We start from the raw sequence: 72089 nt of genomic DNA, 5'->3' as shown, positions 1-72089 counted from the left end.
ACCCTTCTTTCCTCCACAGCTTCCTTCTTGACAGTCCTGGGCAGTCTGTTTTTCTTACAAGATGAAAGAGCCCAGCCCTAGGAAAGGCTCTTACTAATTCCTCAGTAGAACAGTCTAGGCTGCTGCCATTGCCACCAGCACTGCCAAAAAACAAAAGCCCTCACACAAATCTCCCTTTTTGAATTTCATTTCCTTATTCCCTTCACTTCCCTAGGATCTCACTACCCATCTCCACAAATGTTACCATTTAAACTCTTGCCTTAGGCTCTTGTATTCTTGATGAGCTAAGCTAAGAAAACTGAAGAGGAATTGTGAGTCCTTTCCCCACCCCCACATGTGTACGCCACCAAAATGCAATGTTAAAATACCACCTTGACCCTACTCATGTCTGAGGTCTGAGAAGTTGCCACCTGCTGCTGCTTCTTCATTTTTGTTATATCAATGTAAATAGCAAATTATGTGATTATATATCCTCATTGTTTGGCTACATCTTGTCCAGCATAGCTACTTGAAAGAAAAACCCGCAAGTCAGGAAGCTTGAACTGAAAAAGCACATTCCCCTGGGGGAAGGGTAAAGGTTCAGAGAAATCTGGGAAGCGTGAAACTTGGATTGTTCTATTTTTCTTTATCATGCCAGAGTGTGACATCTTAGTTCTGAATTCTCCATTGTACATTGTGCCTGGACATCCCTATAATAACTGGCCCAGCTTGCCTATGACATGGCTGCAAATCTTATTCCAGATATATGTTTACCATTTCTGCTTTTCTTTTTCATTTAGTCTTCTCTTTCGCTTATGAACTCTCAGATTTCCTGCTTAAAAACGTGAACTCAAGCCTGAACCCCAGAGGATATAGAACATATTGAATTGTACGTGAATGATGCTTTCTGGAATATTCTAAAAATGAGGCCATGAATATAAAACTTATTAATCTTGAATTATGTCTGTAAAAGAGAGAAAACTGACTCATGCTACTTTTGAAAGCTCAGACATAATTTTAATGCTGTGATCACCTTTAAGAAACAAAGAACAATATTAGTATAACCTGTCACACAATAACTTTTTTATTTTTTTCATAACATGTACAATCAATAAAGGATTAAATTTCATTTTCTAAGTCATACCTTGGATTTGTTCTGCCTTAAGAGATCCTTGAATTTTTGAGAACACGATTGTATCATAGTGCCAGAAAATTTTATATTAGGGTTTATAACACAGAGTAATGAGAAAAACATAGACTATTTCAGGTATATTAAAATCAACCCAGCATGGCTGATAACACTATTTCAATCTGTGTGACTTATCTAAAGCTTGTAATTTAACTTTTTTCAGGATAATATACCACTGCAATATTCATTTATAGAATATTAGCATTTAGTTAGTAGCAGTGAAGTAGATTTATGACATAGAAAATACCCCAACTGATGACAAATAATAAAAAAGGAGATTAGATATAGGTAGTTAAATTTTATGAAGTTTTTCATTTGAAACCTTGGATTGATTTTAGAAAATATTAAAAAGGAGAGTAAAGACTCTATAACTTTCAGGTTTTAGTTTAAAAAGAAGGCATGCTTTCTTTTTTATTTAAATAAAATCTGGCAGACTTGGCTATACGTTTATTAAATCTTGGACCCTAAAATTCAAGTTATATATATATATATATATATATATAAAATGAAGAATTTAATTAATACAAAATGAAGAATTTAATTAATATCTGAGCTTTCTATGTCTTTAATGCCATAAAATAGTTTGAATGCAATCGACTAGTGAGTTAAGAGTAAGCTTTGATATGTGAGGAATATAGTGTGGCAAGAGAAAACAGCAAGTGGAGACAGAATAAAAATGGAATTAACTCAGCATACCTCCCTTTCTTATTTCATATGAATGTTGATAATATGCAGTATTTTTATTACATTTCTTTAAAATATTATTTTGAAATAATTATAGATTCACATGCAATTGTAATAAATAAAACAGAGAGTACCCATATACCCTAAACCCAGGTTCCCCAGTGGTAATATCTTGCACAACAATATCACAACCAGGAAACTGACATTGATAAAATCTACCTAACGTATTCAGATTTCACTAATTTTATACATAATCATTTGTGTGTGAATGTGTACTTTAGTTATATTCTTTTTATTCCATGTGTAGTTTCTTGTATACACCACCACAGTCAAGATACAGAGCAGTTCTATCACAAATATCCTTCATACTACTATTTTACAGTCACTCATCTCCTTCACTGTTCCCACCCCAACCCTTGGAAACCACTAATCTTCTCTCCATCTCTATAATTTTGTCATTTCTAGGCTGCTATATAAATGGAATTATACTGCAAGTAACCTTTTGAGATTTTTTTTTTTCACTCATTGTCACTCACTTGTTATCAATCCAAGTTGTGTGGCTCAGTAGTTTGTTCCCTTATGTTGCTGAAGTATTCCATGGTATAAATGTTATCACAGTTTGTTTAACCATTCACCTGCTGATGGACATTTTGGTTGTTTCCAGTTTGGGGTTATTATAAATAAAGCTGCTGTGAACATTTATGCACAGTTTTCTGTTTGAACATAAGTTGTGATTACCTGGGATAAATTTCCAAGAGTGCAATTGCTGCGTCTTACGGTAAGCACATATTTACTTTTGTATGAAACAATTATATTCTTTTTCAGTGTAGCTGTACAAATTTACCTTCCCACCAGCAATTGATGAGTGATCAGATTTCTCCACATTATTGCCAGAGTTGGATGTTATCACCATTTTCAAATTTTAGCCGTTCTGATAGGTATGTAGTGATATCTCATTGTAATTTCAATTTGTATTGCTCTGATGGGTAATGATGTTGAACGTCTTTCTATGTGCTAATTTGTCACCCATATATCCTTTTCAGTGAAATGTCACTTCATGTTTTTGCCTATTTTCTAATTGGATTGATTGCTTTTTAATTGTTGCATTTGAGAGTTTGTAATATGTTGTACATACTAATTTCTTGTCAGATATGGGTTTGAAATTATTGTCTCCCTGCATTGTCCCAGAAGATCTATATTTTTCTATAAGTTTAATCATACTTAACATTATTTCTTCCAGTTGGACTCATCTAACTCCTATCTCCCCTAAGCAGTGTAAACTCAAAGTCCATGTAGCTGAAACAGAGAAAGGAGAGAGTAGGGAGAAATTCAATGGTTTCACAAATGGTTCTGATGCCTAATTGATAACAAAACCTTCAATAGCTCTCCCTATGCCTAAATGATAATTCTGAACTAACTAGCCTGACATTCAAAGCTCTTTTAAAAAAACACCAACCTACTTATTATATTTGTTTTAAATATTTGGTTTTAATTTTGAAGTGAAGAGATATATTATTTAATTTTAAAATCAAATAATATAAAAGTTATATAAAACAAATCGGTCTCCATGCTACCTTTCTACATTCTCACCTCACATGTCATTATTACTTAGTTTTTCTTTTAATTAGCTTCATTTATCTAAATAATTGGCTTCTACTGTTACATTTATGTTAACTTCCTTTTGTTTATAATGTTAACTTTCTTTTGATTTAATTTTTAAGCCTATAATTAATTTTTAAATTTTAATTATTTAATTGAAATGAAATTTGAATGTGAAATTTTTATCTGCTTCTCTCATTGTTCTCCCAATATTTTCCTTTTTTGGTTTTGTTTTTGGTTGGTTGGTTTCTGTATTGGTGACAGTAGCTTACTTTAAATGTCTGGTGATCCTTTCCAGTCCCTTCACACTTAAATGAAAAGAACTAAAAAAGCATTTAATTAGATTCCTATCTGGGTATTTCCTGTCCCTAGATGGCTTCTCTTTACTGATGTGTTTCAGTCCCTGGTGTCTCCACTTTTTTTTTTTTTTATACAGACTGAATGTGATTTTATAGGCAACAAATTAGCAGATTAATGAATCATTTAACTTTCTTTACTTAAAACCAATATTCCACTCAAGAAAGATGAACCCAAAATGCATCCTCTTATACTGACCAACATATCTTAAGTACAAAGAAGTCAATGATGTACCACATTAGCACGCTGCATTGTATGTTAATAAAACAAGCCCTCCCCCAACCTGAGCCCTGGCCCACTGGCAAGCATAAATAAATGATTGTGCACTGTGTGATGATACCATTAGGTGAGAATTTTGGTTCATGCAGTTGGCTGCTGTAGAGGTTGCATCCAAAACCCACAGTCCTGGCATCCAAAGTTAGGCACCTATTGTGGCTTGTGGCATCAGCTGTGTTCCTTACACAACACTAGGTGAATACTGTAGTCAGGCATGCTGCTAGCAAAGACTAACTGGATGTCATTGTGTCCGTCCAGTACATTCAGCCAGGATGCTTTGCCTGCCAGGAAGCTTGAGCTTTTCTTTGATTTCCTGTACTCTGGCAGAGGCCAGTTGCTAATCAGGCTCTCTGTCTGCAAGTCCATGATGTACAGGTAGGAGTTGTCAAACAACAGGGCATAGATATCTCCAAAGCTAAGCAAAGCAAAGTTTGCTATCTCAGGAGGCTTGATGACCCTGAGAATATACTAACTGGCAAAGTCCCACTGGTAGAGACCTAGTATTGAACTACAGACAATGTATTTGCTGTCAGAATGAAGTCTTGGCTGCAGGTAGATACTTCTATCCTCAGAGACAGACAATGTCTTTAAGCACTTACAGTTGATTTCTCTCCTAATTGGCCAAATCTTGATCTCATATTTGTCTGTATTTAAGAGGATATAGTCTCCAGGGCTGTGCAAGAGAGACTTGACTTTGCACTTCTGCACAACTACCTTGGTGACCCATTCCATATGCCCAGTAAGTGTGTTCCAGCATGTCCCAGCAGATAAAGCCCATACTTTCACAATGAAGTCTGCAGAGCCACTCACCAAAATATTCAGTTCATCATTTTAGTCCACAATAAATGCTGCTCCCTGTGTCCCCCCGAAGTGTTGGGTTCTGACTCTGGAACTCCTTTCCCTGGAGGCCACAGTATTTTCAAAGGAGACTGTCACAAGCTTCTGCTCATCAAAATTCACTACTGCACAAATGTGGGTCTGGATGCCATAAATGCAGTGTCCTGTGCTTACACCCCACAGTTTTGCAGACAAGTCATCTGACCCTATACAGAGAAGTCCATCTCTATGGTAGAATGCATACACTCTGGCACTGTGTCCATGAAGAGGTCTAAAAGGCTGCATGGTCCTCCAGTTGCTTTATTCTCAAAATAGCCTTCAAGTAAACCTCCTTCCAGTGCAAAGCATCCTGAACAGAATCATCTGTCTGCCAGCCCAATTTTTTACACATAGCCTGCCACACCTCTGTATAGGCACTCACTACTTTATTCCACTGTTTAGAGACAAGGTAGCACGTGAGTAAAATCTGAGGATCCAGCCACTTTAACAAACACATACTGAGCTCCAGGGGAAGAAGTTTGAGGAAGTCCTGCTTGAGGAGAGTCTCCAAGTTGTTGAAGAGATGCCTGGGCTGGACTGCCCCACTCAGACTGAACAGGTGATCCTGAGTTTCATTTTTCTGCAAGTTCATCAGAGAAAGAAATGCAACAAAATGTTATCAAGCCATGTCTTAAAGTCCTTTCTCTACGTAAGTTTATGGAAAAATTTACCTGAGTGAGTGTCCCTGGGCCGGGACCTCACACTAGGCTTACACCGACTAGGTGCACTTGGGCCACCAGATCCTCCCTCCCAGCGGCGGGGTCCACTCAGCAGCCATGGCATGTGGACCTGCGGCTGCCGCTCAGAGTCCACAGCCTCACAGGAGCTGTTGTCTCTACTTTTGTTCTACTTATAGGTTTATCCTTTAAAGATTTATTTTCATGTCATTTAGTTTCAGAAGGAAGTAGAGATGATTTCACATGTTTAACTTACCATGTTTAAAACATGAAAGCCCCAAAGCGTTGTTGCACAAAGCCTGTGCGTGTCACATTTTTACTGTGGAGCTGATTATATTCTACCCCGCAGTAATGGGACAAGTGTACTTGTTTATATTCTTTGTTCTATTGCTGGCTTTCTGTAGAAAAACCTATATCTAATTATTCTACAATCTCTTAAAGAGATTAGCAGAGGAGTTTTCCCAAGATAGCCTACTGAGAGGTCTGGTGCTGGTCTCCTCCCCATAAAAAGAGACTGAAACAATAGACAACCAACAAATATATTTTGACTAGAATGCCTGAGGAAATATGCCACAGAGCACCAGAAGGGTGACAAAATTCTTGTGAAGCATGGAAGAAGGAAACACACCATAGAGAACAGAGCAGGGTATCCAGCCTCAACCCTGTCACAGGGACTGGCCAGGAGTCTGGCAGAGAGAAGGTAAGCTGGAAAAGATCCCAGCTGTTCCCACCACCATCACGACCAACACCACAAACACCAGCGATCCCCACCTCAAGAGAGTCCCCTAGTCTTTTCGGGACACAACCTGTTGGAGAGTAGCTAGGAGTAAATGTAGCTACAGTCTCACAGTGAAAGCTGAAGGAGATTAAAATCCCTCCTGCCCTGAGCAGCTGAGATGCAGCACCATCTGGGAACCAAAATCAGAGTGGTAGTGTGTACCCTTACCTGGACCAAGGGAGACCAACTCCCTTTGTTTGGAGGCCCTGCCTACATTCTACTACACTCACAAAGGTGCTGATGGAACTGAGGCCCAGGCTGCCTAGAGCCTAGGACAAAAAGACTGAGACGCCAGCATCTGAACCTATGCAGTACCCCCTCCACCCTCCAGGCAAGCAGGAAGTCTTGCTGAGTTTAAAATTTTCAAAGGTATATGGCCCAGTCCTGTACAGCCTGCATGGGTTGAACCCACAAGTGCCTGCAAGGCCCATAACTAACCTGGCAGTCGCCCTGTCATCACCAACAACCATCCACATGTTTAAACTGGCACTGGCAAGATCACTACACCAGCTGATTACAGTCTACACACAATAAAGGGACTGAGACCCTGGCATTGAGCCTACACAGCCCTCCCTTTCCGCCAACCCTGTGTGGTTAGGCTTACCAGCTGAGCAGGGAAGCAGCTAGTAAGTTGTTCATCCCCACATTTGCATTTACCACTCCCGCACAACTGATGGTTCTGCTGAGTCCATGGATACTATACCTACAGCCAGATCAGCAGTGGTCTGTTCTCCCTCACAGCTCTCCATAGCTCTAGGGAGTAGCTGGGTCGTGTAGCATCTGTGTAGACTTGATCTAGACTCAGCAGCTGATCTATTGGCCCTCTAAAGAGCTGCTAGGACCTAGTGCAACAGTATACACCTGCCAGGACCTACTGCAATGCCATACACCTGCTCAACAGCAGACCAGGCAGGGGCTTTGGCACGCCAAGGCAGGCCCCTGCAGAGCCACTGACCTTGATTACACCCTTGCAGGCTTGCATCAGGCTCAACAGCTGATAGGATGGCGAAATTCAGAGCTGCCCGACCCTGCAACAGCTGTGTAAACCTACTCCCAAACCAACAGCTGATCCAATAGCAGCATTTTCTCCCTACAGTATGCCTCTCAAAAGCAACTGGGTCCTACAGCATTCACAGAGGGTTGCTCTGGGTTCAACAGCTGAGCCAGTGACTCTCTACAGAGCTGTCAGGGCCTGATACAACAGTATACAGCTGCTCACTGACCAACAGTGGGTCATCTACCCCAACAAAAAACACACCCCAACAATATACTGCCTAGGACCCCACATGCCTAGGCAACAAAGGTGCCCACAAACAATGCTAGGATTGAATACCGTTGAAGAAATTGCATGAAGCCTGCACTACTACATTTACCCAGATCCAAACTTAAAACATACAACCCAACTGTCAATATAGAATAACTCTCTGGGAAACAGTCTCCCCCTTCAAAAGACACCCCTAGAATAAGACAAGTGACTACTCCATCAGATGCTCAGCTATCAATGCAGAGATATGAGAAACATGAGAAAACAGAGAAACATGATTCCTTCAAAAGAAGACTACAATTCTTCAATACTAGATCTCAAGCAATAGGAAATTGACAAGTCACCTGATGAGGAAATCCAAATGGCAATCCTAAAGAAACTCCAAAAGATGTATGAAAAAATAGTTAGAATCCACAATGGAATTCAACAGATACAAACAAAGAAAAACAAACAAACGAACACAAAGCCAAAATCTTGGAACTGAAGAATTCAAAGAAAAAAAAAAAAAGAAAGAAAGAAAAGAAAAAGAAATAAAAGCATAAGTAAAGCTAGAACAAGTGGAAGAAAGAATCTCTGAACTATCTGAACTAGAAGATAGCCTTTTTGAATTAACACAGTTGAACCAAAATATAAAAAACCAAAAGAGAGAGAGAGGGAGGGAGGAAGAGAGAGAGAGAGAGAGAGAGAGAGAGAGACAAAAGAAGTAATAATAATGAAGAAAACCTACAAAATCTTTCCAATAACGTTAAGCATACAAACATCATTACTATGGATGTACCAGAAGGGAAAGAAAAAAGAAAAGAAACAACAACAACAACAACCAAAAAAAAAACATCGAAAGCCTATTTAAAGAAATAGTAGATGAAAACATCTCAAATACTGTGATAGATACAGTCTTACAGATCCAAAGAAAGCAAAGATACTCAAACAGATTTAACCCCAAAAGGATCTCCCAAAGACAAATTATAGTCAAACTATCAAAAGTCAAAATCAAGGAAAGAATTCTAAAAACAACAAGAGAAAAGCATCAAATCACCTATAAGGGAATCCCTATCTGGCTAACAGTAGACATCTCAACAGAAATACTACAGGCCATGAGAGCACAGGATGACATATTCAAAGTGCTAAAAGAAACAGACAAACAAAAAAACTGCCAACTCAAAATACTATATCCAACACAGATTTCCTTCAGAAATGAAGGAGAGGGCTGAGCCCGTGGCGCACTCGGGAGAGTGCGGCACTGGGAGCACGGTGACGCTCCCGCCGTGGGTTCGGATCCTATATAGGAATGGCCGGTGCACTCACTGGCTGAGTACCGGTCACGAAAAAGACAAAAAAAAAAAAAAAGAAATGAAGGAGAAATAGCATCCTTCCCAGACAAACAACTGCTGCAGGAATTCACCACAAGACTAGTCTTCATCAAATCCTCAAAGGAGTCCTACATCTGGAATCAAAAGAGAGAGAGATATCACCATAAATACACAAGAAAGAATAAAAACCACTAGTAGAACAGATACACAAATGAGGAGAAAGAAAATGTATTTTATCACTACAAAAAATAAATAAATTAATTAATTGAAAAAAAAAACAGCAGCAGAGATAAACAATAAAAAGGGAAGAAAGAACATGAGAAATATAAAACAACCATAGAGAAATTAATAAAATGGCAGGAATAAGGCAATGCCTGTCAACAACAACCCTGAATGTAAATAGGCTAACCTATCCACTAAAAAAAGATATAGACTCGATGAATGGATTTAAAAACCATACCCAACTATATACTGCCTACAAGAAACTCACTTCACCAATAAACACGCACATAGATTAATAGCGAAGAGATGGAAAAAGACATTTCATAGAAATGGAAACCAAAAATGAGCAGGAGTTGCTATGCTTCTATCAGAAAAAATAGACTTCAAACCAAGAACTATAAAAAGAGACAAAGAAGGACATTATATAATAATTAAAGGATCAATGCAGCAAGAAGGTATAACCATCATAAAGATATATGCACTCAAAATCAGAGCACCAAGATATATAAAGCAACTGTGGTTGGATTTAAGGGGAGAGATAGACCAAAACCCAGTAATAGTTGGAGACTTTAACATGTCACTGTCTGCATTAGACAGACCATCCAAAGACTTAAAGAGAAATGTAGTATTTAAACAGAAAATTGACTTGACACACATGCCCAGAACGTTTCATCAAACAATGATGGAATACATATTCTTCTCATCAGCACAGAGATAATTCTCCAGAATAGACAACATGTTAGGTAACGAATTAAGTCTCAACAAATTTAACAAGATTTAAATCATATCAAGTATATTTTCAGACCACAAAAGAATAAAATTGGAAATTTCATTTTTTTTTTTTTTTATAGCAGAGTAGTAGTATTCCATTGTGTAGATATACCACATTTCCCTTATACACTCATCTAATGATGGGCATTTAGGCTGGTTCCAACTCTTGGCTATTGCAAATAGCACTGCAATAAAAATGGGAGTACAGGTATCCCTTTGACATGATGATTTCCATTCATCTGGGTATATACCCAGCAGTGGAATAGCTGGGACATATGGTAGAGTATTTCTTGTATTTATACTAGATTGATCTTGTTGAGTGTTAGGAGGTAAACATAGATGGTTGTAATTAAGTTTTTGTGGTTGTTGAGCTTGAATGCTTTCTCAATGGTTGGCTGCTTTTAGGCCAAGAGTGGGTGATTAATAGTTTACTCTATGAGGGGTTGTCTCCCATGTCTAAAGAGCTATACCTCTTTAGGTTAACATTTAAATTTACATGTAGAGCAGAATGTTCTTTAGGCAATGTAGTGAATTGAATTATGTCCCCAAAACTCACTGAAGTGTGAATTGTGTCCCCCAAGTTTTATGTATTAGAAATTTAGCCCCCACTGTGACTGTTAACAAGATGGGAAATCCTATTATTTTAATTGAAAAGTGGAGCCTTGAAGAGGTGATTGAATTTTAGGACTATGCAGTAGTGAATGGATTAAAAATTGTGGTCAGGGATGTGTTTCTGAGGGCTTTAAAAGAAGAGATTCTGTCCCTCTTTTTCTGCTCTCTGTTTCCACCATCTTGCAATGTGACCCCTGGTTCACTGTTACCACCACCAGATGAACTTTGGATTTCTCAGCCTCAGAAACTGTAAGCAATAAATTTCATTTTTCTTTATAAGACACCCACTTTCAGGTATTTCATTATAAGCAACAAAAACAGACTAATACAGAAAATTGGTACCGAGAAGTGGGGTATTGCTGTGTGGAAGCGGCTTTGGAACTGGGCAATGGGCAAAGATTGGAGGATTTCAGAAGACTCAGAAGAAAACAAAAAGATGAGGGAAAGTTTGGAACATTTTAGAGGCTGGTTAAATGTTTGTGACCAGAATGCTGACAGAAATGTGGACAGTAAAGGCCATGCTGATTATGAGGTCTCAGATAGTAATGAGAAACTCATTGGGAATTGGAAAAAAGATAATCCTTGCTACACCATAGCAAGGAACTTGGCTGCATTGTTTCCATGCCCTTGGACTTTGTGGAAGATGGGACTTGAGATTTGTAAACCAGAATGTTTGGCAGAAGAAATTTCCAAGCAGCAAAGCATGGAGAAAGCTGCATGGCTACTTGTAACAGCCTATGCTGAGTAATGGTGGCAAAGGCATGACAAAAAGCCAGAATTTAAAAGCAAAGCAGAGTGTAAAGATTTAGAAAGTTTGTAACCTGGCCATGTGGTAGAGAAGCAGAGAGCAGGAGAAAATGCAAGGGTGAAACAATGGACTGGTTACTAAAGACATTAGCTTGGTTATGAAGCAGCCAGATGCTAATAGCCAAGACAATGTGAGAAAGGCCCTGAAGGCATTTCAGGAGCTTGGAAGGGTGCCCCTCCCATCACAGACCTGAGGCCTAGGAGGCCCAGGAAGCCTGAATTGTTCCAGAGGACAGACCTGGGTGCTACTGCCCTTGGAAGCCTGCTCCTTGCATCCCAGCTGCTCTGGCTGGAGCAGCCCTGCCTCAAGCATCCTCAAGTGTGGTTCGTTCAGGTTCAGCAGCTCTGGAGAGCACAAGCCAGAAACCTTGGTGGCATTCTACATTGTGTTAAGTCTGCAGGCTGGCAGAACATGAGAGCAGTGGAGGCATTGCAGCCTCCACCCAGATTTCGGAGGATGTATGGAAAAGCCTGGAGGCCCAGGCAGAGAGCTGCTGCAGGGGCATAGCCACTGTAGAGGCCATCTACTAGAGCAATGCCAAGCAGGAAAGTGGGATTGGAGCACCACAGAGAACCCCCACTGAGAAAATGTAGAGCCAAGGGAGTGGGTCTGCCACCAGGACCCCAGAACTGTAGGGCCACTGGCAACGTGCAACTCCAGCCTGGAAAAACCACAGGTACCACATAGCTGTGGGAGCAAGGCTGTCCAATGTTTGGGGGGCCCAGACACCCCATTGTGCCCAGGGTGTAGGACTTGGAGTCAAAGAAGTTTGTTTTGGAGCTTTAAGATTTAATGTCTGTCCTACTGGGTTTGAGACTTGTTTGGGACCTGTTTCTCCTTTCTTCTGGCCTATTCCTTCCTTTTGGAATGAGAATGTGTACCCAATGTCTGTTCAACCATTGTATCTTGTCAGTAGATAAATTTGTTTTTACAGGTTCACAGCTGGAAGGAGTTTTGCTTTTGGTTTCAGGTGAGACTTTGGACTTTGGGTTTTTAAGTTGGTGCTGGAATAAGCTATGACTTTTGGGACTGTAGGGATGGAATGATTGTATTTTCTATGTGAGAATGACATGAGTTTTACAAGGCCAGGGGCAGAATGATGGAGTTTGGATGCATTGTCCTCTCAGAACTCATGTGGAAATCTAATCCCCAACGTGGCAGTGTTGGAAGCTGTTTGGGTCAGGAATGCAAATTCCTCATGAATGGATTAATGCTCTCCCTGAGAGAGAGGGGAATAATGAGTGAGTTCTCACTCTGTTAGATACTGCAAGAGTTGGTTGTTTAAAAAGACCCTGGCACCTCCTCTCTCTCTCTCTCTTGCTTCCCCTCACCCTGTGATCTGCTAGTACCTGCTGGCTGTCTGCTGCTTTCCACTGTGAGTAGAAGCAGCCTGAGGCCCGCACCAGATGAAGCTGTCCCAGAATCATAAGCCAAATAAACCTCTTTTCCTTATAAATTAACCAGCACCAGGTATTATAGCAACACAAAAATGAACTAATACAGACAAATTTAAAGTTGATTTAAAATTCTGTGCTGGATAATCAGCTATCACCAGGCTCGACTGGCTTTTTACCTCTACTTGCAGGTCTTCCCACCATTTTGCCACATAGATGGGTCTGTTCTTACAACTGCTCATGAGTAGTTCATCTGGTTTCAGGGTTTTTGGCTAAAGTTCTCTTTGTTAAAGTTATTCTATGTTGGTAAAATAGAATAGTTTGGTCAGGGCCCTCGCCTTGGGTCCAGTTGGGTGTGGTTCAGCATGTCTATTGTAAGCAATTTGTGTGTGTGTGTAGTTAGTGTGCATGTGCGCCAATGTATCTCTTTAGTTTTGTTGCTATTCGTGTGTTCCTTAGAGAAAGAGAAAGGTAGAAGGAGAGAGTAGAGAGGAGTTTAGTGAAGCAGGTGGGTGGGCGTAGGCCTTGGGCATCGGCGTAGGCCTTGGGCATCGGCGTAGGCCTTGGGCATCGGCCCAGTGCAGCCATGCTTTCCACACTGTGGCTCCAAGGACCTGTTTGCCAGTTACCTAGCTCATAGACCTGTGTGAAGGGGTCTGGTGAGTCAGCCTGGCATGTAAGGGGTCTGGGGACCCAGCCTGGCATGTGAAGGGTTTGTGACCTAGTCTGTGAATGGGCTTGAGGGTTCTGTGGGCTCCAGACCCAGCCTTAGCTTGACAATCGGCCCAGTTGGTGCAGGATTACTGGCAGGTAAAAGAGCACCACAACTGATGTAGGCATGGTCGAGTAGCTTTACAATTGGCATCATGAACAGGATTAAGAGCTAGACAATTGGCATTGTGAGCAAAATTATGAAAAATTGGTGGCGTTAGCAGGATTATGCCACAAATGTCGTAGTCTGCTACAGGATTCTGAGAAGGTACAGGAGCCAAAAGCCCTTGGAAGAAGGAGGAAATGTGGCTACTTGTGAATATGCTGTGCCCTATGGCCACCTTCCTATTGATTGGGATCTGGTTGCTGCACAGTGTACTGCAAAGCAGCATAGACCAGGTACTACAACACAAAACCCTTTGGGAAGGGGAGGAAATGTGGCTATCCTTGAGCATATGGTGCCTGGTGGCCACTTTTCTGCTGACCGGAGCCTGGCTGCTGCTCACTACACTGCAAACTGACCAAGATTTGTGGCAGAAAGCAGAGTTGTTGGAAGCACGGATAAATGTCCTGGAGGACGACATGCAGCGACTGGCAACTCCTGCCTCTCACACCAAGGAAGATGACCAACCCAGTGGTGAGTTGGGGGAAACTATGCATCTCCAGGCATGACCTGTTTTGCATGAGAAATTAAGACAGTAAAGCAGCAGAAACAGGGAGAGCCCCTGGTGGCTGCAGCTATGAGACTTAGGGGTGGATGGTGTAACGTGCTCTAGAGACTGTGTAGTAAACACGTGTTGAGTTTGTCTGAAGGCTGTTAGGCAATTATGTTTTAGCTGATGTCTAAGATGGTGGCAGGTAGATGGGAGGAACACCCAAAACGGCTGCAGAGTTTCAGATCCCTAGAACAGCACTTTTTCCGAGAATCACAAAAACCCCCTCCCCCTTCTTCCTCACCACCACATCCCCTTCCCATGTGCACGTGAATTTCTCCACCTATAGAAAAATCCCAGCTCAGCTTAAACCCCGCTCACTTCCCTCCCTTCCTCCCCTTCCTTCTTAGCCAGTAGGACCAGTCCAGCTCAGCCTAACTGGATATAAAAAGGCCCAGCCCGACTCTTCCTGTTGCTTTTCTCACTTCTGAGAGGGCAGCCCGCTTGTTCATTTTGCCTCCCTAATACACTTTGGTTGAGTCCCGGTCTCCTGGTGTGTTTCTTTTGCACTCGGGCCAGGGTTTTTTCCTTTCAAAGGCAAAAGGCTCAGAGGATGCCACTTAAACCCGATGGCTGACCAGGTGCCGTAAAACCAGAGAAAAGAGTGCCACATGCAGATGGGCAGATGACCCGAGGATGGGTGCCCCTGCAGACTTTCAAGTATGTTTTCACCTGGTGAAAATGTGGAAAAGTTAGTCTCTATTACTACATACCTGTCTCTGAGGCAGCGGCTGCAGAACGGCCACGGATGTGTGCAGATGCAGGGCAGCCACTCCTTGATGGACTGGGCAAATGCAGCTGTTTGAACTGTGAGCGAACGCTGCAAAAAACTGCCTGAGACTGAGTGAGTAGCCAGTGTAAGCCGAGCTGATTGAAGTAATTCAAAAGCCAGAATGTGAAAGCAGAGAGCTGGAGGAAAACGCAAGGGTGAAGCAGATAAACTGTTTGCTAAAGACATTATCTTGGAGGTGAGGCAGCTAGATGCTAAGAGCCAAGACAATGAGGAAAAAAGCCCTAAAGGCATCTGAGAAGTCTGATGGGTGCCCCACCCATCACAGGCCCTGAGGGCATTTGAGAAGTTTGGGAGAGTGCCCCTCCCATCCTAGGAGGACTGAGTTGTCCTGGAAGGCAGACCTGAGGTGTCATTGCCCTCAGCAAACTGCTCCCTGCATCCCAGCCACTCTGTCTGGAGCAGTCCTGCCTTAGCTCCTCTGGAGAGCAAAAGCTGAAAACCTTGGTGGCGTTCACGTTGTGTTAAGTTTGCAGGCCAACAGTATGTGAGAGCAGTGGAGGTGTGGCAGCCTCCACCTAGATTTCAGAAGATGTATGGAAAAGCCTGGGAACTCAGGCGGAGACCTGCTGCAGGGTTGGAGTCACTGCGGAGGTCATCTATGGAGCAATGTGGAGCAGAAAAGTGGGGTCGGAGCCCCCACAGAGAACCCCCACTGAGGAAATGTCTAGTGGAGCCAGGATGGTGGGACTGCGCCAGGAGCCAAGAACCGTGGGGCTGCTGGCAGTGTGCAGTGCCAGTCTGGAGAAGCTGCAGGCACCAGGGCAGCTCAATGGTCTGCACTTGGCAGAGCTGTAGGAGCAAGGTTGCCCAATGCTTTAGGGGTCCAGGTGCCCCAGTGTGCTTAAGGTTTGCCCTGTTTGGGTTTTGGATTTGTTTGGGGACTGTTTTTCCTTTCTATTCCTCCCTTCTGGAATGGGAATGTGTACCCAATGTCTGTCCCATTGTATCTTGGGAATAGATAAACTTGTTTTTGACTCTACAGGTTCACAGCTGGACGGATTTTGCCTTTGGTCTCAGAGGAGACTTTGGACTTTGGACTTTTAAGTTGGTGCTGCAACAAGCTAAAGACTCTTGGGAATGGGATGGAATGTGTAGTATGTAAATGTAAGGGTCATTTATCTTTGCTAAGGGAACATCACGGAAGATTCTGAATGCATAGATTGTACCTGGTGAAGGGATGGATTGTTGGGAAAATAGAATAGTTTGGTCAATGCCTTTACCTCGGGTCCAATTGGGTGTGGTTCAGCATGTCCATTTTAAGCAAATTGTATGTGTGTGTGTGTGTGTGTGTGTGTGTGTGTAGTTAGTGTGCGTGTGCACCAATGTATCTTTTTAGTTTTGTTGATATTCATGTGTTCTTTAGAGAGAGTGAGAGAAAGAAGGAGAAAGTAGAGAGGAGTTGTAGTGAAGCAGACAGTCAGGCATTGGCCTTGGGACATCCACCTGGTGCAGCCATGCTTTCCAGCCTATGGCTCCAAGGACCTTTTGGCCAGTTACCTAGCTCATAGACCTGTGTGAAGGGGTCTGTTGACCCAGCCTGGTGTGTGAAGGGTTTGTGACCCAATCTGTGAGTGGGCTTAAGGGGTCTATGTGCTCCAGACCCAGCCCTAGCTTGACAGTCAGCCCAGTTGGCAGGATTACCAGCAGGTAAAAGAGCCCGACAACTGGCGTAGTCATGGTCGAGTAGCTTTACAGTTGGTGTCACGAACAGCATTAAGAGTTAGAAAATTGGTGCTGTGAGGATTCCAGGCTTTAGTCTAGTCAGACATTCTAGTTAGTGCATTATGCAAAAGTTACAAGGGGGAAGCTTTGCTGTTGGTACTGGGATTTCTTCTTTCATCTTTCCCTTCTGGTACTATCTCTACAGTGCCCGTAAACAATTTCTATCTCCTATACTTTTATTGATAGTTAAATGGATTGGTTTAAGTTGAGTTCTTTTTTTTGTGTTTGTGTTAGTTTGGGCTAGGGTTGGTTCAAAGTACTTAGTTAATATGAAATCGTGTGGGCATATACCAAATGCTTTAGGTTAAGCTACAATCTGGTGCATCCAGGTACACTTTCTAGTACACTTATCTTGTTACAACTTATCTCCTCTAATTTGTTGGCAGTTGTCCTGGTAAAGAGTTTTGCTTACAGCAGTATTTGAGGAGGGTGATGGGCAGTGTATGTGTGCTTCATGGTCTTTTTCAACTAAACTTTCTGTTCTTAACTTACTGCTAAATATTCCTTTGGCTCTTAGTTTTCATAAGCGCTGTTGTGGGTAAATTATTCTAGGCTGGAAAATGTAGCTTATTTCTTTCCATTACATGGGCTACACCTTCACTTAATGTTTTTATGTAAGTACTTATGCTTACTTTTGTGTCTTTTTAGGGTTTGCTGAAGATGGTGGTATACAGGCTGAGTTGGCCAGAGATGGTGAGGTATATCGGGGTTTATCAATTATAAGACAGGTTCCTTTAGAGGGTTATAAAGCACCGCCAAGTCCTTTGAGTTTTGAGCTATTGCTGGTAGTACTCTGGCAAGCAGCTTTGTTTATCTAGTTGTTTGGGTTTATGGCTAAGCATAGTGTGGTATCTAATCCCAGTTTGGGTCTTAGCTATCATGTTATTCAGGCTGTTGTAAAGTCACGTTTGTAGTTTATTTTGTCCTTGGCTGTGGCTTTTTACACATAAGTATATTCTCACATGTCAATTCATATAGTGGCATTAACATGGCCAAATATAATGAAAAATAAACTATTAAGTAGTGGGAAAAACATATACGTAAAGAATGACAAACAACTTGAGGACTATTCTTGAAGCCACTAATGTGTTTCTCTTTGCAAATTCTTTATTATTGTAGCAATGTTAGTCATCTACCAAAGACAGGATTCATTGTCATGTTGAGTTTAGGCTAATGCATTTGCATTTATACTTGTCCAAAAATCCATATATTTTTAAAAGTACCTTCACATTAGAGTCTTCAGCCAGAATAATGTTCTGTACTCAGTATTTGGTCAAATTATGACTTACAAAGAATATTATACATAGAAGTGATTTAAAATCACCTAGAAAATCACACCTATTTTTTGGTCTAGAAAATTAGGAATCAGGGACTGAGAATTTTATCAATGCCTGAGCAGCAAGTAAACTCCCTTCTCTTGAGTCATAGAGAAGAATTTATTGTAGACAGAATTCAACGTTATAGTAAGATTTTTTTAGTTTTGACTTTTAATCATTAAAACAATACTTATTTATTGTAAAAATCTAAAAACTCTTGAAAATATTGAGAAGGTAAAAAAAAAAAAACAGCTTGTAATTGAACCATTTTGTTTCCTTTCAGATGCACCAAACTCTTATTTCTACAAAAATTCACAAAAAAATATTTTGTACTATGCACTGGGGGAACATTTCATAAAAATTAAATTTGTTCATTAGTCAAAGAAAGTGCAGTGCAGGGAGATGCGTTTGTTTATCAGGAGAACAGAGACTTAAAACCTCAAGGAGAAAACATACAAATTAAGCTTCATTGTTCTCAAATATAGGCACAATCTCCACCCAATTTATGGGTCAGGTGGAAGGCATTAACGTCAGATTAGGATCAAAGGATTATAAAGTAAAGCTTATTTTAAACTTGATCCTCATTTACAGAAGACCTCATTTCATAAAAGACTTTAGTGTCTTTATGGTGGGAATGTTTTAACACAGATTTATTTGTAAGGCTTGTAAGGATTTATAAACACTATGTTTAATTGTTGTTTTAAGACATCTATTATGGCTGCTGTTTTCTTGTTTTAGTTCAATAAATCTCCAAGTTCAAATCTGTCAGATTTGTGATTCACCATTTTAATACACAAGCCATGATATTCTCCCTGACCTTGTATAGGAAGAAGGAACAAAGACATGGAATATATTAAGTAATCAATGATTTGGAGTATTACATTTATATAACAGATTTTTTTTAAAAAACTTTAAAATTTTGATCCAGATGAATTGTATTAGTGAAAACATCATTTAAAATTTTTAGCTTTAGGGATTTTAACATTATTTGTATTACTTTTAAATATATAGTAGTGATTATTTTTACATTATTATTCCTCACATATTAACTCACTCATTAATATGCTGACAAGTCATTTTTTAAAAATTCTAATTAATTAAAATGCTAACATGCTCAGTTACTAAATAAGTACAAAACTGAATTTGCGATATCTTGATAATTTGAAGTTAATTTGAGTATAGAATGAAATCCATGTATTAACTGTGTGCTGTTTATTGACACATAGTTTTCTTATAACTTTCCCTCAAAACCATCCAATCTGTGCAACTATTTTCCTGAACAGTATTTACCCCAACTCAATAAATACAAATTGGAAGGCAGTTTTGTTCTAGCATAATACTTTGAAACACTGTAGTGGGATATATCATGAAACTATAACAAGTTGCCTACAAAGCAATGTTTCATCTTAATTCACTGGCCATACATGAACCTAGTTTTATTCAATGAACAACATGTATTTATTAATCATCTGATATATACCTAGCATATAATGAAAGATGTGTGATCAAGAAGCAATTATAGATTTTGGTATTGAAAAAATAATCAGACAGATAAAAGAAATATTTTGAAACCTAAAATTGAAAGCTAATAATTTAATTGAATAAAAAAGCAATCCTCTGTTTTTGAGCATGTCAAACTTCTCTTTCTGCATGTGAACTCTCTGGGCAGGACTGTAGAGCTTGGTCAATGAATCATCTTCACAAGGAAGGCGTTGGTAATTACTGATTGACAATTCTGGTTTATGGAAATTATTTTTAAGCAAAGTCAATCACAACAGTAAAATGACTGATTGATTATACTACTTGAATCCAACAGAGATTATTGAGAGATTGTGATTTTCACACGAGTAAATTCTGTAAAATATGACCCTTTGGAAATTGAGAATTTTGTCTAGATGTTTTCTTGCCCTTCTTTTAGCTTCAACATAATATTTTGAATTCTTTAGAAAATGAGTTGTCTTTGCATCCAAAAAGAATTTCTCATAAATTTCTTTGTAACTATCCTTAAGTGAAAGGAAGCTAATTTATTTTTAGGCTAAAGTTAGTTTTCAAAATCAGGTATTTCATTAAACCCTTCCCCCAAAAATATATTAAGAAAAGTTTTCTACTCATTTTCACAATTCTTTATTATTTTGACAGTCTTGTGAAGGTTAGATGCATTCATGCCTTCAGCTTTAGATGGAATTCTCTTCATTTATTTGAGTCTCTTGAAACTTCTCTTGTAAACCATAATCCAAGTCCAGTTAACAAAACAATCTTATGATCTAATAGCATGTGGCTTAAAATAGTGAGAAACAATCCTTTAGTACATTGCTACATAGGACATTCAGGTTTGAGCTACCACAAAGGCCTTCCAACAGAATGAGGCATAAATCAGTGCAAGCTGTGGAAACAATAACTTTCCAAATATTGTACGCTAGTGTCGACATAGTGCCACAACACTCAAACATAACAGAGTCTGAATTAGACCACAGTCAGGATTCCAAAGGAAAATATACACTTCTGCACAGCACAGATGCCATCTCTCCCCTCCTGGTATACACACATCTGTTGCAGTTCTGAAATAAGTCTGTTTGGCTCAGAGGGGAGGCAGTGATGGCACTGCCATTAACTGTTTGATTTCAGTGAGGTTCACACTACATAGAGCTTTTTAGAAGGATTTCTGGGGTACCATTTTCTAAGACTCGTTTCTTAGTGATGCCTTACTAATCTTTTGTCATGTTTACACAGGGCCAATTTAAAAAATACAATGACTTAGACTTTCTTTTGATAATCTTCAGTGGCAATAATGCCTGCAATACATAAACAAAAATTTTTTTGTTAAGTGTTCTGTAGTAGATAACATGTTTATATTTCTGACCCAAGATAACTGGGATATTGGAGTTGAAGTAAATTAACCACTGCCCTACAGGCTTCATCCACAATAAGATGTGGTGTCAACCTTGTTCTACTTCCTTTGCCCCTCCTGTCAATTTACAGGTCAGGAGGGACAATTATTGTCTAGGATATAAGGCTTAGGAGATTTTATGTATTTTAGTTATGGTATTTTATAAGTTTTTACAAGCCATTTAAGTATTCCTTTTTTTTTTTTTCTAACTTAATTATTCTTACGAAAAAAGAAAAAAAAAATGCAGAGACATTCAATTGAATGATCAATTTAGATCCCAATATTTGGAAAAGCAATGGAGTTTTGGGGAAATATGGTAAATCTAAAAAGTCATGCTAAAAAAGCATATGTACCTTTATATGCATAGTTATCTTTTAACCTTTCATTTTCATTACATGTATGTGTCAGAAATTTTATTTTAAATGTGCCTCTTCTAATTCCTGTCTTTTTGATACATACTGTGTGCCTGTTTATGTTGTGGGGCAAGGAAACCAAGAAAAATGTGCTTCCAACTCAGAATTTCCCTAAAAATTATCCCATCGTTAACTGATAGAACTGAAAAAGGAATACCAATTTTTAAAATCTTAACTTTTTCATTTTTTTTTTCAGAAATTTTTAACTGAAACTTATTGCACTCTTACTATGTGCCAGGCATCATGCTAAGAGATTTACACATATATCTTACACATTAATCTTTGAAGAAGCTCTGGGAAGTAGATGCTTCCATTAAAAAAAAAAACAAAACATTTTACAGATAAGCAAATCAAAGTACAAATAGTTTACTCAATATTACACATGCATAGACATTGTAATTAGGAATCAGTTGACCCTGGAGTTTTATTTTCAAACCACAATTATATGGTCAAACATGAGGAAGCACTCATAATATGCTGAAATGATTTTTAAATTTTATATAATCAACAAACACTCCCTCTTAATAACTTATACTTCTGTATTACCTACTACTCTAGGCTGCAAGTGACAAAAATTACTGGGAGCTACTGAAGCGTTTATTGTAATGACACAGGAGGTATTTCATAAAACTCAAGCCCAGGGGAGTAGACCAGAAGCAGCGTCTGAAGCACAGATTTTTGAATAGGAATAGAAGGGTCCAAATAATTCAGAGCATAGAGTGAAGAAGAATATTTACTGATAAATTATGTTTTCTTATCACTCAGAGGTGAGATATGACTTCTTTCTGGCTCAGGGTTTGGAAAGAACGGCAAGAAATGAGACAGTGTAGATGATGATGTAGGGAGGAATGGTATTTATGAGATGAGATTTGTGAGAAAAGTTGCAGATATGTCAGGGAAGACCTTAAAGCAGAGCAGATTTTACATCAGTTTTCAAGATTTATCCTAGAATGACTCTTAAAAGACTCTTACAGAAGCTCTAGACTAGCAAGGACCTGGAAACTGGCAGTACAGACTTTTGCCTCCTTAGAGTATCATGGGAGCACATCTGATACAGTCAGAAAGACTGGCCAGAAGCCCAGCTGAAAGCAAGTGTTATGGAAGAAGATATATAAAGAAGCCATAAGATGACAGTGGATATAAGCAGCAGATAAAGTAAAAACAAAATTAATTTCAAATCTTTTAGTTTTTAATTTCTTCCTTTTTAAAAATCCATTCTTTCAACAAGTATTTATCAAGATCATACTATGTGCTCTAGACGCTAGGGTTACAGCAAAGAATAGATCTGAAATTTTCTGCCTTCATGGAGATTACATCCTGGAGGGAAGAATGACCATAAACAAAGAAATAAATAGATAAAATAACAGATGTTAGTAAGTGGTACTGATCAAAGACTGCTGGTGGAAGGGACATTTGCCATTGTATCCTATAGCCTGTCCAGAGAAACACACTAATGAAATGCTAGTTGAAGACAAACATAATGGCAGAGGGAGAACAACTCGCATGTTTATCTGGGAGAAGAACCACGGAAGCAGCAAGTGCAAAATCCCTGAAGGAGGAGCACACCAGGAGTAAAGGGATTACAGCAGTGCGGCTAAAGTGGCTGGAGCAGAGTGAAGGAGGCGAGGAGTCGAAGGAGGAGAGGTTTGATCGCATCAGTGGAGGCCAGTGAGCAGAAACAACACTGCACTTATTCCATATTCCCTGGTGTTATTTAGGCCACCTCTAAGTCCAAATATCACCTGGGAAGAAGATAAAAAAAGATGGGAAGGCAGTAGAATATTGATTGAGGATTTATCAATAAAGATTAAATTTCTAAAAGAATGTGACTCTAAGTAACATTGGATTGACTAGATTATGGTTATCTGGTAAATCAGGCCCTTAGCACAAAGTGAATTCATTAGGAAGATATATTAAAAATTTTTGCAGGTTCAATTTTTTATAGAACCCACAAGGTTTACACTGAGAAACCAATGTGAATCACCAAATGAGGAAAAAGAAATATCAATTTACATTTTTATGGGGAAAAAAACTTAATATTTCACAGGCAATGATTGAAATCTAACTTTGTGTTTTATGTTTTGTATTACCATAAATAGAGGTGAAAGTCTAAGCATCTTCACAGGCATTTTGGGGCAACCCAAGTAAAAAATGGCTTAAAATAAGATAAACTCAGGATGATGAAAACAATGAATAACCTAACTGAAAAGGGTATATTTTCCCTATTGCTCCTGTTTAGTGTTAGGAAAATGAAAATCTGTGAGAATTAAGAAAAGGATTACTGTACCTTGTGTGTGTTGCAGTGAAACAAAGCAGGCTCTGTGGTCAAAAAAGAAAGACTGACATAAGGTTGTCAGGTAGACTCTTCAGTTTTGGCTTCAATGTGAGCCTTCTTCTAGAAACAGCAGTGGTAATAGAGCAATCAATCTTAGCAGGTTGAAACATCAAATGAATGTTTCAGAAACACATCAGAATTCTCTGCTTCGGTTGAGCTATTTTGCTCTTATACATATTAGATGAAGCTGGTTCCACTCCCATTAATCTAGAATGGGGGAGATGAGGGGAACACCTGGTAAGGTATTATATTTCTTGGTACATCCCTTTTAGGTAAGCTTGAAAAGAGAATATTCATAGTGTTGGATGCAATCAAAAGTCAACAAGGGAGATTGACCAGAAAAAAAAAATCTACTGTTATTTGATGGTTATCCTGGGCTGTTGTGGCCTGGGGAAAGGGTCTATATTTTACACACCTAATACTATTCTAATTTCATAATTTCTCAAGTTAGGTGTAATATAAGAGGCAACCTGAGATTTCACAGAGGAGTGTTTTTCATTTCACAAATTGAATACTTTAAGTAATATGCAATCTATGAGGAAGAGGGTTCTAAAAACTAAAGAAAGATATTCTGGGTTTAAATAGCTAATGATGAATATCAAATTTAATTGAATATTAGACACGTGGAAATGATATTACTTTTTATTGTGTGGGACAAAGGCCATTTTAGTACTTAAAAATATATCAAATGATAATTTGTATTCAAACTGTGATAGATGGTACACATAATTTAAATCTCAGGATAACTTTGTAGCATGGCAGCTAGTATTATAAATATTTTTAAACTAAGGAAATTGAAGATTAGAAAAGTTAAGCAACATACTTACAGTAATTCCACTGTTGAATTGCCATCTTTTTCTTTTCCTGCTGAAATCTGCTCTGCGTAGTAGAGCCTTATTCAGTAACGTGGACAGACACTCCCATCCAAAACAAACTCTAATGTTACACATCTCCATGGGTTGTGAAAGGATAGTTTTCATTTAAATCAAATCTATTTGGAGAATGAGGCTACCATTTTTTAATCTAGAAAAAAAAAATCCTTGCAAATAATTTCTCTGTGCTGTGATTTTGGAGAATCAATGTTTTCTCTGTCTTTAGAATTCAAGACAAATAATGAGGGGTAGAAAGATAAAGGAAGAAGAGTGTTAGAAAGGTTCTCCTTTACCATTAGCCATCAAGCACAGCACTTTGAATGAAGGATGTATTTGACAACTTCAATCATTACTGACAATATTTTTTTGTATCCAGACTCATGAAATGACACTGTAGTCTGAGCATGGTAATGTTTTCCACTTGTGGGGAAAAGTGATGAATGGTATTTAATTGCCTATTCACATTTTTTTGTGCCACAGTGAGTAGAGGATTTGATTTGGACCAATTTTCAACAAACAGCCATCTGGTATCCTTGAATATGTAAAATAAAATTTATCTCTTCTTTTTAGTCTTCCTCAACTTACCTCCAAATTTTAAAATAACTTGAAGAAAATTGTTTTTTTGGTATGAAAACTTTCAACAGATATTGTTCAAAACTCTTTCTTTTCCTTTATTTTTTTTGTTTCAGAGTAAAAGAGGAATGAGTAGGATGTTAGTTTTTATGGAGACAAATCATAACATAGTTTGTAGCACATATTTTGTTAGGCAATATCTGATGTAAAATAATTAACAGATTAAATTTAGTATGCATACTTTTTCCCCCAAAGACTATAAAATCATGAAGTAATTACTGTAAATCTGGAAATGCATAGCTTTATTTCATTTTCAAGTTTCCTTTGACTCAACAATGTGCATGATTTTCTGGCCATGAATTAGAGTTCAAGCAACATCTCAACCATTCATCAGTCAGAGTGATTTCCAATTATTAATTCCCTATTGTCCCACTTTACTAAGTACACTCTCTCTTTTTGTCTCTCAGTCCATTAAAAACTCCTAATTCCCATCTTTGAATAGATATATTTTTCTTGCTATATTTTTCTTGAAGTTGTGCACATCTTAGTAGAGGTTTGAAAGGAAGGCAAGCCATTGGGTCTGTATAATTTTATGTATTTTATATACTTTTCAATTATTTAATTTTATGTTATATGTATTTATTATGATTTACATATGATTGCCATATTTATTGAATACAAACATAACTTCACAGATTTTTCCTGTTAACTTAGAACTTAGATTAGGCCTTTCTATGAAGTCATATAATATTAACAAACCATTCATATAGTCGAATGATTGCTGTGGTAATTCATAAATTTTGTCAAATTCTTTCATTCACTCTATTACCAGGTTCTAAAATGGCCAAGATATTTTTTTATTATCAGACTGTACAAATAATTTTCAATTATACCTACATTTAAAAGTTTTAGTTAAATTTGTAACTCTCCTACTTGCACTTGCCTGCCAAGGCTGAAGAATTCTACTTCTGCAGAGTTTCTTACAGTTCTTTTTTTCATTTTTCCAAACAACATGGATAAGTTTGTTACTATTAGCTTAATAATTCTTATGCTCAGCTCTGATTGTAGCTCACCTAAACCAAAAGAAAATTAATTCAGCCTCACTCTTACATAAAACTCTGTACTGCGGAATTCAAAGCCTTCTACAACAGTAATACTTTTAAGGCTTTCTTTCCCAGAATGATGCTAGTCACACTTTTGACTTGGCCAACTTCGTGGTTTCCTTATTACACCCACAATTTCTTGCCTATTCTTACTCCTCCTTTAGATGTCATAATTACAACACTAATATGATTTAATATCCATTTGATATGTAGTTTACAAACAGCTGCCACAAATACATTATTTCATTTAATCCAAAAAATTTAAAACAAACATAAAAAAACCTTGAAAAAATGTGTAGGGTATCTATCCTTATTTTATTGATAAGGCAACAGGGACTCTAATAACATGACTCATATATCAAAGAGAAGAGGCCAGTTTTATATCCAACTCTTTGCTATTAAATATTATTTCACTTACCAGAACTTTTATCCAATTTTCCTAGATATAATGGAATCATATCAGAGAACATCTAGTCTAGTCATTTAATTTTGTATACAAGGAAAGAAACTCTTTCTTGAATCTGGAAAATCCTTTCCTCTATCTGGATTTTAAACACGTGTGTTCTGTGGACAGCACTTCAGAGAATCAAAAATGACTAAGACATGGTCAGTAAATGACCAAACAAAATATACATTCTACAACAGAGCAAAGAGATAGATAAGGTGAGTAAAGAAGCATTCAATTTAGAATGGGTGTCTGGGATAATCTGGGAATGGCTCTTCCCATGGCATTTTAAAGAAACATCATTCTGAATTTATTGCATCCTGTTTAGTTTATAGAATTTATGAAAGGTTTTTTGAGGACATAAACTCTCCATTAGTCAAGTTTTTTCCAACAGAATCTTGAATAGTACCTGTACATAGTAGTTACTAAATAAATATTTGTTTTAATAAATCAAAGGACCACATGGTATAGAATTAGATATGAAAATAACAACTTTACATTGTTTAGTGTTTATTTTATATTCCAATAACTGAGCTAGTCATTTAACACATTTCATGTTTAGAATAAGTGTTTGAGACAGATATCCCTATCACATTATATTCTTTAATACAAATTCAGTGCATAGAAACATTTTGTAGTTACTTGATAATTTAAAAGCATGGAGACTAAGGACCATAAGTTCTGATTGAACAATGAAGGTAATATATTTGGAATGGGAGAAGGGAGACAATAAATTAGTCCAAGGGAAGCAACGGAATTTGATATATTTCTATCTGCCATTTGCATGTAAAGAACTGATACAAAATCAAGAAAGATTTTAATAGCAGAGAAAAAGAGAAGTTGAATATATCATTGTATTCAGTTTCTAGGTCTTGGCATTTCATGTTAAGCCATTTGGATATGAGTCCAGATGGAGCACACTTGTGAACATACTCCAGTTTAAAAATTCGGAAGGTAGAATATAGTTCAGAATTTATTAGTTATGAATGTCATATTCAATAGAAAGAGGGAGGGACAATCTATTTTTTTTAAAAAAAACCTTTTATTCAGACAACATTTAAACACAGAAAATTATGGTCTAAAGCTGCACAACATTATATTTAGCAATTATGTTTTTCTTATTTGTTTTATTTTCATTTCTTGAGAATTATTTGAAAGCAAGTAATATACATAAAAACATCTTAATGGTTCAGTATCAGTCTGCATCTCTAAGAACATCTCTTAAATAACCAGAATATGATTAATACTCCTCAAAATCACATTTTTTTTAGTTATCCCAGTAATGTCATTTGCAAGATTATTTCAAACCAGGATCTAGTCAAAGATTACATGGTGTACTTGTTTAGACCAGATTTTTAAAAAAAACAGTTTTAAGTTGGAAAACTTACTCAAAACATTTGGGGCAGATTAATAATGATTTAAAAAGGAAATCAATATGGGGTGTATCGTTATCTATTGCTGCTGTACAAAGCAGCCTAAACATAGTGGCTTAAAACAACAACCATCAATTTAACTTATAATTTTGTGGCTTGGCAATTTGGGCTGAATTCAGCAAAAACTTTTTTTGTTCTTGGGTGGATTTTCTCATGTATCTGTGGTCAACTGCCAGCCAGTTACAGGATGGCAGAGGTGGGCCTAAGATGCCCTCATTCATATATGTGATGGTTGGCATTGTGTCAGCTAGAGCAATGGGAGTGACAAGCCATATGTCTCTCATCATCTATCAGGGTAGCTTGTACTTGTTCAAATGCTGTCTCAACCAGGTTCCAAGAGAAAGAGCAAAAGTGTGCAATGTATGATTCTATCACATTCTATGAGATTAAGCAAGTTAGAAAGTCACACAGATTCAATGTGTGGAGAAATAGATTTTACCTTTAGGTGGACAGAGCTGCAAAGACTCATTTTCAAAGGTGTGTGTGTTGGGGGGGCGGTTATAAGAAAGTTTGTGGAGAATCATGGCCACTTTAGCAATCTACCACTTGTATATTGTGTCTTAAGATGTTGCCATGTGCAAAACATAGTAGAACTCTGGTTTTTAGTCATTTAATAAAATTCTTGATTCAAACTGCACTATTCAAACTACTCAAGCAGTTTGATAGTTTGTAAACTATACATCTAACAAGGGATTAATATAAAGAACAAGGAATTCAAGCAACTTAACAGTAAAAATACAAATAATCAGATTAAAAAATGGGCAAAGGATCTGAGTAGACACTTCTCAAAGGAAGATGGCCAACATGTACCTGAAAAAATGCTCAACATCTCTAGCTCATATCAAAACTACCTTGAGATATCATCTCACCCTGGTTAGGCTGCCTATTATCAAAAAAGACAGAGAAGAACAAATGCTGACAAGGGCGCTGAGAAAGGGGTACTCTTCTACACTGTTGATGGGACTATAAATTAGTGTCCACTTTGGAAAACAATATGGACCCTTCTCAAACAACTACAGATAGAACTACCATAAAATCCAGCAATCCCACTACCAGTTATAAACCTAAAGGAATGGAAATCATTATATCCCATCATTTGAAGTGGTATCTGCACTCCCATGTATGTTGCAGCTCTATTTTCAATAGCCAAGTCATGGAACCAACCTAAATGTCCAGCAGTGGGTGACTGGATAAGGAAAAGTGGTATATATACACAATGGATTACTACTCAGCCATAAAAAAAGAATGAAATTCTGCATTTGCACCAACATAGATGAGGTTGGAAAAAATTTTTAAGTGAAATAAGCCAGGTGCAGAAAGAAACATCACATGTCCTCACTCCTAAGTGGGAGCTCAAAAAAATAAAAGAAGAAAGAAAGAACAACTACAATAACACATTGAACTTTCAGAAGGAGAGAACAGATCTATGGTTACTAGAGGTGAGAAACAAGGAGGGGAAACGGGGATTAGGGAGAAATTGGTTAATGGACACAAAGAATTATTACATTTTGTAATGACAGATATGCTAATTATCCTGATTTGATTATCACATATAATACATAAGTATTCATAGTCAATTCTGTACATGACTCTGTATACAAATATGTACAGTGAATTATGTTTCAATAAAAAACAAATTTAAAAATACTGCTTGAGTAAGATGTTTTTCAAAACTTACAAAACCTCATTAGCCCCCCTCCCTAAAAGCTCAACATATTACTGTGATTGTTGTTTCTTTTTTTCTTTCTCTCTATTTATTGTTCATTTGTTTATTCATGGATTCAGCTCCCAGTCCTAAAGACTCATGTTTATATTGTCAGCCTAAAAATTCCTAATGAGATGTTATAGCCCATTTTTAGCTGGTCAATCAAATTTTTCAGGTAGAAGCATTACAAAGCAATGTTTCAGTTTTCAGTTTCAAATAAATGAATGAAAAATATTTAGGGAGCATATTTCTGGATCTAAATGAAAGTGTAAATCTAAAGTTGTGATAATCTAAAGTCAGTGATAATTAAGGATCGAAGTATTGGCATGTTAGATTAAACTCACAGGAAATAGTTAATAAACAATAGATTTTGAATTGAATATTAATTAGGGCATAAGATACGCTTCTATGAAGAAAAGAAGAAGAGAGCACTAAATACAGTGCATAAAACAAAATGGAAAATTTACTACCAATAATCCAAAAGGATAGAGTCCAGAATTGGTTGGGTAGTTCTATTATCCTCAATACTTGGCTTCCACCTTGAGTCAAAAGATGCTGATCTAGTTTTTGCCATCATCCAGACAAAGGGAAGGGAGACAGGGACACAGGAATTCATGACAAACCTTTTCAAGTCAAATCCTGAAAGTGGCAATCATCACTTAATCTCTGCAGTCACAGGATCGACCAAAACTTAGTCTCAGGATTATGTTATTGCAAAAGGCTGAAAAGGTACTTTGTATGGTAGATGAGCAGGTACGCTTCATGTCTATGGAATAGGGGAGAACAGATATTGGGGACACCAAGAAGCCAGCCACAGGATATTATATCCTAATGATAATTTCCTAATAAATACTCTTGGATACCAGATTTAAAGTCTTACTTTTATAACATTTATAATATACATGCTTAAAATACTATTAGAAGAAATTAAGTAGTTTTGCCCATAATTTCATCCTTGTAACTTACCAAATATTTTATACTCAATCATTTATTTATAGTTTTAATAAACTTTTGCATAATGTTGTTATGAAATGTGTTAAGAATTCTGATTATGTATGAAATAAATAGTTTGTGGTTATTTATTCATTGCAGTTAGTCATCATTATAACAGATAAATTAAATTCCATCAACTGTGTACAAGTATATGTGTCGACAAATCTCTTAGAAAGTCCCTACATTCACTGAGAATCTTGGTATTTGACTCATACTCTTCTTTCTTTATTTCCATAAACTCCTGCAATTATTCTAGATGAATACAGCATCCATCCATAATCTTGTCTTTACTATTCTTTGAAAAGGGAATTGGATTTTGAAATCAGTGTGGCCCTTAGTAGACTATAAATGTTTATCCAGAAATGTATGACTGCCAAGAAAAGTGCTTGGAGGCTGTCTCAAAAGGTGGTTTGGAGGATATCCTTAACTGCACTGGTGCATCTTCTAAAATCCAGAGCCTCGCCCTGGGACTTCCAGACTCAGAAATAAAGGAAATGATTCATTTCTCAGGGACAATTCACATTAATGAAGTCAACAAGGCAGGCAAAGCAGATATATACAAGATAAAATAACATATTGATTTGAAATAATTACTTGTTTGTGACATTTAAATAAAACCCTCCACTATTTTACAATATTTATGAGTGCCAATGTTTTGCACAAAATGCCTCTAGGAGCTGACTCTCAAATGAAAGAGATAGGCTTATCTTAATAAATGTGACATAGGATAATGAACAAAGAGACAGATGTAAAATGTCACTGTCTTTGAAGTTGGAGCCTTCCAACTTAAAGAAAGAAAACATTATTCTTCATATCTTCAAGGTGTTCAACAAATAACTTGTATCCCTTCATCTTCTATATGCTCCAGGCTCTAAATACATAGGTAATATTGTTTAGAATCTAGTAATATTGGTAATACTATTATTTTAGCACATTTATTGATTAGACATCAGTTCCACATTGATGTGAAATATTATTGTTTAAATATATACATTTCTCACTTGTAAGTCTACTTTAAGGATCTATTTGAATTTGGTAATACATTAGCAAATTATTTATTTCTGCTTTTGCAATAAACACCTGTCTTCATTATGATGGTTTTATAATAGCTAAGTTACCTGTGTTACACAGGATTTAATTTGGGTATGAGTAAAAAAAAACCCCCAAAAATTAAAAATGAGTGCGGATTAAATACATTATGCATTTATTTCTCTCACATATAAATGTATATAGTGATGGGTCAAGACTGGTAAATCAGCTCCATAAGTGTTAGGACCTAGGGTCTTACCAACTTGTGTTCCTAATAAACTCAATACTGGTTTCTTCTTCATGGTTCAGTTCCAGAAAATGAATCTAAATTTCAGCCACACAGAATAGAAAAAGGAAGGAAAGAACCATTCTCTTTGCCATTAAGGACGGTTATTGGAGGTAACACACCCCACTACCATTTATGTTCCACTTAGCAGAACTTAATTACCTATATTACAAAGGAGCCCAGAAAATATTCACTTATTTTCAGAGATATTTTTGCTCATTTAAAGAAAACTGTTAAGATATCTAAAGAGTATTGATTATTTTCTGGAACATTTCTCAATTTAATTTTCTTCAAGAATATGAAGTCTCTTCTTGACGCACTCTTCCAAGTACACTTTAGAATACTCATTTCAAGGGATATTTTCAAGACAAGCATGCAGAAAAAAACTAATTAATTTGGAGAGAATTTATATCTTAAATTTTCTGTTCACAACACCATCTACTTAGAAATCTCAAGAGATACAGAAAATTACAAGAAGGTTGAAAATAAGACAAAATTTCAAAAATTAATTGCCTTCTTATATACTCCCATAAAACAGAAACTATAGCTTAGAAAAGTATCATTTATAATAGCAATATTATATATAAGACCATGAGGAATACATCAAGATTTTGAAGTAGTGAATAGTGATTGCGTTTTCCTTCTTTTTCTCTGTACATTTATTTTAATATTTCTTTTCATGCACTGGAAAGCACTTATAGAACATTGCTATACAGAATTAGTGACAGTGGTCATTTTTTTTTTAATTTTAAGGTGAAGTTTTCAATTTGTCATAATATATATATATATATATATATATATATATATATATATATATATATATATATATATATATATATTTGGCAGTCACTTTAGCAACTTAAGTGATTTACCGTCTGGTTTCCAAAGTGTTTTTATCCTGAATAAATTTTGAAATTCTCCAATTACTTTTTGTCCTGAATTTATTGTAGTGACTACTTGGCTTATTTCTTTTGCTCTGTTAATGTCATCAATTACATTAATAGAATCTTTAAAATGAAACCAGTTTTTCTTTCATCAGATCTGGGGAAAATCACTGTGGTCATGGTTTTGTTGTTTTCTAGGGTTTGTTTTGCTTTATTTGCTTTTTTGTATTTTATTTTGCTTTCTATTGTTATATTTAGGATTTTGGGGTTTTGCATCTATTTTTATTGAGATTGGCTTGTAATTGCATTTCTAAACTTAAGTTCCACTTTTAAAATTTTTTTGTGTAGATTTGAAAATCGTAAAGAAAAAGTTTCTTAATTGGTAAGCTTTATTCACTAGTTTTGATTTCTCTAACGTTTATTCTCTAACTATAATTATGGCTTTTCTAATCTCCCTTGTAACTGTGTTAATAACAATTTTTATTTAGAAGAGTAATTTTAAAATCTCTAAATTTTATTACCTTATTTTTATTAATTTATCTTTGTTAATCTTGATCTATATGTCACTGATTCTTTGAAAATTGTTGAAAGTTCTTTTAAAATTGTTAAAAGTACTTTTTGAAACTAGTGTGTATATATATGTATATATACTAGTTAATTTTTAAATATCAAAGTGAATAAGAAAATATTCCATTTTTTTCAGCTTTTGTGACATATTTTATACATGTCCATTAGGTCAAGTTCATTAAATGTGTTTTTCAAGTTGCCCATATTATTACTATTTTTTGTCAGTTTTATCAATTATAGAGAGATTATGATAAAATCTCCCACTCTAATGGTGTATTTTCTACTTTCTAATAGTTATATCCTTTTTGGTTTGTGTGTTATTAGTTGGGTACATGTTTACAATATCTATATACCCTCTTTTTCAATATGTAGTGACCCTTTTTGCCTTTAATTATATTGGGATGAAATTTTATCAAATAAATTTGTTAAGATAATTTATCTTTATATTTATCATGAACTGCCATATATATAAATCTCTTTTTTCAGTATACCTTTCTTTGCTTTTATTTATTTGCTTAATATTTTTATATGATATATGACTGAATTTAAATATATATGTAATTTTTCTCAGTATCATCATTAATGATATATTTGAAATTATTTTTACCACGTTAATTTATGCTTTCTATCCTTCCTTTAAAGCAATTTTTGCTGTCTGGTTTAGTTTTATTAATTCAACTTTTCCTTTTACTTTTCTGAAAGCCAGTTGTGATTCTTTATTGGTTATCTTCTCTTTCTATCTCTGTCTGTCTCTCTCTGTGGCTATTTTAAAGACATTCTTTATTGTCACTGGTATTTTGAATTTTTATTATGATGAATCTGAGGATGAATTTTTTTGTATTTATCCAGCTTCATGTCCATCATCTTTCACTATTCTAGAACCTCAGAAACCATGATGAACCTTCATTATATCATCTCTCAACCTCTTTTATATTTCTTTTCTATGTCTTTGTGTCCTCTCTATAACCTGCTAACTCTCACTTCTGAACTTTTAAACTCAGTGATTATTATTATTAAATTATTTTTATTTAAATTAGAGATATTCTGTGAGAGGATCTGTGTGCCAGTTTTTCACTTGGAGTGAACCAAAGTCTCCCATCTCTATCCCAGGTTCCTGGGCAGCTATTAGGTCTACAAGACTTTCAGCACTAGCTTATCACAGTGGATTCCAGCTTTCTATGATTTACATCCTCTGGAACATTTCCTTACGTCCTTACAGATTCAGGTGTGTATTTTGTATGCTGTTAGCTATATTTTGTCAAGCATATTTGATGTTTTGGAGCTGAAGTGTTTTTAGAATAATTTTGCACATCTTCTCATAGGCTTCTATGTCATGGACTATAAGTATAAAATTTGAGGGCTGGAGAATTTTCTATTACTTTTTAATGCATTTAGTTTTTTAAGAGAGAGTTTTTCCTTTATATACAAAAGTATTTTACTGCCAGAACTGATTATCCATCTTAGTAAATATTATTTTTAAAAGAAAAATGTCATCACATTATTGTTAAGCCATAAGAACTCATGTGAACACATTTTGTTACAAAGTTATGTCAGAACAAATATAAGTACATAGAACAAAATGTAATATTTTAAGTAAAGACTGAAGGTAGAGTAGAAAGAAATGATATGCCATCAGATGCCAAAACCACAGAATACTTCTACTAAGTATTTGCAGCACTCTTTTTACATAAAGCCATATGTTCTCTAACAAAATTTATTTCTGCTATAAACAAATTGATTTGAAGTATGAAAGTGTCAGAGCAAGGCTTTCTTCACATTACATTGTTATAAAGCTGCCACTGTCTACTTGGATTTACTTGCTTTACTTTCTTCCTTAACTTATGAAAGAAGGAATAGTTAGGAGGCTCAATAGTGAAAAATACCAGAGACAGTAATATTATTCAGGCACGTAATTTTTTGGATATTCTTGAATCCTCTTTCTCACTTGCTTTCTTATCAAACACCCCTACTCCTTCATGTCCATACACTGTTGTCACATTCTTCTAATTCTATTTTGGTAATGCCTTTCTCATTTATATCCGCCTTTATTATCTAATTCTGTTGGCAATTTTGGATTTCCATTTACAAATGAAGAATTTCAAAGTTTTGCTTCTTCCCAATTATTCTTCTTCCAATGCCAATCTAATCAAATTGCATACTTTCAGTTATCACTTCTACATGGATAACTTCCAAAACCTTCTCTCCTATCATATCTGTCTCTATATTCAACTCCTGGTGTGTATCACTAGCTGTAGATATCCAAAGTACCTGAAACTCCATCTCGGCAAACTGAATTCATTTCCCAGCAAAACTCTTGCTTCTGAATATTCCCTTCCTGTCTGGGACAGGATTACTGTGCTATTCTCCCAATATTCGTTGGTCTTTCTTGTCTTTAACTTTTACATCAAATCTGATAACTATCAAGGTTAAGCTTATATTTTCTCTCTACGCTTACCAATCCTTTTATTTTTTAATTGCTATGAAATATTTTAAACATACTTTAAATATTTGAGAACAATTTAACAAATATCCATGTTTCTCTCATATGGCTGGTCAGATCTTAATATTTTACCTTATTTAATTTATATTTATTTTTGTACTTCAAATAAAGTATAACTTTAAAAGTTGAAGACTTCTACTTCTGTTTTCCTTATCTCATGTCCATCCTTCCATCTTAGAAGTACCTACTTTTCTGAGTTTGGTGTTCATCATTTATTTGCATTATTCACAAAATATATAACACTGCTTTACAAGTTTTAAAATTTTATAGAAAAGGCATAATATCTTATACCCCCTTCTGCATCTTTTTCACATTATGTTTTTGAGATTTATTCATGTTGATACCATATTTCTAGTTTATAAATTTTGATATGTCATTGTATGAAACATTTATCAATTTTACAGGATATTTAGATTAATATTAATTCTTAAATATTCAAAAATGCAGTGAATATTGTTGTAAATGTCACATTGTGCAGATGTACAAAAGTTATATGTGGTATCTTCTAGTAGTGGAATTACCAGTCTATAGAATATGTATATTTTCAGTTTTGCTAAGCTTTTGCAAAATAACTTTAGAAAGCAATTGAACTGATTTTTTATCCCACTATTTAGTGAGATTTCAATTGCCCCTCATCTTTGCTAGTATTTGTTATTAAAGTTGTTTTAATTTTTGCCAATTTAATAGAAATGAATGACATTTCATCTGTATTTTCCTGATTATTAGTGAGATTGGAACATATTTATTGGATATTTTGTTTTTCTTTCTTCAAATTACTATTTATATTCTTTGCCCACTTTCATAAAAGCTGATGCTTCTTAGGTTATGTTTCTTATGGCTTTTAAGAAACTGTTTGTGTATTCATAAAAACAGTGATTATTGGGCCGAGCCCGTGGCGCACTCGGGAGAGTGCGGCGCTGGGAGCGCAGTGATGCTCCGCCGCGGGTTCGGATCCTATATAGGAATGGCCGGTGCCCTCACTGGCTGAGTGCCGGTCACGAAAAAGACAAAAACAAAAACAAAAAACACAGTGATTATTGTAGCTAACAGGTATATAGTGCTCATTATGTGTCATATACTTTTCAAAATGCTTTACATTTATTAGCACATTTCATGGACACCAATCCTTTTTTGGTTATATACGATAAACACCTTCCTGTTGCTTTGTAATGCACAGAATGTTTTCATTTTGTTATATTTAAATTTCTCAGCCTATTTGTTTTATGATTTTCCTTTGATGTCTCTAGGAATTCTTTCTCAATACAAAGGCTTAAAGATGTTTTCCTATATATGCTTTTATTTTTTATTTATTTTATTTTATTTTATTTTTTGTCGTTTTCGTGACTGGCACTCAGCCAGTGAGTGCACTGGTCATTCCTATATAGGATCCGAACCCGCGGCGGGAGTGTCACCGCGCTCCCAGCGCCGCACTCTACTGAGTGCGCCACAGGCTCGGCCCTATATATGCTTTTAAATAGTTAATATTTTTATTTTCACATTCAGTTATCTATTACCCGTGGAGTTTACTTTCAGCAACACTGGGATTCATTTATTGTTGTTGTTGTTGTTGTTATTATTATTATTATTATTATAGAAACTATTTGTACCAGCACAATTTGTATTTATCATTTTCCAGATGACTTCTAAAGTTTTTTCTGTCATGTATCAACCTGCTGCAATTGTGTGAATCTATTTCTGGGCTCTCTATTATGTCTCATTAGTGCATTTATCTGTTTCTGTGTCAATATACCTTATTTAAATTAGTATAATTACATAATATATCCTAGTAACGAATATAACTCATCCATCCACCTTCTTCTAAAACTGCTTTAGTTATGCTCATTCTAATTATTCTTGACAAGTTCCTCTAGAAATCCTATTAAAACTTTTGGAATTTGATTAACTATACAGATTGCATTTTAGGAAAATTGTCTTTTTTATGATACTGAGCCTTATATACATGAACATATTTATTTTTCCATTTCCATTTATCTACGTAGTCTTTCATGTCTTTGAATGAAGTTTTGTTATTTTTGTTTTTAAATATCTGCACATCTTTATTAGATCAAAACTTCACTGTTTTGTGACATTTTAAGTAATATTTTTTCTATATTAGATTTTTTTCTTTTTTAAAGCATTTTTTTGCATTCAAGGAACCTCCCTCCATGTGACTTCAAGCAACCAGGGCACAGGCCCTCTCCCACCCTCTGCAGATATATGCCCTTAATATTCTCCTCAACACTTCTAAAGAATTTGAGCTTCATGATGACAGTCTGCCTTAGGAACTTTCCCTTTTTCAGAACTTTATAGTAGCCCTAGAAGAACAGAGAAAGAGCTTACAATAGACAATGGCAGGTACCAACTCCCTGCTGGGTATGAAGAAAGATATCTGCCAACCCACATCTTGTAGGACCCAGGTAGGGAATGCTTCTGAGCTGGGTATGAAGGAGCCACTGATTTCCTCTGCCAGTGAATCAAGAACAGCATAATCTCTGAAAACTCTAGCACATCAGGACAAGTGCTGTGTCAGGATGTGACTGTAGTCTCAGCTCTAAATTAGTTTTTGAATATTGATTCTGGTATATAATACAATGAATCTAATTTTCGATCATCCTTTCTTTTCCTTTCTCCATATTCAATTTGCAGATTCAAATTGTTAACCAGCTCACTGTTATTTTTGTAGGAGATGGTGGTTTTCCTCCTTGCTTGATACAGTCATCCAACACTCTCCCTCTTTCATCATTAATATTTCTAAAAAACACTCAATTAAGAGCCTTCCATTTTTTACCTATTGCCAATATGGTGAATTTAAAACTTGTTAGACTTGAGTACGTGACCTGACCATGACCTGCATTTTTAGATTCATTTACTCTTTTTCTATTTTATGATCTGCTCCCATGCTCACATAGTTTTTGGCAACTTACAGTTTCTTTTTAGGCTACCAGAATGCCTACCTCTGTTATTTACTAACTGGCTGGACAGTGCCTTTAGTTTTTTTAATACGTAGCCTGCTCTGTAGGTGAGCTCATAACATGGCAGCTTTTTCTTCAAAGCCAGCCAGGGAAGTCTCTTCACAAGGTTGAAAGCTCAAAAATTTTCACTAGTATTTATTTAGTCAAAAATTATTTGTTTATTTACACTTTTAATAAATTGAGAATCTAGTATATGCACCTCAGTGTGATTTGTTCAAATGCTATAAATATGAAAACATCAAAAATGACCTTTTACATGCCATTATAAAGAGTACTATAAAGACTATTATATAGACAGTCACAGTATCACATGTATCTCATCACATTTGCCATATTCAACTGGTTAGAAGCAAGTCACAGATCCCACCAACACTTAAGAGGAGGGGATTGTATAAGAGTATAAATACCAGGAGGCAGAGAGAATGTCCCAGACTATCTACTCTCCTCTGTTTCAAACTTTCCATCAGCAAACACAGTCAGCAGGTTCTTTTTTATAATTTTTTTTAAAATATGTAGAAAACCACATAGAAAAACAGAACAAACAATCACATATGCACATAAATCCATATTATTTACAAAAATGAAATTGTACTCTTCATACTGTTGGACAATTTGTTGACCTTTTTAACACTCTATTGAGGACATCCCTTTGTCTCACCAGTATTTACATATCAGTATACATGCATCTAGTTTCTCTATAATTGCTACATGAAACAATTAATAATTATTATAATTGATAGTTATAATACCTAGATCATGGTTATTAATTTTCCAAATAGCAATAGAGTGTACAAAAGATGAGAACAGTAAGGAAAAGTAATGTAAAAATAATGTTGCTTTAACCACAAATAGATATTCTTAGAACACTGTCCAATATGGTAGGCACTAGCCACAAGTGGCTACTGAAATTTGAATTCTGCAGCTGTTAATATGAAATGTTTTATAAATGTCCATTACTTTAAGTAAGAATACACCATATGTTAGGACACAAAACAAGTCTGAAGAAATTTTTAAAAATTGAAATCGTATCAACTACTTTATCTGATGACAATGGAATAAAACTAGAAATCAGCAACAAAAAGGACACTAGAAACTGATGAATACATGGGAATTAAACAGTATGCTCCTAAACAACAAATGAGTTGAAGAAGAAATCAAGGAAATTAAACATTTCTGGAGACAAATGAAGATGAAAACACAATGTACCAGAACCTATGAGATACAGCAAAAGAAGTTCTAAGAGGGAAGCTTATAGCAATAAATGCCTATATAAAAAAGAAGACTCTAAATAAACAACCCAACATTATGTAAAAACAAGGAGGTGGAAAAACAAGAACAAAAACCCCTCAAATTAGTAGAAGGAGAGAAATAATAAAGATCAGAGCAGAAATAAATGAATTAGAGAATAAATAATACAAAAGACTGATGAAAGAGAGTTGGTTGATTGAAAAGACAGATAAAATCTACAAACCTTTAGTTAGACTAATGAAGAAAGAGAGAAGACAAATAATAAAATCAGAAATGAAAAAGGGGACATTACAACTGATACCACACATATAGAGGATCATAGGAGACTGCTACAAACAACTATATGCAAACAAACTGAAAAACCTAGAAGAAATGATAAATTCCTGTACACTTACAACTTACTAAAGTTAAATCATAAAGAACTAGAAAACCTACACAGACCAATGATGAGTAATGGAATTGGAGTAGTAATAGAAAGTCTTCCAACAGATAAAACCCCAGGACCAGATAACTTCACTATTGAATTCTACCAAACATTCAAAGAAGAACTAATACCAATTTTTTTCAAACTCTTCCAAAAATTGAATGGGAGGGAATACTTCCAAATTTACTTTATGGGGCTAGCATTACCCTCAAACCAAAATTGCAAAAAGACACAATGAACAAGGAAAACTACAGACCAATCTCCCTAATGAACACAGATATGAAGATCTTCAACAAAGTTATTAGCAAACAGAATCCAGCAACATATTAAAAAGATCATACACCATGATCTAGTGGGATTCATACCACAGATACAAGGATGGTTTGACATACATAAACCTATAAACGAGATCCATCATGTCAACAGAATGAAGTGAGAAAACTATATGATACAATCAACAGATGCAGAAAAGCACCTGGTAAAATCCAACACCTTTTCATGATAAAAACACTCTCAACAAATTAGGTAAAGTAAGAATGTACTTAAAACAATAAAGGCCATGCAGAGCAAACCCACAACTAAAATCATACTAAATGGACAAAAATTGGAGGCTTTTCCTCTAAGATCAGTAAAAAGACAAGGATGCCCGCTTTCTCCATTCTGATTCAACATAGTACTAGAAGTTCTAGCCTGTGCAATAAGGCAAGAGAAAGCAAGAAATGACATTTAAATCTTAAAGAAGGAAGTCAAACTATCCCCATTTGCAGATGACATATTGCTATACATAGAAAACCCTAAAGATTCCACCAAAAAATTACTGGAACAAATAAATGAAATCAGTTAAGCAGCAGGATACAAAATCATACAAAATAAACACACAAAAATCAATAGCCTTCCTATAAACTATCAGTGTCATAGACAAAGAAGAAATCAAGAAGGTAATCCTATTCATAATAGCTAAGAAAAAAAAATGAAATATCTAGGAGTCAATTTAATGAGGGAAGTGAAAGCCCTCTACAATGAACTCTACAAAATATTGGTGAAAAAATTTGAAGAGGACACAAATAAATGGAAAGATATCCCATGTTCATGGTTGGGAGGAATTAGCATCATCAAAATGTCCATATTACCCAATGCACTCTATGCATTTAATGCATTCCCTATCTAAATACCAATGACATTCTTCACAGAAATAGAAAAAAAAGTGCTCTTAAAATTTGTATGGAATCAAAATATACTATAAAGCTATATTAACCAAAACAGCATCGTACTGGCATAAAAACAGACAAATTGACAAACTGAATAAAATAGAGACCAAAGAAATAAACCCACATACTTATAGGCAATTGATTTTCAACAAAGGTGCCAAAAATATGCAATATGGAAAGGACAGCCACTTCAACAAATGGTGCTAGGAAAATTGGATATCCACATGCAGAAGATTGATACTGGACCCCTATCTCTCACTATATACAAAAATCAACCCAAAATGAATGAAAGACCTAAATTTAAGACCTGAAACTATGAAACTACTAGAAGAAAACAAATAGATATGCTACATGAAATAGGAATGGGCAGCACTTCATTGAGCAATACTACAAAGGCACAGGCAACTAAAGCAAAAAGACGTTAATGGGATTACCTCAAACTAAAAAGCTTCTGCACTGCAAGGGAAACTATCAACAAAGTGAAGAGACAGCCTACAGAATGGGAGAAAGTGACCGCTAAACATCAGACAAGGGGCTAATATCCAGAACATATAGGAGCTTAAATGACTCAACAGCAAAAATCCCAAATAACTCAATTAAAAAGTGGACAAAGGACCTGTACAGACTTTTCTCAAAAGAAAACATACAAATGACCAACAGGCACATGAAAAAATGCTCAACATAACTAATCATCAGGGAAATGCTAATTAAAACCATGGTGAGAAATGTCTCATTCTAGTTAGAAAGGCCATTATTAACAAGACAAAAAATATACAGGAGAAACACTCTCAACTTATCTTGAGACTGTCCTAATACCAATGTATTTTTTAAATTACAAGCATTTTTTAAGAGAATTTTAAAAATCATTACTCTGACCCATACAAATAAAAATATAAATAAATGCCTCATAATAGCTATATGAGCAATGTATTAGTATTTTTTCATTTTAATATTTTAGGAAAGTTAATCAATTTTCCTAATGCCACACATGTAGTAAGAGTTAAGCCATTATTACAGAACTACCTAAATATTAATATTATTTTATACTTTCAAAAATTTTTGTGAATCAATTTGTGAAGTGTATACATATGAACATATATATGTGTATATAATATGTATGTGAATATATATAATTTATGAAGTGTGTATATATGTTTTTGTGTAGATATATATACAAACACATGCTCTCATACACACACAACACTATGTATAAAGCTAATTTTTGATAAATAAAGAAATCTCTTTTTACATCGCAATTCAGATTCTAAATTTCCTTGGCAATAAGAATGGGCCTTATTTATTTGATTGAAGTGAATTTTAAAAAAAGCTATTCAATATGTAATTATACTAGGCATGGTCTCACACGGTCTTACAAAATATCAATTTTTCATACTGCTGAAGGTTTCTGAAGTATATAGAGATACTGACAAAAATGTTAAGCAAGATTAAATAAGGTCGATTATTTGTCAATCAGAGTAAATAAAAAATAGACTGTATTTCAGGAAGAAAAGCAGTCTGACTATAAGATGTCATGAAAATAACACTAGACATACATATAGCAGAGGCTGACATTCCACTAATCAACCCGAGAGCCAAGCAATTAATCAAAGAACTTGCAAGAATATACTGGGGAGGTAGACATAGATATTGGTACTTACTCTTGGAAAAACACATTCCAGAGGTTTAAAACAGGCTGCTAAATCTACCTTGCATTACTGGCTGTCAGAGAGCACAGTAGGATAAGGATGATGGAGACCAGATTCATAACCACAAGGAGTAGGAACCATTGCCAAGTTAGTAGTTACATTCTATTACTGTGGACTATCATTTTCTAGCTAAAATATACTTGAGAAACATATACTTGTAAATAAAATATGCACGCATTATTAGAAATAAAAGTGTATTAAGTTCGTGTCTGTTTTTTCCTACTAGAGTCAGAATTATGATTAAATAATACCTTTCCAAGTATGTATGTTGTAGCTTTGCTCATTGACTTAGTGTTTTGCTAACTAATGTTTGGTGCGTAAAAATGAGAACAGCTCTGTTTTAGTTTCATTATACTAGAAAACCAATGAATGAGTGACCTGACCACAGGTTTGGAATTATACTTAAGGAAAATAAAAGTTGGAGGGGGGCAATAAAACAAAGAAAACCATAATTAATTCCAGTAAAATTTATTTAGACATCAGAGTCTGGCCTAAAAATATATATATATAAATTCTTTTAAGATAAAAAAAACAAACAAACAAGAATATTCAAACTAAGAATGAGAAAGTTGGTATAAACCACATATGATGAGAAGCTGATTAAACATAAAATAAAATACCACTGTGCACATACCTTAAAAGGTAAGATTTATGAAAAATTAACAGAGAAAAAGCAAAGTAAAATTGACCAAAAATTTAAAAATAAATAAATAATTCATTACATGTCAAACATACTTAATCTTATGCCCAGGCTGTGATTTTATGGCAGAATTTTTAAATATTTTGTGAAAAAATAATTCTCATAAACAAGTAGTTTCAGGTAATAAAATATATAGATCTTTTCTTAATAGATTTTTATAAAGTCAGAAACAAAGAAAAAATTCAAATCAATCTCTTAGTATATGTTAAATTCTTACCCAAACTCCCTTCCTCCCTTCTACTCTCCCTTTCTTTCTCTCTCTCCTTCTCTCTCTACATGTGTGTGTCTATATATATTGTATATTACATTTGTGGATTTCAGCACTATTCTCCCAGAAATGGATAAGCCAAATAGATAGAAACATTCATAAGAACGTAGTGGACTATCAACCACTAACCGTTATTGACATATATAAATGTTTGATCCTCACTACAACTGCAGAACATATATGCTTTCAAAGTGCACATAGAAAATTCATTAAGATGAGTACATACTTAACCATGAAACATGTCTCTCAAAAAATTGAAAATGATTTAAATCATTTAAACAAAGTATGTTACCTGATCACAATGAAAATATATTAGAAATGTATTTTTTTAAAGTACCTGGAAAATCCCCAAATATTGGAAATTAAATGTAAAACTTGTAATCATCCATGGAACAAAAATAAATTACAGGGAGCTCTAAAACTATTGAGAAGTGAATAATAAAGAAGACAGTACATAAAAATGTGTGAATGCAGCTAGAGTAATGCTTAGAATTTTGCATTTTTTATGTTTATACAAAAAAAGTTTAAAATAAATTATCTAAGTTTAAATCTTCAGAAAGATTAAAAAAGGGCTAATTAACACAAAGTAAATTTTTATAAATGAAGATGCTATTCACATATTTATTTAGATATAGCTCAAATATAATATTAAGTATTAAAACCAGTGTATTTATACATGCATATAATTTATGTAATCACAATCATACATATAACCATTTTATTACTGCATTTTAACTTATATAAAACATAATGCAAAAAATATGAACATTTCTAAACAGGCTTTTTAATCCCACAGTGCATTCATAATTAGAGGAAACATAATATTTCAGTGGCACTATAGATAATGTAAAACACTAAAAATGAATTATTAAACATGTAATAAATGTGGTTTGGTTCATATAAATAAGAACTGATAATTTATTGCATTATTTAATTTACTGAAATTTCACATCTATTTTCCCATTACCAATAGATACAACTTAAAGCTGTAATATTTTCTTTAAATTTTTATTTCCAAGAAACATTATTTTTTCCCTTTGACAACTATTTAGCAAAGAACAAAGAAGTCTGCATGTAATGTATCATTAAAAAATATAAGATGTTTTAGCATTTTTATACTTACAAGAACTTCGATTATTTTATAGTAACCATTAGAAAGTACATCTGATGGAGTTTGGATGTGTTGTCCCCTCCAAAACTCATGTGGAATTTTGATCTCCAATGTGGCAGTGTTGGAAATTGATTGAGTCATTGGGGCGAATCCCTCATGAATGGATCAATGCTCTCCCTGGGGGAGGGGGGAGTAATGAGTGAGTTCTCGCTCTGTTAGTTCCCGCGAGAGCTCCTTGCTTAAAAAGACCCTGGCACCTTCTCTCTCTCTCTCTCTCTCTCTCTCTCTCTCTCTCTGGCTTCCTCTCACCATGTGATCGGCTTGTACCCGCCAGCTGCCTGCTGCTTTCCACCATGAGTAGAAGTAGCCTGAGGCCCGTGCCAGATGCAGCTGTCCCAGAATCGTAAGCCAAATAAACCTCTTTTCCTTATAAATTACCCAGTCTGAGGTATTTCTGTTATAGTAACACAAACGGACTAAAACAACATCTTTAGCCAAGACTTATCTCAGACAAAATGTGTTGATTTTGTGTCTATCTCTAATTAGACTCCTCCAATTCAACAATAAAAACGTTAATGTGAATTTTCTATGTCTTATATGTGAAATTAAGGAACCAATTAATTTCTTTTTCTTATAATCCTCTAAATACAAAAGGTATGACCATCGTCATTATAAGCCACCATCCTCATTCTCATTATTGAACCTTTTTTAGGCATTTTAACAGGTTAATCTGGTTTTAACAAACGCCGCTAGTTTGAAAAAAAAAAAAAAAAAAGGAAAATGATATAAATGTTACATAGTTCTGGGTAGAATTACGGTTTAGGAACTATTTTTAAGTAGGAGGATTGCTTTTTACTGCAGACCAAAAAGCCAGCCAAGAATATGTCATAAATGGATTTTTTCAGAAATGTTAGTAAGTTGAGTCAGTGATTGATATGCTTTGAAAGACTGTTCATTTAGGAGAAATCCCTATTTGCAAAGCTAAAGCATAAAATGAAAAAGGAAAGGAAATAAACTTAAATCATTTATAAAGATTTGCAAAGGCAGTAATAATTTTACCTTTAAAAAATTATCAGTGAATGAAATTAGTGCTGTTCAAACTGAGAAACGGAGGCCAAGTACATGTTGGCTGGTGTTCTGTGGACTTCCTCTCACAGCTCTGCCAACAGTTTTTAGCTCTGACCTTGAAACACCTGCTTGCTAGAAGGGACTGTCTGTCAAACTGAGCTATGTAAAAATTGTTCTGTGCTTTGAAGAAATGTGGAGGAGTAGAATGAAATCTTACACTCTCCTTTCCTCTACAATTTGAGATTTTAAACAGAATTGTCTGGGATTAAACTAATCAGTTCATTAGTCCTCTTCTCAGTTAGCAAATCTTGTGTTTATAGAAAAAAATAGTATTTAAAAATGTGAATTAAAACAAATTTAAACTTCTTAAATGGGTTACACATTGTACAATTTGGTTCCATTATATTTGAATTGTATCCAAAAATTCAAATTGTTGTTTTAGTTTGAAAGGTTAAAATTTAAAGTAATGTAAATTTAAGAAATTTTAAAGAACTGCTGATATTAGTAATGTTATTACTCTTTTGGTTCCTATGTATGTCAATTTATGTAACGAAATAAATGACATCAAATAGTTACTGCTTTTATCACCATCAAGAAAGGGATTACCTAGTGTTATGGTTTGGGACAATCAATTTAGTCTTCCTAAGCCTCAGATTCTACTACTTCTGTAAAATTTAATGAATATTTCTCTCTTCCATAATGTGGAATAAAACATTTATATGTTCTTCAGCTTACCATTTTTGAGCTACTTTGAAAGGAGTAAGAAGATAAAGGTACAGGTTGTCGAAAAGCAAAACACTTGTCTTCAGACTCACTCAGATAACACTTTAAAAAAGTCATTATTTACACACTAATTACTATAAAATTTAAAATCAACACATGCTTACTTTGTATCTCCCATCGAAAAGTTGTTTCTCTTAAATTTTTTGATAAAAAGGATAAACAAAATCCTATAATATTAATGGGTTTGTTTTAAATCCTCAAAGGACTGTTAATTTTACTTAAAATTGGAGGATTGTAAATCTTTATTAAGGAAGACTGATTCTATTAATATTTAGTTAGAAAACTTACAGGTGTTTGTTAAAATTGTCAACTATATTTGTCACAGGAGGTTGACTATACCTACTGGCATTATCCTTAGCTCACTATCCTTAATTTTACATTATTCTGTAAATTTATAAATTGAATTTCTTGACTATACTTCTTGGTATGAAAGCATTAAGGTCCTTTACATCTGTATTTTCTCCCCATGGTCTTGTTTTGTTTATTTTAAAAAATTCAACACAATGCTTATTACACAGATATTCAAAAGTTGATAGGTAGTAGAAAACCTAATGTAAGAACCTTATGAATTTACAATTCAATTGAAATATTTGCTTATTATGTACAAATGTCTTACTAGATAAAGTTATATTAAACAAAGATTTGGAAAGTGAGGGATTTAAATATCTAGGACATGTTTGTAATATAATCTCTATCAATTTTTCATGAAGAATGTAATCAGAATGTATGAAAGTCATTTGAAATGTTAATGAACACAGAAGTTCATATACCTTAGTTTGTTTGGTTGAAGAAAATGTATCTGATATTCTTAGAACTGCATCGATTTAAGAATGTCTTGTTGCCTTTCATTTCACACAAGCATTGAGCCTCCTTCATCCACCCTCAACTTCTCACCATGGCATTCAGCATAAAGTTCATTTCCTCATATTCTTATGGTCCATCTCATGATACGTAAGGCTCTCGATGATTTTTCTTCTTATCTATCTGGCAGAGGCACATCACACCCCATGTAATTTGTGAGCCAGGTGTAATGAGTTAATGTCAGTGCTCAGAATGTGACATACTCTTCCCATCTCAGCACGTTTGTACATACTATCAGTGCCATCTGACTTTCCTTTCCATTTGTGCATTAAAAAAAATAATAATCTACTCATTCTTCAACACGTAATTGTCATTAGCAGGTGTTTCCTCCTCATCTGTGATAGTATGTTTTAATTATATGTCTATTTTTCTCTTTTGTCCTTTGGTATTAAGCTCCTGAGAACGCATTTTATTTGAAAAGTATTTATAGTTAGGAGCTCTTTGAAAACAAATATTCCATTTTACTTCTATATGAAACCTGTGTTCTATAAGGCTCGATGAGTTAATGATGAATGAAAATGAAATGGCTGGAGGAGGACATAAATAAATAACATACTTTTTCAGCAAAGGATTACCCTTGCCCTCCTTAAACTCATTGTGATGTGAAACAAAGTAATTTGTTTATCTCTTAGTGAACATATTTAAACTCAAATTTTCTCTACTCCCAACTACTTCTCTTAATGGGATAAACACTCTCTTATAATTTAGAATTGGCATTGTTCACCCATTATTAGCATCTTTATTAGTATAGTACATTTGTTACAATTACTGAACCAATATTGACACGTTATTAATAAAGTTTATAGTGTATTTAGTTTTTTAGTTTTTTTGTTTTTGTTTTGTTTTGTTTTTACCTAAGTTTTCTCCCTATGTTTTCATGATCTTTTCATTTCTGAATAATATTTTATTGTATGAATGTCCCATAGTTTGTTTATCCATTCACCTGTTCAACAGAATCTTGCTTCCTCTTTTTAAAAATTATGAATAAAGCTGCTGTAAACCTTCATGTGCAGATTTTTGTGTGATGTGAGTTTTCCACTTAATTGAATAAATACGCAGGAGCATGAGAGTTGGACTGTATGGTAAAATAAATTTAGCTTTGTAAGAAACTGTCACTGTTTTTCAATATAGACGTACAATATTTTATCCCCACCAGCAATGAAGGAGAATTCCTTTTGCTCTACCTTTTGCTATTATTCGGTGTTGTCAGGTTTTGTTTTTGGGGGTTTTTTTTGTTATTGTTTTTATTTTAGCCATTCAGATAGGTGTATAGTGGGATCTCACTGTTGACAGAATTTGCCATTTCCAATGACAAATAATGTTAAAATATTTTTGTATGCTTATTTTATTCTATATATCTTGTTTGATGGTGTGTTTTTTCATATCTTTTGCTCATTATTCTACTGGGTAGATTGTTTTCTTATTTTTGAATATTAGGAGGTTTTTGTACCTTTTGGACATAGATCCTTTATCAGTTATATGTTCTGAAAATATCTTAATCCATGACTTGTCTTCTCATTCTCTTAACAATGTCTGTCACAAGCAGATATTTTAATTGTAATAAAGTCTAATATCAATTTTTTCCTTTACCAACTATGCTCTTGGTGTTGTATCTATAAACTCATCATCAAACCCAAGGTTACACATGCCCATGTTTTGTTCTGAAATTTTATAGCTTTGTGTTTTACATTTAGATGTATGGTCTACTTTCAGTTGATTTTTATAAGAAGAATAAGGTCTCAGTTTAATTTCATTTTTTGTAAATGAATGTCCAATTATTCTAGAAGCATTTGCTAAAAGATTCTCTCTGCATTGAATTTCTTTTTCCCTTTGCTAAAAATAAGTTGAAGATGTTTGCATGGGTCTATTTGTGTGGTTGTCTATTCTGTTTATTTGACCTATGTGCCTCTTCTTTTGCTGCAGTTTTAATTACTGCAGATTTATAGTAAGTCTTGAAGGCAGGTAGTGTCAGTCTGCCACATTTGTTCTTCAATACTGTGCTATATGTATATCTTGGGTCTTTTCTCTTTGCAGGTAAACTTTAAATTCACTTTGTCAATATCCACAAAATAACTTACTGGGATTTTGTTTGAGATTGCATGGAATCAATAAATAAAGTTGGGAATAATTGACATCCTAATAATATTGAGTCTAATAATCCATAAACAAAAAATACCTTGCATTTAGATTTTTAAATTTTTTTCAAGTTTTATTTTTCACATATAGATGCTGTACATGTTTTATTAGATACATACCTGTTAAAAACTTCTTGGTGCTAATGTAAATAGCATTGTGTTTTTAATTACATACCCTAATTGTTTACTGTTGTTATCTAGGAAGACAATTGCCTTTTGTATAATAGCTTTGTGTCATGGGACCTTAATATGCTCACTTATTTGTTCCAGGGCTTTTGTTTTTGGGTTTTTGTTGTTGTTGTAATTATTTGGGATTTGTTACATAAACAAACATGTCATCTGCTAATAAAGATATTTGTATGTTTTCCTTCCCAAAGTCTATGCATTTTATTTAATTTTACTATCTCATTGCACTAGCTTGGACTTCCATATAATGTTGAAAGAAGCATTCAGAGGCAGTATCCTTGTCTTGTTCTAAATTTTAAGGAAAAAACATCCAGTTTCTTATGATTATATGTGATGTTAGCTGTGAGGTTTATTTGTAGATGCTCCTTTTCAAGTTCAGAAGTTTTCTCTCTATTCTTATTTACTAAGAGTTTTTATCAAGAATGGGCATTGGGTTTTACAAAATGCTTTTTCTGCAACAGTTAATATTGTCATATGAATTTTCTTCTTTAGTGTTTTCGTGTAGTGGATTACCTTAATTGATTTTTAAATGTTAAACCAGCCTTACATACCTGGAATACATCCCACTTGGTTGTGGTTTAAATTTCTTTTATTCATTTTTGCGTTCAATTTGCTAGTATTTTGTTAAGGTATTTTGCATATATATTCATGAGAGACATTGAACTGTAATTTTCCTTTCTTGTATTATCATTAACACGTTTTATTACTAGGATAACACTAACTTCATAGAATGAATTAGAAAGTGCCCCCTTTGCTCCTTTTTTTATTTTTTGAGGAGATTCTAGAATATTGGCACCATTTATTTCCTAAATATTTGTCAGAATTAACCAGTGAACCCAGCTGGGCCTCATGCTTTCATTTTGGAAGGTAATTAATTATTGATTAAATTTCCTAATTGCTATAGGCTTATTCTATTTATTCCTGTGTGAGTTTTGATAGCCACTGTCTTTCTAGGAATTTATTAATTTTATCTAAGTTGTAAAATTTGTGGACATAGAGTTATTTATTTATTTTTTTTAAAATTTTCCTTTTAATGTCCATGGGATTGGTAATGATATTTTCTCATTCACTTCTTATATTTGTAAATTGTGACTTCTATTTCTCTTAGTTAACTTGTCTAGAGGTTTATCACTTTTATTTTTATCAAACAGTCACCTTTGATACTATTCATTTTCTCTATTGTTTCCTATTTTCAATTTTATTAATTTCTGCTGTAATAATTATTAGCATTTAATATACTAATGTTTTGGCATTTTCCAGCTATCATTCTATTATTAATCTCAAGTTTAACCCACTGTGGTCTGAGAACATTCTTTGCATGATTTCTATTATTCTAAATGTGCTAAGATATGTTTAATGGCCCAGAATATGCTATCTTCCTTAATGCTGCATGCAAGCTTGAGAAGAATGTGTATTCTGCTTTTATTTGATGAAATATTTTATAAATGTCAATTACATCAATTTGATTGATAGTATTTTTCAAGTGAACTGTATCTTTACTGATGTTCTGTTTGCTTATCTATCAATTATTGAAAGGGGAGTTTTGAAGTATCAGATATAATGGTGGGTTTGTTTCTCCTTGCATTTCTATCAGTTTTGCCTCATATATTTCGGCAATATGCTATTAGGTACATACACAGTATGAATTATTATGTCTTCTTGGAAAAATATCCCTTTCACATAATGCTTCTCTATCCTTGATTATTTTTCTTGTTCTGAAACTGGCTGATTTTGAAATTAATATAGCTGCTCTAGGTTTCTTCTGTTGTTATTGTGGTATATCTTTTTTCTACCCTTTACTTTTAATCTGTTTTTGTGTTTACATTTATAAAGTGGGTTTCTTGTAGACAATATACAATTGGGCCTTGTTTTCTATCTGTTCTGAAAAACTGACTTTTAATTAGTGTATTTAGACCATTCACATTACAGTGATTATTCAAATGTTTGCTCTTCTGTTTACCTCCTGTTCACTCTTGGTGAAAGAGGGATCTCCCACCCTAAATAGTGTGATATGGCCAAACACATGATATTGACACTGGAAAAATGAGATTGGTAGCAGTTTATTAGCCATATGTACTTACAGCTTGGGGGAGAAGAACACCACTTGCCAGTCAAGGACATATGTGGGTTATACTGATGAACAGAGTGAACCACCAGGAGCGGTAGGAGCCAGGCTTTGTAGTAACAAAAGTGTGAGGTGCCACCTTGAATCCCATGTGCTACGGTCTGAATCTTGGTATCCTTCCCCCCTAAATTTGTGTGTTGAAAATCTAATCACCAAGGTGATAATACTAAGAGGTGGGGCAAAAGAAATCATACTAAGGCCTTTGGGCCCTGTGAAGCTCACTGAAGTCAAGGCAGCATTTGAAATTATATGCCTTTGAACACATTTGGATTACTACCAACCAAGTTCGTAACTGTTTTCTCTTTGTTTCTTGTTTCTTTTTTTTTACCTTATTTTATTTTACCTTCTCTCTTGTTAATTGACCATTGTATATGATTCTATTTTTTCTTCTCCTAGCATATCAATTATACTTCTTTAAAAAAAAGTGTTTAGTAGCAGCCCTAGAGTTTGCAGTATATATTCACAATTAATCTATGTTAAGTGTCAAATAACACTACATCACTTCACAGGTAGTGTCAATACTTTTCCACAGTTTATTCTGAATTAACCCATCCTATTCTTTAGAAAATTGTTGTACTTCATTTTACTTACCTACATGCTTTAATCACTCAGTATACTGCTACTCATTACATTTAACAATTACCTTTTAGATAAATTAAGAACAAGTAAACTAAAATATTTAGTTTACCTGCATTCATTCCTTCTGTGACATTCTCCCTTTCTTTACGCAGGGTAACATGTCTCACCTATGTTGTTTTCCTTCTCCCCAAAGACTTTACTCTGAGGCTCACCAAAGGCATTCTTTATTTCCTTTACAATTTTTTTTTAATTTTTGCATTTCCTTTTAATTTTTAGAGTTTTTATTGCCCTGATTTTCTTACTCATCTGTTCTTGAATGTTGTCAATTTTTTCCACCAGAGCCCTTAAGATATTAAGACTCAACAGTTATTTTAAATTCCCTGTTTGATGATTCTAACATGTGTGACATCTCTGAGTCTGGTTCAGATGCTTTATTTGTCTGTTCAGACTGTTTTTATTTGTACCTTTTGTTTGGTTTTTTGCCTTTTAGTATGCCTTGCAATGTTTTGTTGTATGCTGCACATGATGTATAGGGTAATAAAAACTGAGTTTAAAAGGAGTTTAATATAAATTTTTATGTTAATTTAGGTAGGAATTGGGTTGTTTTTAATGTTTGCTGTTTTTATAAATGCCAGAGGCTTCAAATTCCTTTAGTGTATTTATTTTTGTCTTCCCTGTTGACTGTGGGCCATCTGAAGAACATTTCTTCAGCTAGAACTTGTACCTTTTTCTTTAAATAAAATTTGTAGCACAGTCCCCCTCTTTATTTATTTTTTTTTCCCTTCTATAACCCACCCTTTTTCTACTGTGAGGGGGAAGATTTCGGTCATCATATGATTTAATCTCATTAAGTCTTTCACAGAACTGGTGTCCCTCAGCTGAGACCATCAAAAGTGTTTCTTAGCTCCTCCACCACCTCTTACTTTAAGTGTAATAAGAAGGCTAGAAGGGGCTGGAATTAGTATATTACCTGCTCCAAGATAGCTAAAACTTCAGTTAAGTCTTTACTTTTACAAAGTAGACCCTTATTATTGAGAAAGTTCTGGATGTCTTTCACAAAGTTTACTCTCCTTCAAGACCCAACCAATGCAAAAACAATTAGAAGACGTTCCTCAGCTCTTCACCATGAGAATCTGCTGTAGTTCCTGCAGAGAAAACCCGTCAAAGTGTGGGTGCCCTCCTGCAACTATGGCCTGCAAGAGTTCCTCGCTCTCATGTTAGTCCAAACTCAACCTCAAGAATTTGTCAAAGTTAACCATTTAAGAATTTCTATAAGTTTATTGTTCTCCAGATTCACCTGGACCTCTAGATTTTAGGTGCCCTGTCACCACAGTTAACTTGTGGGTCCCTGAGAAGTGATTTTCTATTTGGTTAGCTTCTCTTTTGGTCTAAGTATGGAATTATAAAATCCTTAATTTATAGAAATATTTATTTTAGAAAGCTCTGTAAATAGAAGTGTCTATATATTAGAAAATGATTTTAATGCAAAATATTTTTATGCAAGTATGTAAAGTTGAGTTCTAAACATAGACAACTAATTACAAGTCCTATAGAAAAATCAGAAGGTATTTCATTGAAAAATGTTTATCTAGAAAATATATTTGAATTTAGCTCCTTTATATATTAATTTGTTTGGGTCAGAGAAAGAAATTTGACTGCTATAAAATACAAAAAGCTCTTTGATCCTTTACAAAATATGAGGGGTATTTTCTTTCCTGAATCTTGGGTCACCTAGTCCTATTCGTACATGCTTCTATGTTTTGTAATATGACTTGCATTTGTTTCTCAATTTTTTTCTTAGAGTCTAAATAAATTTTATGATGTGCCTATAAATGAAATGCATCATAAATATTTCAAAATTTTTATTTTCTGGAAAAAACTGCAGAGTAAAATCACCTTTCCCTGAATTAGAACATAATTTTAAATAATTGGCAGAAAGTACATTCATATTCAGATTGAATTTTCTTTTACACACACATACACACAAGCTGGATTTGTTTATAGGAGAATATATGACTTATGAATGGTGATTTTAAAAGGCCCTCAAGTCTCCTCGGTGTCCAAAACCCTTTGCTTAGTCACTTTTTAATTAGTCAACTATAAATAAATTTGAAATGTAGATGGATTTAAATTTCTAACAAAATGCACATGGGCCTAAAAATTAATAGAAATTGTATTTGGCACTGTACATTTTTAGTTTAATCGAACCTCAAGCCTCAGGAATATAGATGAGAAGTCAGTGTGGTTCCCAACTCTAGTAATTGAAAAAGTATCTGCAGTAATTTGCATTTTGTAGGGAAAGCTTTTAAGAGTTATAACATCAGCATTTACTGCAATACATAAACTTGAGTCAAATTTCTTCTTGAGAATTTGAGTTAAACTGTAGCAAGCAATTAATTAGTTAACCCTCGTTAGTTTGATTTACTTACATAATCTGCTAATGGACATTAATATTTTCTATTAAAGCTATGTTCTAATTCTATATAAATCAATGTGGATGTCTATATAAATCAGTTTGAGCATATACTTGACTGTACCACAAACCCAGAAGTAAAATGGTACTTTTTCAAAAGTTCTTTTCATAGCTTGTAGACTGCCGAACTGTATTAAAGTGAAAACTTTTGATCGAACACCTCACAGACATATCTCTTTAAAGCTAATGCCATTAACTTTAAATTGGTAATTTTTTTTCATTTAGAAATGGGAAAATTGTAAAACTGCATCTAATACGTTCTTTAATGCAGCGAGATTGTTGTTTCATTATATACTCATATTTCCAATTATTTAAAATTCAAGCAGAAATACAATTAAATTTTTAGGAATGTTTTCTTTCTTATTACTATCAATCAAACAATCTGGAGCATTAATTGCATGACCATATTTAACATGATCAGTCTCTTGACCCATCACATATTACATATTAAAAATATCAAAAGTAACCAGGAATGTGTAAACCACACAACATTATTATTATTATTATTATTTTGTCTAAACATTTATTCACAAAGTATAGCAGGCCAAAGGAAAGATGCGCCTTACTTTTTTTTTTTTTAATCTTCAAATCATATCTTTAAAATACTGGAGGAAATAGTTCCAATTTGAAGGTCGTTATTCAACAATCTGCACATTCCACCATTTTTCTATACATTGAGCAGATGCTGTGATATACTTAGCAGAGAATATAGGAAAGGGAATGGTCCTAAGCTTCAAGCCAAAATGCATTTTAAAATGACCCTAGAATTTTATAAAGTTTCTAGGTACCTGGTAAAAATGAATAAAACTATTCATGACAGAGCAACATCTTTAAACAATGCCTCACAAAATATCCACAAATAAAGCATCATCAAACATAAGATCAGCATTCTAAAAATAAGACATAAAAGCAAGCAAAAAAAGAAGAAAAATCAAACAAAACAAAGGAAGAAAAAATAGAAGCTAGCTTAGAAAGTTACTAAAAAATGACTGGTACAAGTTGAGTCATTTTTTTGTTTTTACATAAAATGAATGTTTTCCTTTATTGTTGACAGACTATAAAATACCATGTTTTGTGTAAGTTACTTCTTTATTATTTGAAATGTCATCTTCCTATTCCATATCTTCAACTTCTCAGGCTCATAATTTCAAGTCTTTTTTTTCTCTGAGAATTCTATGCAGTATAGTCTAGCCATATTATACATTTTAGAAAATAATAGTTATTTGCCAGGTTGGCAATAAGAATATATGAAATTTCTTAGAGGATAAAACAGTCGATTATTTGGCTCCTTGTCTTTTTATATAAAGTACAGAGTATTTCTGCAAATGCTTTGAGCATATAATGTGATATCTACTATTTCCTCCACATATCGATAATACATATGTATGATTTTTGTGAGGTTTACCATATTAACATGAAACTATGTGGATGCAATGTGTGTGTGCACTATGAAATGTTTCATAAATATTAATTTTCTTATTTATTTTTGTTTATTTCCAAATTAATGCAAGAAAGGATTTCTGTTTTAAAGGCAAATAAGAATGGCAAAATTTGGATAAGGGAACAAAAAGGAAAATGTAGGACAAAATGGGAAATGTAGAAAAATGGGAAATAATAGTGACACTCATATGACAAACAAATATATATATTTGCAATATATATAGATATAGATATAGACATATAGATATCTCAAAAGAAGCCACAACATGGAAAGAGGATATTTGTCTATTTTATAATGCAGTATTTATGATATGAAAGGATATTGAGACATCAGAAGATTTGTAATAAATTTTACTATTAATATCAATAGGAATTTCTTCAATAGTCTTCTCAGGAAAAAAAAATGTAGTTGTATCATTTATTCTCATTATATGTTTAGATTTCTTTGTAACAATATACTTTCTGATTTTCGCTAAATATTTATAAAACATAGTACAATTTTAATAATATATGTAAAGGGTATAAAGTAAAGCAATGATTCAGATTTTATTGTAGCCATTACCCATCTTGAGAGAACACATAACCATTTCATTACAAGCATTCTTTTATCAGAGGTTACAATATCTCTGAGTTATTTTTATCTTCTTCAGGCAAAAAGTCAATTTTGCCATGTGAGTTTATTACACTAGAGTATAGATTCTATAGATTCCATGCTTTTGAAATTCATATATATTTAATAATATTATGTGTTTCTTCTTTGATTTTTCCTTTTAATGGTATCTTGATATTCATGTTGATGATGCAGCTAAATTTAATTCATTCTTTTTTATTCTATTTCATGAATATACAGTATATATGTTGCATGTGTATATGTGTGTGCGTGCATGTGTGTGTGTTTTGTGGAAAGATATGTTCTCTGGCTTATAGATTTTGCTGTGACAAGCTTAACTACCATAAAATTATGAGAAATAATTCCTTGTATACAAGTTAAGACCCCTCCCTCCCAAGTTGTATGTCCTAAAATATAAATATTTAGAAATAATGTATTGTTAAATTATTTTTCAGCAGCATTTCCTTTTTCTATGTGCTTACCAGCTATTAAAATATTTAAGCTCTTTTGTTTGTTTTGTTTTTACTAATCTATTAAGATTAAAATGGAAACTTGTCATTTTATTTCCACTGCTGATTATAAATTAAGTAACTTTTCACATAATTTTTGGCCATTTTTATTTCCTTTCCTCAAGGAACTGGAAAAGTTTATCCATTTCCCCTTGAGTTGTTTGTCTTTGTCCTAAAAACATGTAGAAATATACACACATACGTATATCCATGTACACACATGTATACATATACGTATCTGTGTATATGTATAATATTTGATATGAATCCTTTGTCAGTATGTGTGGCAAATATATTTTTCCTAATTTCTGGCTTAACTCTATGATGTCATCGATGAATAGATGTTCTTAATTTTAGAAGTGTAGAATTTATTAATATAATTTCTATTGGTTTGTGTCCTTCCCTAATTTAATGTCATGGATCTATCTATATTTATATCAAAATGGATTTGCATATATATACTATATTTATAGTATTTTGTGTATATGTTATATATGTGGAATGTATATATTTTAAGTTGTATAGATTTTTCTTTGACATTTTTGAAATTAAATTTTTTGGTATGGATATTTGTTTTTTGTTATGGTTCACTACTTATTGAATAGAACTTTACTTCACTATTGATCTGTCATGCCAGCTGTCATTTATTATATTTCCAGAAAGACATTATCATGTTTTTAAACTCTCCACTCTGGTTTATTAATCTATTCCTATTGCAATACAGCTCTGTATTAATTCCTACACCTTTATGGTCTCAGCCTATGTATCTCTGAATAGTTCATTTTTTTTATTCTTTTTTTAATTCCCGTTGGAACTCTGACTTACTGTATTTTAAGTGCTTTTCCTCTAATCTTTATCTTCTCCTTACTTATTTTTTATGTTTTCTTTTTCTATAACCCACTCCACTGAATTTTCATTTTTATCTTCTCAGTCACTAATTATCTGTTCAATTGTATCTAATCTTGGCAATGAAAGTATCCCATGGGATTCCCTCGTCTGAATCAGTGCTTGACACTATAGGATCACCTATCACACTCGCCAGGCAGAACGTAAAGGAAAGGCTCTTCATTTTGGAAGACATCACCCAGGAGACAGAGGGTAAAGTCTCAACTGCCTTCCTGATCAACTGAGAGCTGGAGTTTATACAGGTGAATGTACTGGGTGAAACAGGACAATCTGAGAGGTGTATCGGGATGTATCAGGCAAGACATGATGTCTGCTTTTGATACAATCTTAAGTAAGTATTAAAGATGAGCTATAATAAAGGGAAAACAAAGTTAGCTCTATTGTGTACACACGAGTGTAGGCGATTTTCTATGTTTACAATCTGATGTTCTATCTTTCTATATTTCACTTGTAACTTTATTCATTTCTAAGATTTTTTGTGCTATTTTCCATAACTGCTTGGGTATTTTCATAGTCCCCTTACGTTTTTTTCTTAAGCCAGTGTTAAATATTTTAAACAGAGTAAATATGTCTATTTTATAATGTCTGATAATTCTAACACCTCTACAAGTCTGCTCTTGTCTGATGTCTATTGGACATGGTGCCTTCATTCTGTGTATGCTTTGTAATGCTTTGTAATTTTTTTTTTTTTTTGCTATAGTTTACCTGTGATAAACATTAAGATCTTTAGAGAATATTTTCTTTTGTTTCTCCCATGCATGTGTTACTACAAATCTACCTCTACTTCAAAGTAAAATATTTGCTAGAGATTTGGGAGAACAATTCATATTTGCAGATTTGGTGGAATTGGGTACCATGGTTGGATGGGGTCTGCCTCGTGATTACAGATACTTAGGATAAATTTATTTTCACCTTCAGAATCAAAGATTCATTTGAGATGGTCAGAATTCATAGATTTTCCTCCTATGTAATGGAGCTATTTTCTGGCTTCTGTGATCCAATCTTTACATTAGGATCTTATACTAGTTACTCAACCCTAGGAAAGCTCTACACATTATTTCTTGTTCTTTTACCTCTCTTGCTTTCAGCACACACACATCTCTGAAATCCAGCCTTTAAATCACCAGGTTCCAGCAGAAACCCTCTAGGCGAAAAGCTAGCTTCTGAATTTGCTTGCTTCAAAAAAATCCCCTTTTTTACTTTAGGTTTTTACCGTTCCCCTATATTTTTGTTAGGTTACAAATCCTATACAGAATGTTCAGCTATTTTAGTATGAATATCATTCAGGGTATTTATCTAATCTCTCACATTTTACAAAATAGAAATCTATATTCATTATCATACCCATGTTTATTTCACATATGTTTAGGGTAAACTTACTAGAGGACATACATTAGAACAAATGTAGAATATGTATGCATATAACCAAAATAAGAAAAAAAGTATTAAGTGTTAATTATACCTACTAGGCTACTGGAAATTGTAAAGAAAAAAAAAGTTACATAAAATGATTTTCAACAGAATGAATTAAAAATACTTTTTTTCAAAGTTCGTGAAGAGAAATACTTGAATCAATCCTCACCCTTACATTTTCCCCTTCTTATTGTACATCTATGATTTTTCTTCAACATGAGTGCAACTGACAAGACTGAATATTCTCAAGGTCTTCTTGTGTTGGCCTTTCTGATCTGCTTGACACACCACAGTGTCACATGAATAATTAATTATAAGTAACGTGTATTTTTACTCTGATTTTATGGCTCCTTCCTTCCTTCTTTGATCCCTTCTTAAAACTTTTAATTTTTAACTAATAAAGTAGGACAGTTTCTTTAGAGATTCTACCACAATATATATGTAAATAGGGGGGAAAAAGAGTACCTACCCCAGATGTAAAAATAGATGGTTTTATTGAAATAATTACACAGATACATATAAAATATTACTAGTCAATATCCGTTCAAACAAGATATGTCCTGTGAACTCAAGATGACACTATCTTTTCCAGTAAGAGGATAGCCATGCTATAGCAAAGCACATCTGTTTATTATTGTCTTGTTTTTGGCAAGCATGCATGTTGAGAAAAAAGATATTTCTTCAGTTCTTTGGTAGGTAACCTAAACACATGGGAAACTTATTTGTCTTTTCCTCTGAGTCTGTGGCTACCACAATTTACTGAAAATTTTGCAACAGTGCTGTGTGCTGATTGAGATTCATAGTAAGGTTTTCCGTAGACTTTGATTTGAAATATAAATTGATTCAACAGAATCTGTTACTTGTGTATTTCTTTCCAAGCAATATGTACATGTGTTTATATCATTCTCCTTTTCTCTTCAGCTTTCCTTTGACCGCCATTGAAATATTATTTATGTAGAGAAAATCCTCTATCGGTGAATACATTTTCCCCCTTTGGTTTTTCAATGTCTTAAGTTTTCATGTGGTACAGAAAGTGTGTGTGTGTGTGTGTGTGTGTGTGTGTGTGTGTGTGAGAGAGAGAGAGAGAGAGAGATAGAGCAACAAGTTTTGTTCTTCCTTCATCTTTCTCTTCTCTGAATATATTGAGCTGGCACTTAAAGAGAAACAATTGCACCATAGAAAATTGTACTGCCTGTAATGTTAGGGTAGGCTGACAATTTTTTTATAATCAATGAAAAAGTGGTAACTTTGTCCCCATGGTAACCTAAACTCTGAATACTGATTTACAACAGTAAGGCCAAAACCTGAAATAATTCCATAATTACATGAAGATGTAGAATATATATCACTTTTACTCTTTAAATTCTCTGTATCTTGTCTCCTAATTCTTATTTTTTGCATTATTTACTCAAGGTGGATGTATTTTACAAATGGAAAATACACAACATTTCACAATTATGTAAATGTGTCAAAATATGCCTATGGCTATCTAAATGAAATATCTTAACTTGATGGGCAAGAAATTTTATTTTGGTCTAATGATGCCATTATAAGGCAGAAAAAGAATTCATTGCTTCATGCAGTACCCATATTTTGGAAAACATCTATTAAAAATGGACAATTTGAAAACAGTCATTTAATGTCCTAAGGAATTGCCATTTGAAAACAATCTGATAAAAATCTTAGTTAAAGAGGATGTGGTATAAATCTCATTTAAAAGAAAAAATAAGTCATACTTTTGTACACTCCTTTTTTTACAGTGAGTGTTTCTTTAGAGAGACAGTTTATAATTCAACATAAGCAACTAATGTATTTTTAACAACTTCTAAACTTATATCTAGGGCTAACATTTTATGAGATTATGAGATTTGTATTATAAAATAAATAAAATTACTGCTTTTAGTTAGGAATTTGGTTTTCTTTTGTTCTTGCTGATGAATAATATGATCGGATATTGATGGTCAAAACATATTGAAAGGTCTAAAAGACTCTGTAAGTTGTTTCTACAAGACACACACACAAAATAGGAATAGCACCTGGCTTAGCCTGTATTTTCTTTAAAGAAAGGTGTAAGAAGATATGATCTTAGGGAGCTAAAAGTGCAGGCCATGGGCTGTGGAATGAAAAATGTAGAGGGTTAGAAATTTTGATTCTCATTTGATTTTTAGAATAAGGTTTTTAGATAAATGCACGTATAGGACAAAAGTCCATGGTTATGAGACCACAGTCTACAGATCCCGTGGCAACAGCCCATTCAATCAATTCTAATTAAATAATGTTGATTCTCATTTGATTTTTAGAATAGGGTTTTTAGGTAAATGCATGTATGGGACAAAAGTCCTCGATTAGGAGACAACAGTCTACAGATAGTGTGGCAACAGCGCATCTAATCAACTCTAATCACTGCTTAGGTATGGGGTTGTATACTTTAATGATTTTAGAGCTAACAGGTGGTTGTCATACTAATCCTGTTAAGAGATTTTAAAAATTGCTGAAGGGAAAGATGTGAGAAAAATGTTTGTTAGGGGCAAGCTCTCTGTTGGTGGAAACTTTAGAGATAATTATACTTAGATTTAGTCATCAGAATGCAACTTTTGCTTAAATCGTTTGAAGAGAGGTTATATTTTAGATAACGATTGCAATTTGACCAACTTAGCTTCTCACAAATCGTACTTTGGAATGTCACTTTGTTAATTTTACTTATGTTACTAGTTTCCATTGTTTAACGTATACTTAGCCAGAGATAACTTTTGTCACACTGCACATGTCTTTGTGTTTTGAAATAATTGTATCAACTGACTTTTCTTGTGAAACTTCCTTGTCTTTACGATAAAAACAGAAGCTAACTTTGAATTGGGGCTGTACCCAGTTTCTCCTTCTAAGAGAGGAGTTGCTGAGGTGCAGTCCCTTCGGGCTTCTCATCATATTCATGGTGCTTTGAGTAATCTTTTTTTTCATCTCCATTACACAGTGAGAAGTGTAACAGAAAAAAGGTGAAAAAGCCAACACAAGAAGCTATATTGACCTGACAAATGCTATAGGAAACTGGTGCTTTGTCTCGTGAGCATCTTGTGAGAGGCCTTATGTATTACGTCTTAGAACTGCCACCCAAGGGTACACATTGAAGGTATATTCATCTCTCAGTTCTCATACACTACAGATCAATGGTGGCACTGTGGGCTTTGACTACACCATATTTATAATTTGAACATATGTGAGTGTTGTGCAAATTATCATGTGTGTCCCAGCCACATTTTCAGGAAAGCTCCAGGGCAGGAAGCAGGACATGTGCAGCTGAACCTGAGGTGACATATAGTCCAATTACACCTGCACAAAGCTGGCCAACTTCTGCATAGAATTGTTTGCCGTGGCAGTGGCTGGAGTATGATATGAGGCCAAGAAGATTTTGAAGTGGTTGTGAGAGTTGTTCAAAAGTAGCCTATGATATTCCCCTCAGATTTTAACTTTATTTTGCCGTACAAAAGACAGTGAAGATTGACAATACAAAGTGAGGCATAAATATGAATCTTGCCAATTAAACTCAAATGATCTTCAACCATGCTCCCACCACTTCCACAATTTCTTTCAGTGTTTCCATTTTATGATATTAATGTAACTAAATTTATTTTATGTTGCTATCATGTTTACAAATCTTTCTATTTTTCAAATGCTTTTTAACTTAGACTTCCAAAAGATTTCACATAAAGAGTATGACATTGCCATTCAATAGAATTTTAAAATATTTGCTATCTATGCAACTCTCTTGCTCTTATTTTACATATACGTATGATAGTTCTTATTCTCTGCCTCCGCAATGCTTGTACAAATTATATGATGCTTGTTTCATTAATCTTGGGATTATCTTTGGGGTTTCTTATTAGGCTTGACCTACCACTGAGTCTTATATTTCTTCTTGAATATTTTAAGCATCATGACCTCAACTGTTTTGAAGGGCAACTCCTTTTCAAAGCATAGAATCAGGAAATGTCAAGACCCGAAATAAGATTCCTATATCTGTGAGTCATCAAGACTCAAGTGGTGATACAAAAATAATTATTATAAATAGACTTCTCCTACTTAGCTTTCTGGAAGCCCTGTACATATTTTTTAAAGAGCAGAATCCGTTGGCAAGTTGCCGATGCTGATTCCCTTAACTCAGTTTGACTGGCTTTAGGACAATTTGTTTGACCACAAAGCCTGATGATCAAGGGTTAGTTGCAATTACTCCTGTCTTTCTAAGTAAATTTTCAGTTAGATATTCATAAAATATATCTTTCCTCAGCAGTATCCAGAGGACTTTCAAGGCCATCATTTAATAAAAAAAAAATAGATTTTAAATCTCATTTTGTATTATGAAATTAGGTATGGGTGAAATGAAAACTGTCACCTTTAATGACTTTCTTTTTCAATTCTCTAATACATACCAAAACTCATCTAACAGATTTTGACTGCTCATTTTTCCATACTTTCCCCCAAGCCTAAGTATTTATTCCATGTGAAGAATTTACACTGACTTCAAAAAGCATATTGAGATATTCTAAACCAATACAATGTGTATGAGGAGAAATGTGAATCAAGTATTGAGTTTCTAAACAGAAAAGTTATACCATTTTTAGGAGTATAAACACTTTGTCTCATTTGTCTGTAGTAAGAGTCAAACATGGGCTCACTAACATTTCACTGTTTTCCTAGCTGTAATTTTTCCACATAATATTATAGCAATTACAATAATACATTTCATTTATGTAGTGATTTATAATTCCAAATTACTTTTACTTTGTCTATTGCCTTTAGGAACCACAAACAATTTTAAGAGATTATTATTACCCATGTTTTATAGAAAAAAATTAGGTCTTAGGGCTATTAAATGAATTGCCTAGCCAATAGCTAAGTCATACATAGCAGCATTGTTTCCAATGTGAATAAAATGAATCATCATAAAAATATAAATTGTTAGCTATAAACACCTTAATTAATTGATTAAAAATAATGATCCACTGAATTATTAAGATGGGCTGAGTTTGACTAATTATAAATGACATATACACATTTCAGTTTTGAAGTGTATGTGATTTCCAGTCATGTACTAAAACAACAATAATGATAAATGAATGAATACATACATACATACATACATACATACATACATACATACATACATACACATAAAATTTTAATCTGTGAAAGCCACTGTTGAGAGTGTGAAAATACAACTGGGAGAAAATATTTTCAAATCACCTATATGACACAGGATTTGTATGCAGAATATTTGATATACTCGAAACACTCAATAGTAAAATACACAGCAAAATAAAACAAACAAAAATGAACAAAAACAAAGGAGATATACAGATGGTGACATGTACTGAAAGATGCTCAAAATAATGTCGTTAGAGAATGCAGGTTAAAATCATAGTGAAATACCACTACACACAGACTATAACAGATAAAAGAAAGTTGACAATACAGATTGCCATCCGGAGTGGGGAACAACTGGAACTCTTAAACAATGCTAGTGGGAATGCAAAATGGTATAGCCACTGCAAAGACCAATATGGTAGCTTATAGAATATTGAGAAAAATTTAAAAATTTTAGAAAATTAAGCATGAGCTTGCCATGTGATCCAACCATGCCTTTCGAAGGTTTATAACAACAGAAATGAAAATTATATACCAACAAAAATTGAGAAATAAATGTTTGTAGCACCTATATGCATGATTACCAAAAATTTGAAACAACCAAAATATATTTCAACTAATCAAATTTGTGATATATCCATACAATAGAATACTACTTAGCAATAAAAGAAGGAATGAACAAATGGTGCATGCAACAAAATGATGAATCAAATATTTTTCCTAAGTGAAATAAACTAGAAATTAAAGCAGAATTATAAAGTTCCATTTACATAAGAATTTGGAAAAGGCAAAATTATAGAAATGTTCCTAGGATTATGGGGGTAAGGATATATGTCTTCTTTAAGAGGCAGTATATTTTTGAGTGATAGAACTGTTCTGTGTCATGACTATGGTGTGGATATTTGAAGTTTTTCATTTCACAAATCTCATTAAATTATATATCACAAAGAGTGATTTATACTGTATTTGAGTTAATGAAAATCAAAGAGGATGGAAGGAGATCCTAAAATGTAATGAACCACCATCATGGAATGAACCAGTATCACAAGTATAACATATGTAACCAGTATAACATTACTACACTGAATATATATACAAGAATGGAGATACAGAAATAATTATAGCTCTCTTGGTTAACATACCTACACATTTTTACAAGTTCTGTCTTCTGAAAGTACCTAGATATAATGATACCCCATAAGTAATGAGCAAAGCTAGCACACAGATACTGGTTTCTAAATGCCATTTTCCAATAAAAGGAACCAGGGCTCATTGGGGAATTTGAGTCTAGGGGTGTAATACAAAAATAGAGATGAGCTTGGAACATCTTGTGGTACCAGAAAATAAGGAAATGCTCTAAAGAATAAGAATGGGGCATGTCAAAAGGACATAGGAGCCAACCTGTAAGAGCTAGAACATTTAGGCAACAAAAAAGTAAGGATAGTACTGTATTATTGTACATAAAATAAAATAATGATACAGGTGTCCATGTTGATATAAATAAATAATTGAATAAATTAATCAATTCTTCTTTACACATTAATTCCAGTTAATAATACAGAAGAAATGAGGAAAATTGTTAAAAAATTAAAAATCATCATTTGAACACCACAGTGATAATTATCATATATAAGATCCCTTCATGGATAACAAAATTAATGAACAAATGTTTGAGAAGAACAAGATATTTGGATAATCTCAAAGAATATCCTCTAAGATATATATTAATTACAAAAGAAAAAAATACCAACTTTAAAAGGCAGAAATGGGGCAGATAGCAACTGAACCAAGCAGTTGAGGTTAACAGCACCAGTAGTATGACATACGGATATTTTGGACTCCTTGATATGATACACTAAAAAGGACATGTCACTTTCATGATATACTTGTTTAAAAAAATATATATATATATACACACACACATAAATGTGTACACATAATATATACACATACGTTTTTTCTCCTTTCTTTTTTTAAAAATCAAGCCAAACCATATTAAAATATATTTTACAAAATGACTTGACAAGTACTCTTAAAAAGTTCATCATCAAAGAACACAAGGCAAGACTGAGGAATTGTCTTAGAGGAGTTTGGAGGAGACTAAGAGACCTGACAATTGAATGCCAGCAAGAATACAGATTGGATCCTGGAACTTACGTGTTCCTAAAAGTATATGGCCTCAGCTGCTTCTGCTCAAAGTCAACTGATCTCATCTGTAATTCTTAGTATTTGCCTGTTCTCCAGATCTTACGTGTTGGTTTGCATGAAATCTTAACTCTTTCATGGGTCCAAGAAAAGTCTTTAATTATCAGTTTATTCAGCTTTTTTATTTGTAAGGGTGAAGTGATACAACTTTTGGGATCAATTTTGTTTTGTGGGTTTTTTTTTAAGTTATTTGCCTATTTAGTTTGTAAAATGTTGTATTAGTCTGTTTTTGTTGCATGTAACAGAATACCTGCAACTGGGTATTTTATAAGAAATAAAATGTATTTCTTACAGTTTCAGAGGCTGGGAAATCCAAAGTACAGGGAGCACATCTGGTGAGGGCCTTTTTCTTGGTAGCAACTCTCTACAGCAAGTCTGGTTATAACATGACGAATGGGCTGAACCAGAGTGAACTAACTTCTCACTCACTCTCCTTATAAAGCCATCATAACCACACCCATAATCACCCATTAAACCATCAAAGGATTAATTAATTCACAAAGGTACAGTCCTCATAATCTAATCACCTCTTAAAGGCCCCACCTTTCAATTACCGTAATAGGATTTCTCATCCTCTTAACACTGTTACAATGGAGATTGCTTCCAATACATGAACTTTTGGGGGACACATTTTAACCCTTAGCAAATGTATTGTTCTGATTGTGTCATATTTTGTTATCATTTTAAGTTCTGTTAAGTAGATATTAATGTCCACTCTTTTTTTCTGATTTTCATGCTATGTATCTTTTTTTTCTTTAATTCTCATGAATTTCCATGCTACAGGTTTATTAACATAATTAACTTTAAAGTTTTAGTTTTTATTTTATTAATTTTTAAAATTTGTGTCTGTTTGTATCTGGTCTTATATTATTGTTTTTGGTTTTTTTTTTCACCTACTTATTTTGGGTTTTTGTGTGCTATTCTCTTATTCATTTTTTAATGTGAGGACTTAGTTCATTGATTTTGGGTCTTCCCTTTTTTCTTTCAAACACAACATTCAAAACAACAAACTTTGCTTTGAACATTGTGTAAGCAGCATCCTAAAAATTTTGATAGATTTTATATTCATTATACACATTATTTTCTAATTTTATTTATCATTACTTAATTTATGAATTATTTAGAAGTATATTGTTAATTTCTAAAATTTGACTTTTACTTATACTCTTATTGTTAGTGATTTCTAATTTAATTTCCTTGTGGTCAAAGAATATACTCTTATTCAATTTATTCAGAATTGTTTTATGGCATTGTATACTATCTACCTTGGTAATAGTAAAATGTGCACCACGTTTTGTTGCATGTAGTTTTCTATAAATATGAAACTCAAGGTTTGTGAAGATCTTCTATGACTTAGTGACTTTTGTCAATATGATTTAAAAATTGCTGAGAGGAGCTATCTTAAAGTCTCCTGTTAGGTTTATTGAATTGTCCACTTCTTGATTTAATTCTGTCAATTTTTGATTTGTGTTTTTAGGTTCTGTGTAATTAGGTATATAAATTTTTAAGATTTTTATATTTTTTGATGAATTGAAACTTTTATTATTTCTATTTATATTTTGGCTTGAAATGTGTTGTATCTGATATTAATATAGCCACTACAACCTTTTTAGGCACTGTTTGTATGATATATCTTTTCAATATTAGTTACTTTCAGCCTATATATGTCTTTATATTTAAAGTCTGTCTATTTTAGAAAACATATATCTGATATTGATTTTATTTTTGTTTTTATTATAGTTGTTGTTTTAGTCTATTTTTATAATCTCTGCCTTTTAAATGGCCTGTATAGTCCCTTACCTTTTACTTGGTCATTATTATTGCCAAGTTTGGGTCAAACATTTTATTATTTGATTTTTATGGGCCTTTCTTGTTTTCTCCTCTTGTTTATTTTTTCTTGCCATTTTTTGACTATTTGAATACATTTTTTTAACTTTATGTAATTATATGATTTACAAAATAAATTAGAGGGAGAAAAGAACACAGGAAAAATACTACTTTTCATTTTCCTACATATGTATTATTTATGAAGCTCTTCATTCTTTTCTGTGGATCTAATTTTGTTCTGGTATCATTTTCTTTTATCCTGAAGGAATGCCTTAAATATTTGTATACTGCTGGTATATTAGAGATAAAGTCTCATAGTTTACTTTTATCTGAAAATATCTTTATTTTTGGTACATATAGAATCTGGTTGGTAGTTCTTTGATTTTGTCTCTTTAAAGATGTTTCTTTATTCTCCCTTAGCCTCCATAGTTTTTGATGAGAAATTAGCCATTGGTCAAGTGGTTGTTTCACTGTATGTGATATCTCACATTATTCTTTACATGCTTTTTATATTTGGCTTTCAACCATTTGGTCATGGTGTGTAGCAGAGTGATTTTTTCTGGTGTGTATTCTGCTTGTTATTTGCTGAATTTCTTGCACCTGTAAAGTTATTTCTTTTGTCAAATTTGGGAAAATGTGGGCTAGTGCCTATCCAAATGATTTTTTCCTACCGTCATCTCTTTCTATTATCCTTTTGGAATCTCAGTTACACATATGAGGGTATTTCAAAAAGCTTATGGAAAAATGAAATGAAAAGATAACAATAAAAAATGTAAACTTGATTTCTGAACATAAGCCCCAACAAGTTCAAGACACTTTTACAAGCAATGATACTAGCCATTTAGTCCATCCCTAAAGGACTAAGGGTCCTGGAAATTTAACCATGTCAATGCAATCTTTATTACATTAGTAACTAAAGAAAAATGGTTGCCCTTTCAAGGAGTCACATGACACCAAATTGGAACTGTAAGGTAGATGCCTAGTAGTTTCCCATTGAAACTCTTGAAAAATTGCTCTTGCTTGATGAGAGGAATAAACAGGAGCATTAAGATGGTGTAGAAAGACTCTGTAGTAAAGCTTTCCTGGGCATTTTTCTGCTAAAACTTTGGCTAACCTTCTCAAAACATTCTCATAATAAGCAGATATTATCGTTCTTTTACCCTCCAGAAAGCCAATAAGCAAAATGTTTTGAGCATTCCCCCAAATTATTGAAATGACTTGTGCTCTTGCCTGGCCTACTTTTGCTTTGACTGGACCACTTCTATCTCCTGTTAGCCATTGTTTTGTCTTCAGAATCATATTTTATCTCTTGTTACAATTCTTTGAAGACATGCCTAGGATCTTGATCCCTTTTGAAATCTCTGCTCTTGTCTGCAGCTGATCTGAGTGCAACCATTTTGGCACCTATGGAATTGAAGGCTTGCTCGATTTAAATTTTCCAGTCAGAATTGTGTAAGCTGAATCAATTCAGATATCTGTGGTCTTGGCTATCGTTTCTGCTGTTAATCATCAGTCCTCTTCAATTAGGACACTAACAAGATTAAGTTTTTACTACTAATCGATGTGGATTAAGTTTTTACTACTACATTCTTCAGCATCGTCTAATCCCTTCTTAAAATGAGTTATTAATTTGTAAACTGATTTCTTTGGAGTGTTGACCCCATAAACTTTTCATAAAGCATCAGTGATTTCACCATTCTTCTACCCAAGCTTCACCATAAATTTAATGTTTGTTCCTGCCTTAATTTTAGCAAAATTTATGTTGCTCTGCTAGGAGATCTTTTCAAATTGATTTCTTATCCTTCTTATGCCTCAAAGTAGATTCTGTTGAGATGTGCTATAATAAGTTAGTATGAGTTTATTATAATACAAATTTTTTTTGAAATCCTTGCATAGTGTTTTTCATAATATACAGTTTCCATAAACTGTTTGAAGTCCCTCATATGTCTATTCGATACTATGTAAATAGCTGGTAAGGCTCTATTTTTCTTTTTCTTTCCCAGTATCTCAATATCTTTCCCACTTTTATTTACCTTGAATAATTTCTATTTCTATTAATATTAAGTTCACTTAATATTTTAACTGTCATATTTTATTGGTTGTTGTCTATCCAGTGA

At 34.1% G+C, this 72089-nt stretch overlaps 1 non-coding gene and 1 pseudogene across 1 annotated transcript; both read right to left on the bottom strand.

Annotated features, from left to right (window-relative positions):
• Window positions 1-4252: 4252 nt before the first annotated feature.
• On the bottom strand, window positions 4253-5743 carry LOC134391648 (F-box/WD repeat-containing protein 2-like; annotated as a pseudogene).
• A 32755-nt stretch (window positions 5744-38498) lies between these two features.
• LOC134361397 (small nucleolar RNA SNORA3/SNORA45 family) lies at window positions 38499-38626 on the bottom strand. The gene has a single exon (XR_010021424.1). It is a non-coding gene; the product is annotated as a small nucleolar RNA SNORA3/SNORA45 family (small nucleolar RNA).
• Window positions 38627-72089: the final 33463 nt, after the last annotated feature.

Source organism: Cynocephalus volans, chromosome 12 (genome assembly GCF_027409185.1).
Source record: "Cynocephalus volans isolate mCynVol1 chromosome 12, mCynVol1.pri, whole genome shotgun sequence".
In the NCBI taxonomy this organism is placed as follows: domain Eukaryota; kingdom Metazoa; phylum Chordata; class Mammalia; order Dermoptera; family Cynocephalidae; genus Cynocephalus; species Cynocephalus volans.
Note: the sequence above shows the minus strand (reverse complement) of the source record. Positions and strands in the feature narration are given on the sequence as shown.